The sequence below is a fragment of the Chelonia mydas genome, chromosome 13 (genome assembly GCF_015237465.2).
Source record: "Chelonia mydas isolate rCheMyd1 chromosome 13, rCheMyd1.pri.v2, whole genome shotgun sequence".
NCBI classification, from domain to species: Eukaryota; Metazoa; Chordata; order Testudines; family Cheloniidae; genus Chelonia; species Chelonia mydas.
In genome coordinates this window covers 35,869,387-35,940,798 of record NC_051253.2, presented here as the reverse complement: position 1 = coordinate 35,940,798, position 71,412 = coordinate 35,869,387, and the positions used below count along the sequence as shown (strand labels likewise).

The 71,412-nt window shown below is 51.3% G+C and overlaps 2 protein-coding genes and 2 pseudogenes across 2 annotated transcripts; 3 read left to right on the top strand and 1 right to left on the bottom strand.

The window, feature by feature from the left end:
- Positions 1-25,738: 25,738 nt before the first annotated feature.
- Positions 25,739-31,182, bottom strand: LOC102947180 (annotated as a pseudogene).
- Positions 31,183-46,769: 15,587 nt separating this feature from the next.
- On the top strand, positions 46,770-54,854 carry LOC102946952 (duodenase-1). The gene is made up of 5 exons (XM_037915257.2): positions 46,770-46,935; positions 48,097-48,241; positions 49,989-50,124; positions 51,059-51,313; positions 53,557-54,854. The coding sequence occupies exons 1-5, from the start codon at positions 46,770-46,772 to the stop codon at positions 53,701-53,703; spliced, it is 849 nt and encodes a 282-aa protein (XP_037771185.2). The 3' UTR covers positions 53,704-54,854.
- A 1,797-nt stretch (positions 54,855-56,651) lies between these two features.
- Positions 56,652-58,247, top strand: LOC122462673 (annotated as a pseudogene).
- Positions 58,248-62,887: 4,640 nt separating this feature from the next.
- On the top strand, positions 62,888-69,075 carry LOC114021656 (mast cell protease 3; the record flags this gene model as incomplete). Its single annotated transcript, XM_043526932.1, is given in 7 exon segments — positions 62,888-62,903; positions 63,847-64,006; positions 64,207-64,262; positions 64,265-64,325; positions 66,101-66,356; positions 67,139-67,233; positions 69,015-69,075. Coding segments are annotated over 7 exon segments (705 nt in total), but the record flags the coding sequence as incomplete, so codon positions are not given.
- Between the last annotated feature and the right edge of the window lie 2,337 nt (positions 69,076-71,412).

Here is a 71,412-nt window from a genome sequence, read left to right as displayed (position 1 = left end):
CCAACTAAATAGCGGGCCAAGCTCTTGAGCTTAGCCCACGATCACCCTAGTGGCCATGCTGGGGTGAACAGGACCAAAGACCATTTGGGGGGGTCATTCCACTGGGAGGGAATGGGCAAGGATGTTTCTACCTATGTCCAGTCTTGTGAAGTATGCCAAAGAGTGGGAAAACCCCAAGACCAGGTCAAAGCCCCTCTCCAGCCACTCCCCATCATTGAAGTTCCATTTCAGCGAGTAGCTGTGGATATTCTGGGTCCTTTTCTGAAAAAGACACCCAGAGGAAAGCAGTACATCCTGACTTTCATGGATTTTGCCATCTGATGGCCGGAAGCAGTAGCTTTGAGCAACACCAGGGCTAAAAGTGTGTGCCAGGCACTAGCAGACATTTTTGCCAGGGTAGGTTGGCCCTCCGACATCCTCACAGATGCAGGGACTAATTTCCTGGCAGGCACTATGGAAAACCTCTGGGAAGCTCATGGGATAAATCACTTGGTTGCCACTCCTTACCACCATCAAACAAATGGCATGGTGGAGAAGTTTAATGGAACTTTGGGGGCCATGATACGTAAATTTGTAAATGAGCACTCCAGTGATTGGGACCTAGTGTTGCAGCAGTTGCTCTTTGCCTACAGAGCTGTACCCCATCCCAGTTTAGGGTTTTCCCCATTTGAACTTGTATATGGCCGTGAGGTTAAGGGGCCATTACAGTTGGTGAAGCAGCAATGGGAGGGATTTACACCTTCTCCAGGAACTAACATTCTGGACTTTGTAAACAACCTACAAAACACCCTCCAAACCTCTTTAGCCCTTGCTAAAGAAAACTTGCAGGATGCTGAAAAAGAGCAGAAAGCCTGGTATGATAAACATGCCAGAGAGCATTCCTTCAAAGTAGGGGACCAGGTCATGGTCTTAAAGGCGCTCCAGGCCCATAAAATGGAAGCATCATGGGAAGGGCCATTCACGGTCCAGGAGTGCCTGGGAGCTGTTAATTATCTCCTAGCATTCTCCACCTCCAACCGAAAGCCTAAGGTGTACCATATTAATTCTCTAAAGCCCTTTTATTCCAGAGAATTAAAGGTTTGTCAGTTTACAGCCTAGGGAGGAGACGACGCTGAGTGGCCTGAAGGTGTCTACTACGAAGAGAAAAGTGCTGGTGGTGTGGAAGAAGTGAACCTCTCCATGACCCTTGGGCATATGCAGCGACAGCAGATCAAGGAGCTGTGCACTAGCTACGCGCCGACGTTCTCAGCCTCCCCAGGACTGACTGAACGGGCATACCACTCCATTGACACAGGTAACGCTCACCCAATTAAAGGCCAACCTTACCGGGTGTCTCCTCAAGCTAAAACTGCTATAGAACGGGAAATCCAGGATACGTTACAGATGAGTGTAATCTGCCCCTCTGGAAGTGCACGGCATCTCCAGTGGTTGTAGTTCCCAAACCAGATGGGGAGATACGTTTTTGCATGGACTACCATAACCTAAATGCTGTAACTCGCCCAGACAACTATCCAATGCCACGCACAGATGAACTATTAGAGAAACTGGGACGGGCCCAGTTCATCTCTACCTTGGACTTAACCAAGGGGTACTGGCAGGTACCACTAGATGAATCCGCCAAGGAAAGGTCAACCTTCACCACACATCTCGGGCTGTATGAATTTAATGTCCTCCCTTTCGGGCTGCGAAATGCACCCGCCACCTTCCAAAGACTTGTAGATGGTCTCCTAGCGGGATTAGGAGAATATGCAGTAGCCTACCTTGACGATGTGGCCATATTTTCGGATTCCTGGGCAGAACACCTGGAACATCTACAAAAAGTCCTTGAGCGCATAAGGGGGGCAGGACTACCTGTTAAGGCTAAGAAGTGTCAAATAGGCCTAAACAGAGTGACTTACCTTGGACACCAGGTGGGTCAAGGAACTATCAGCCCCCTACAGGCCAAAGTGGATGCTATCCAAAAGTGGCCTGTCCCAAAGTCAAAGAAACAGGTTCAATCCTTCTTAGGCTTGGCCGGTTATTACAGATGATTTGTACCGCAATACAGCCAAATCACTGCGCCACTGACAGACCTAACCAAAAAGAAACAGCCAAATGCCGTTCACTGGGCCGAAGAGTGTCAGAAGGCCTTTAACCACCTTAAAGCGACACTCATGTCTGACCCTGTACTAAGGGCCCCAGACTTTGACAAACCGTTCCTAGTAACCACAGATGCGTCCGAGCGTGGTGTGGGAGCAGTTTTAATGCAGAAAGGACCTGATCAAGAATTCCAGCCTGTAGTGTTTCTCAGCAAAAAACTGTCTGAGAGGGAAAGCAACTGGTCAGTCAGTGAAAAAGAATGTTACGCCATTGTCTACGCCGTGGAAAAGCTACGCCCATATGTTTGGGGACGGCGTTTCCACCTGCAAACCGACCATGCTACGCTACAGTGGCTTCATACTGCCATGGGAAATAACAAAAAACTTATTCAGTGGAGTTTAGCTCTCCAAGATTTTGATTTCCACATTCAACACATCTCAGGAGCTTCTAACAAAGTGGCTGATGCACTCTCCCGTGAAAGTTTCCGAGAATCAACTGGTTAAAATTGTCCTTGAGATGTGGAAAATATTGTTAGTCTTTATGTACTTGGTAGTATATTTAGAGGTGCATGTGTCTTATTAACTCTGTTTTTCCTAGAGCTCCAGGAAGAAATCCCAGCCAGCATTTCACCCTAGCTGAGATTTGAGGGGCGTGTCATAAATATAAAGGGAAGGGTAAACCCCTTTAAAATCCCTCCTGGCCAGAGGAAATCTCCTCTCACCTGTAAAGGGTTAAGAAGCTAAAGGTAACCTCGCTGGCACCTGACCAAAATGACCAATGAGGAGACAAGATACTTTCAAAAGCTGGGAGGAGGGAGAGAAACAAAGGGTCTGTGTCTGTCTGTATGCTGCTTTTGCCGGGGATAGACCAGGAATGGAGTCTTAGAACTTTTAGTAAGTAATCTAGCTAGGTATGTGTTTGATTATGATTTCTTTAAATGGCTGAGAAAAGAGCTGTGCTGAATAGAATGACTATTCCTGTCTGTGTGTCTTTTTTGTAAATTAAGGTTTTGCCTAGAGGGATTCTCTATGTTTTGAATCTAATTACCCTGTAAGGTATCTACCATCCTGATTTTACAGAGGTGATTCCTTTACTTCTATTCAAAGTCTTCTTGTAAGAAAACTGAATGCTTTTTCATTGTTCGAAGATCCAAGGGTTTGGGTCTGTGGTCACCTATGCAAATTGGTGAGGATTTTTACCAAACCTTCCCCAGGAAGTGGGGTGCAAGGGTTGGGAGGATTTTGGGGGGAAAGACGTGTCCAAACTACGTTTCCCAGTAAACCCAGTTAAAGTTTGGTGGTGGCAGTGGAAATTCCAAGGGCAAAGGGTAAAATTAATTTGTACCTTGGGGAAGTTTTAACCTAAGCTGGTAAAAGTAAGCTTGGGAGGTTTTCATGCAGGTCCCCACATCTGTACCCTAGAGTTCAGAGTGGGGAAGGAACCTTGACACCATCACATCATCCCACCCCCAGTGACCATACAGTCCTAAAGGTACTGCCCCCAACCCTTCACCCCACCCCCAGTGACCTCACACTGCTGCAGGTACCGCCCCCATCCCATCATCCCTCCCCCAGTGACCTCACACTCACTCCCTGGACTCACATCCATGCTCTGGCCGGGTGGTGCTGCCCCTTCCCAGCCCCAGTACCGGCGCTGATCCGGGTCCATTCTCTCTCTCTCCTCCCCATGGCAGCTGTGGCGCAGCACGGAGCTGACCGAGTGGGTGGGGCTTCTCCCCCTGCCAGAGGCCAATCACCACGTCAGCCCAGGCTCCGAGTGCAGCGTGGCCGGGTGGGGTCAGACCGGAGTGAACACCACCTCCGACAGGCTGCAGGAGGCGGAGCAGGAGGTGGTGTCGGATGGCCTGTGCAGAGAGTGGTACCGGCATTACAACCCCACCACCATGCTGTGTGCCGGCAGCCCCCACGCCAAGAAATCAACCTTCCAGGTAAATATCCCCCCGCCCAGAGCCACTGGGGGTGCAGCAAGCTGCTCCAGGGGAAGGAGCTGGTGGAAACCACCATGGACGTGCCCCTCCCATGCTCCACTGCGCCAAGAGGGGAGCCCATCGTGCATCATGGGAGATGCAGCCCAGCTGGGGAGCCCAGCACGTAGGATGACTGTGGAGAGCTATCTCCAGTGTTAGTGCCCTTGTGCAAGGTGCTGGTGGAAATGGATTGAAATTTAACATGGCTCATGCACGTAGTGTCAAGAAACAAGAATTGCTGCTCTGAGCTGGGGACTCATCAGCTTGAAGTGACGGGGAGGGAGAAATGGGTGTCTCAGTCAATCACAGGATGACCATGGGCCACCATCAGAAGGAGGCCAGGAGAAAGGCCCATGTGATCCTGGGATGGAGCAGGTCAGGTGTCTCCAGTAGAGAGGGAGGGTTTAATGCCAGCGGAGAAGCCTCTGGGGAGAGCTCAGCTGGAATCCGGTGCAGAGTTCTGGGCAGCCCTGTTCCGGAAAGAGGAATCTCAGCTGGAGCAGGTGTTGAGAAGAGCTGGTGGGACGATCAGGGGAATGGAGAACAGGTCTGAGGAGAAAAGAATAAAATACCTGGGCTAGCTTAGCATAGAACATAGGCTGAGAGGGGTCTGATTGCTCTATAAATATATCGGGCGGGGCGGGGGGGGACACCAGGTAGGGAGACGAGCTGTTGAAGCTAAAGGGTGAATCAAATGGGGATAAATATGGCAGGGATCAATGGAGGCTGGAGATGAGGAGAAAGTTTCTAACCATTAGAGGGGGGAAGTTCTGGAATAACCTCCAACAGGAGCCTTTGGGTAAGGGGAACAACCTAACAAGGATGCAGACAGAGCTTGATAAGTTCATGGATGGGATGATACGACAGGGCTGCCTGTAATAACAGAAACTGCACTTCCTGACCCAGTAGGGCCCTTCCAGTCCTGTGTTCCCATAAGGGCATGAGACACCTGAAATACACCTCCCATGATTAGACATGGTTAGGCTTTGCGTTTTTAGCTAAATGTTCCAGGAAAAGTGTTGATGAAAAAGGGGAAACCCCTCTTCCCTACCACATGTTCTGACCATCTCTACTCTTCACCTTCACTCGAGGCTCTACTGGTGAACTCAACCCTGAGGCCACCCAACAGATAGGATCCTGGGTGAAATCCTGGCCTGTACATGTGGATGGGAGCTTTGCTGATGATGTCCGTAAAGCCAGGTTGGCATTGGAGCTGACGGAGAATCAGTATTCCCATCTCTCAGGAAATGGCAACATTTCAATCTTTGTTTTAGAAGAAAAGTTGAGATTTCAACATTTTTGGCACAATGGAAATTCCAAAAGCAGGTTTGACTCATAAATGGTGAAATGTTTCATTGCAACATTTTCAATCAAAATGAAACATGCTCAGACGTGAACAGATTGAAATGTTTCCTTCCATGTGAACAAACTGGAAAGAGTCCAGAGGAGAGAAACAAGACATTGGCACCCTGACAGCAGGATTGCCTGGCTATGTAGACTCCCTCCTCAGGCCCTACGCTACCAGCACTCCCAGCTACCTTCGAGACACCACTGACTTCCTGAGGAAACTACAATCCATCGGTGGTCTTCCTGATAACACCATCCTGGCCACTATGGATGCAAAAGCCCTCTACACCAACATTCCACACAAAGATGGACTACAAGCCATCAAGAACACTATCCCTGATAATGTCACGGCTAACCTGGTGGATGAACTTTGTGACTTTGTCCTTACCCATAACTATTTTACATTTGGGGACAATGTATACCTTCAAATCAGCAGCACTGCTATGGGTACCCGCATGGCCCCACAGTATGCCAACATTTTTATGGCTGACTTAGAACAACGCTTCCTCAGCTCTCGTCCCCTAATGCCCCTACTCTACTTGCTCTATATTGATGACATCTTCATCATCTGGACCCATGGAAAAGAAGCCCTTGAGGAATTCCACCATGATTTCAACAATTTCCATCCCACCATCAACCTCAGCCTGGTCCAGTCCACACAAGAGATCCACTTCCTGGACACTACAGTGCTAATAAACGATGGTCACATAAACACCACCCTATACCGGAAACCTACTGACCGCTATTCCTACCTACAAGCCTCCAGCTTTCACCCTGACCACACCACACGATCCATCGTCTACAGCTAAGCTCTGCGATAAAACCGCATTTGCTCCAACCCCTCAGACAGAGACAAACACCTACAAGATCTCTATCAAGCATTCTTACAACTACAATACCCACCTGCGGAAGTGAAGAAACAGATTGATAGAGCCAGAAGAGTTCCCAGAAGTCACCTACTACAGGACAGGCCTAACAAAGAAAATAACAGAACGCCGCTACCCGGCACCTTCAGCCCCCAACTAAAACCCCTCCAACGCATTATTAAGGATCTACAACCTATCCTGAAGGATGACCCAACACTCTCACAAATCTTGGGAGACAGGCCAGTCCTTGCCTTCAGACAGCCCCCCAACCTGAAGCAAATACTCACCAGCAACCACATACCACACAACAGAACCACTAGCCCAGGAACCTATCCTTGCAACAAAGCCCGTTGCCAACTGTGCCCACATATCTATTCAGGGGACACCATCACAGGGCCTAATAACATCAGCCACACTATCAGAGGCTCATTCACCTGCACATCTACCAATGGGATACATGCCATCATGTGCCAGCAATGCCCCTCTGCCATGTACATTGGTCAAACTGGACAGTCTCTACGTAAAAGAATAAATGGACACCAATCAGATGTCAAGAATTATAACATTCATAAACCAGTCAGAGAACACTTCAATCTCTCTGGTCACGCGATTACAGACATGAAAGTTGTGATATTACAACAAAAAAACTTCAAAACCAGACTCCAGCGAGAGACTGTTGAATTGGAATTCATTTGCAAATTGGATACAATTAACTTAGGCTTGAATAGAGACTGGGAGTGGCTAAGTCATTATGCAAGGTAACCTATTTCCCCTTGTTTTTTCCTACCCCTCTCCCCCCCCCCCCCCCAGACGTTCTTGTTAAACCCTGGATTTGTGCTGGAAATGGCCCACCTTGATTATCATACACATTGTAAGGAGAGTGATCACTTTAGATAAGCTATTACCAGCAGGAGAGTGGGGTGGGGGGAGAGAAAACCTTTTGTAGTGGTAAACACCCATTTTTTCATGCTTTGCGTGTATAAAAAGATCTTGTGTACTTTCCACAGTATGCATCCGATGAAGTGAGCTGTAGCTCACGAAAGCTTATGATCAAAAATTCGTTAGTCTCTAAGGTGCCACAAGTACTCCTTTTCTTTTTAAGAACAAAAAAATTTGATCAGAGGTTTAGAAAACCTTATGTAGGAGGAAAGGCTAAAAGAATTGGGCATGTGTAGGCTAGAGAAGATGAGGCTGAAGGGGCTGCAGTTCCTTAGCAGCGCATTGCCTTCTGGGAGCTGTAGTTCAGGCCTCTATTTTCCCTTAGGTCGCCCCTGCCTGGACTATGTCTCCCACAATGCACTGAGTCATGTGATTCCCATGATGCCTCAAACAGCTCAGTCAGAAGCAAATCTGAGTTGCATTATGGGAGATGTACTGCTCCAGGGAGCCAAGTCCTTCGGAGAGAATGAAGACCTGAAGGTCAACTCCCACAAGCCAATGCATGGTTAGGAGAAAGCAGTTTAACATCTTGTTGAACTTATTCCAGACTAAATGTTTCAGGCCATTTTTTAAAAAGTAAAATATTCTGATTCAGGTGGAACTGACCCGAAATGAAATATTTCCTTTCAATTTGCCTAAAGCCAAATTGACATTTTTTTTTTCTGTGGAAAATTTCAATTTTGTACAAACTGCCTTTTCCACATTCTGTGCAGCTGTAGATTTCCCTCTCTGCCGACCCATTTCCAGCAGAGGGCAAGACATAACTTGTTTATATCAGTGTATAAAAGAGGGGACACAGAGGGGGTGTCTTTTTCCGTCTGAGGCGGGAGTAGAAAGTTCTGAGACAAGTCCATTGTCCCGGGCATACATGTGTTTGTGTACCTGTAGCAAGTATATGGCACTAATGCCATTACTTTGTCGGCAATAAACTTGGCAGAGCGCCTTTGCCGCTGAAGCGAGTCTGGGGTCTTCTTGGGCAGTCCGATCGAGCTCTGCTGTACAGGCTGCGTGGCCAGAGCCAGTAAAGCACACACATATAACACACACACAGCCAGTCTCTGGTGCCCCCGGCCGCTGATCTGGTAAGTAGGTGAGTTGTTCTCAGGGCCGTCCTTAGGCATGCGCAGAATAGGCAGTGGCGTAGGGCACCACAAAATTTGGGGCACCAAATTGCCCCAGATTTCATAATGTCCTACGCAGCTGCATGCTTCATATGTGGCAGCACCGGCGGCCAGCCCCATCCCTCAGCTGGTCCCCCTGTGGGGTGCGCCCCCTGCAAGGGGCAGGGACATTCCTAGCTGGGTTTGGGGCCTGGGACAACTCCCTCCACCCCTGCCCCATCTCTTCCCGCCCCCCCACCCCGTTCCCATTTTCCACCCCTTCTTCCAAGCCCCCACCCCTGTGACGGACGCGGCCCAGGGGATTAGCGGGGGGCCTGGCACTGGCAGCAGGGGTCAGGCCTACCCCCGCACACACTGGCGATGGCGGGAAGCAGAGCAACCCAGCCCCAGCCCACTCCACTCCGCTGGCTCCCCGCTGGCTCACTCCGCTTCCTGCTGCTGGAGAGTGCAGGGGAGGGGGCGGGGGGGGCGGGGCAGACTGCTTTCCCCAATCCCCCTCCCCGGAGCGACATGGCTAGGGTGAATGGAGCTGGCTGGGGCCGGGTCGTTCCGCTTCCTGCTGCCGGCGCCAGGCCCCCCACTAATCCCCCGGGCCACTCTGGGCTTGTGGGCCTCTCCAAAGCAGCCCCCCACAGCTCCTGCCTCCGCAGCCCCGCAGGCCTTGAGCGCAGCATTTATGCACATTGTGCACCTTGCAGTTAGGGTGTGTGTTAGAAAAATCTGACAACTGGGATCTTGTCAGCAAAAAATTACTCTTACTTCTAATTTTTCACACTATCATCCATGGGCACATCTTTCCCCATCATCTTGTGGCATAGGGTCATTCTTTGGTAACTTCCTTATCGCCAGCATTTCTTAAGCCTATGACTTAGTATGGCTAAGCTAAAATCTGACAGGCCTCAGCCTGTAGGCCTTGTGTTTCAGCCCCCCCTGATTTAGATACCTAATACCCAGTTCTTGCTTGTAACTGTTCATCAATTTTATAATCCAACAAATTAACTCTATTCAGCATACAGAGATTCTACATGACATAACATGTTAGTTAATCATAACATCAAACAATAAATGAGCAATAAACTAAAATAATTGGCTACACATCCATCCATCCCTCCAGCTGCAATACCCAGCCAACCAGCCAGGCATCCCTCTGCAATACCCAGCTATCTGTCCACTCACGCTGGAGGAGATGGACACTTCCCTTTAAGGCTTCAGCTTGCGCAGAATTTTCTTGATCCAGGACATGTATTTGGAGACCTTGGTGAACACGCTGTGTATGACCCATCAACTCTGCCATAGGACACAATTCCCTGGGCCCTATGTCTCAGCCCTAGCCACACGCCCCACCAGGCGCGTGCACAGAGCGTGGGCGGGGGTTTGGTTTCTGTGCAAGCTGCAAGCGGGCTCAGATATGTCCTAGATGTGCATGGCTCCAGGCTGGACCAGTGCCCAGATGTGCCGCAGCCCCAGCTGTGGAAGGCACCAGGCCACAGAGGATCCTTATTCCTGTCCCTTCACCTGGATGATGGCGGAGGGGGTGGCGTTGCTTTGCAAGACATCTGGCAAGTGAGGGCTGTGAGCCTGCGGCTGGTGAAGGCCCCAAACGGACACAGGAGCTGCCCTGGTGCACAGAGACGCTGAGATGAGGCCGAGTTAACCACAGCACAGGCCTCAAACAGCACCCTTCCTCTTTGTGGCTGAGACACTTCCCGCTACTGCTCGGCAGGGCTTCAGGGCACTGTCCAGGGTGAGCGCAGCCCTGCGATGCCCATGGCCCCATCAGAATACACTCTGCAGCCAAGGGGTTGCAGATAGTGACTCCCCTTTTCGAACCTCCCAGCTAGCTGGTGTGGTGGGAGGTCCAGGCGCTGAGGTGGCAGGTCCCCCATCCACACCCCGAAGCGCATGACCCTGAGGTTTCCTGCCTTGAATCCGCACTGCTCAGCCTGGCCTGTAACCCACTTCCCGGGCAGATGCCCCCCCAGCTGGGTCCTGACAATGCTGATCCTACTCCTTCTCCCCAGGGCTGGTTAGTGGGGTGGGTCATAGTGGCCCCAATGTGCACAGCCCCCAAGGGGTTCAGGGCCTCAGATATTCATGTCCCCTGGACTACAGGACCTCACATGTGTGCATCTCCATGGGGTGCAGGCCCCAGATGTGCACAGGCCCAGGGGTGCAGGGCCCCAGAAGAGCATGACACCAGGGGGTGAAAGGTCCCACATATGCATAGTCCTGGAGGTAAGGGGCCCCAGATATGTACAGTGCCATGGGGGCAGGAAGCCACATGTGCACAGTTCCCCAGGGATGCAGGGACCGTGAGTCCCCAGGAAGCTGGGTAAGGTGGTGGATTTCAGGACCATGAATAGAGAATGCAGCCCGTCCTTTGCTTGGACATCAGTAACCCCGCGCCTGGTGTTTGCTTCTCAGGGCAACTCTGGGGGCCCCCTGGTCTGTGATGGGAAGGCCCGGGGCATAGTCTCCCACGGCACTGGTGACTGGTCAACTCCCAGTGTCTTTACCAGGCTCTCCAAATATGTGTGCTGGATCAAGAAAACTCTGCAAAAGTTGAATCTTTAGAGAGGCGCTTCCATCTCCTCCAGCCTAAGTGGAGATATAGATGGGTATTGCAGAGGCATGGCTGGCTGGCTATTGCAGATGGATGGATGGATGTGCAGCCAATGGTTTTAGTTTATTACTCTTTTATTGTGTGACGTTATGATTAACTAACATGTTATGTCATCTATAATCTCTGTATGCTGAATAGAGTGAAATTGTAGGATTATAGAAGTATAAGACTGATCAGTAATTAGAAAGTATAATTAGGTATTAGGTGTCTAAGTAAGGAGGGCTCAAATGCAAGGCCTACAGCCTGTAAAATTTTAGCTTAGCCATACTAGGCCAAAGCCTTAAGAAATGCTTGCATGAGTAAGCGACCAAAGAATGACCCTATCCCACAAGATTACGGGGAAAGATGTTCCCATGGGGGATATTGTGAAAAATTAAGAGCAAGAGTTGTTTTTTGCTTACAAGGTACCAGTTGTCACATTTTTCTAACACATGCCTTAACCGCAGGGGGCACAATGTGTGTAAACCCTAATGAGGTATAGTCAGAATCAGGGATGTCCCTAGAATCATAGAATCACAGAATATCAGGGTTGAAGGGATCTCAGGAGGTCATCTAGTCCAACCCCCTGCTCAAAGCAGGACCGATTCCCGATTAAATCATCCCAGCCAGGGCTTTGTCAAGCCTGACCTTAAAAATTTCTAGGGAAGGAGATTCCAACACCTCCCTAGGTAACGCATTCCAGTGTTTCACCACCCTCGTAGTGGAAAAAGTTTTTTCTAATATCCAACCTAAACCTCCCCCACTGCAACTTGAGACCATTACTCCTTGTTCTGTCATCTGCTACCACTGAGAACAGTCTAGAGCCATCCTCTTTGGAACCCCCTTTCAGGTAGTTGAAAGCAGCTATCAAATCCCCCTTCATTCTTCTCTTCTGAAGACTAAACATCCCCAGTTCCCTCAGCCTCTCCTCATAAGTCATGTGCTCCATCCCCTAATCATTTTTGTTGCCCTCCGCTGGACTCTTTCCAATTTTTCCACATCCTTCTTGTAGTGTGAGGCCCAAAACTGGACACAGTACTCCAGATGAGGCCTCACCAATGTCGAATAGAGGGGAACAATCATGTCCCTCGATCTGCTGGCAATGCCCCTACTTATACATCCGAAAATGCCATTGGCCTTCTTGGCAACAAGGGCACACTGTTGACTCATATCCAACTTCTCGTCCACTGTAACCCCTAGGTTCTTTTCTGCAGAACTGCTGCCGAGCCATTCGGTCCCTAGTCTGTAGCGGTGCATGGGATTCTTCCGTCCTAAGTGCAGGACTCTGCACTTGTCCTTGTTGAACCTCATCAGATTTCTTTTGGCCCAATCCTCCAATTTGTCTAGGTCCCTCTGTATCCTATCCCTACCCTCCAGCGTATCTACCTCTCCTCCCAGTTTAGTGTCATCTGCAAACTTGCTGAGGGTGCAATCCACACCATCCTCCAGATCATTTATGAAGATATTGAACAAAACCGGCCCCAGGACCGACCCCTGGGGCACTCCACTTGATACCAGCTGCCAACTAGACATGGAGCCATTGATCACTACCCATTGAGCCCGACAATCTAGCCAGCTTTCTATCCACCTTATAGTCCATTCATCCAGCCCATACTTCTTTAACTTGCTGGCAAGAATACTGTGGGAGACAGTGTCAAAAGCTTTGCTAAAGTCAAGGAACAACACGTCCACTGCTTTCCCTTCATCCACAGAGCCAGTTATCTCGTCATAGAAGGCAATTAGATTAGTCAGGCATGACTTGCCCTTGGTGAATCCATGCTGACTGTTCCTGATCACTTTCCTCTCCTCTAAGTGCTTCAGAATTGATTCCTTGAGGACCTGCTCCATGATTTTTCCAGGGACTGAGGTGAGGCTGACTGGCCTGTAGTTCCCAGGATCCTCCTTCTTCCCTTTTTTTAAGATGGGCACTACATTAGCCTTTTTCCAGTCATCTGGGACCTCCCCCGATCGCCATGAGTTTTCAGAGATAACGGCCAATGGCTCTGCAATCACATCGCCAACTCCTTTAGCACTCTCGGATGCAACGCATCCGGCCCCATGGATTTGTGTTCATCCAGCTTTTCTAAATAGTCCCGAACCACTTCTTTCTCCACAGAGGGCTGGTCACCTTCTCCCCATGCTGTGCTGCCCAGTGCAGTAGTCTGGGAGCTGACCTTGTTCGTGAGGACAGAGGCAAAAAAAGCATTGAGTACATTAGCTTTTTCCACATCCTCTGTCACTAGGTTGCCTCCCTTATTCAGTAAGGGGCCCACACTTTCCTTGACTTTGTTCTGGTTGCTAACATCCCTGAAGAAACCCTTCTTGTTACTCTTAACATCTCTTGCTAGCTGCAACTCCAGGTGTGATTTGGCCTTCCTGATTGCACTCCTGCAAGCCTGAACAATATTTTTATACTCATCCCTGGTCATTTGTCCAATCTTCCACTTCTTGTAAGCTTCTTTTTTGTATTTAAGAGCAGCAAGGATTTCACTGTTAAGCCAAGCTGGTCGCCTGCCATATTTACTATTCTTTCTATACATCGGGATGGTTTGTCCCTGTAACCTCAATAAGGATTCTTTAAAATACAGCCAGCTCTCCTGGACTCCTTTCCCCCTCATGTTATTCTCCCAGGGGATCCTGCCCATCAGTGCCCTGAGGGAGTCAAAGTCTGCTTTTCTGAAGTCCAGGGTCCGTATTCTGCTGCTCTCCTTTCTCCCTTGTGTTAGGATCCTGAACTCAACCATTTCATGGTCACTGCCTCCCAGGTTCCCATCCACTTTTGCTTCTCCTACTAATTCTTCCCGGTTTGTGAGCAGCAGGTCAAGAAGAGCTCTGCCCCTAATTGGTTCCTCCAGCACTTGCACCAGGAAATTGTCCCCTACATTTTCCAAAAACTTCCTGGATTGCCTGTGCACCGCTGTATTGCTCTCCCAGCAGATATCAGGTCCCTAACAGGGTGCGGGGCTCAAGACAACTCCATCCCCTCCAGCCCAGGTCCCGCCCCCACTTCACCCCTTCCCCCAAACCCCTGCCCCCACCCTGCCTCTTCCCGCCCCTGCTCCACACACCCCCAGCACCTATTCCACCCCTTCCCCCAAGCCGCTGCCCTGCCTCTTTCCGGCTTCCGCCCCCGCCCCCAAGCGATGAGGGAAGCCGGCGTAGTGGGGCGGAGCGGAGCGAGGCGGGCTGGAGCCGGGTTGCTTGCTGCTGCCAGCACCAGGCCCCCCGCTAGCGCCGCAGGCTGCCTTAGACCCCATGTCCCAAAGTGCGGGGCCCCACAAAGCGTCCCTCCTGTGGACAGGATGGCTGAGGTCACAATCATATTATAAAAAGAAGGTACCCAGATTATTAAAATTGAGCTCCCTGTGGGAAACCCGACCAGGAACCATCCCTCTACTGGCAATCAATTGGCCACGCAGCAATCACACCTTAAGAATATCCTTAAGGATGTGAGTATATCTATATTTGAAGCTTGTGCATAGGTCTTTATAGGATTTCTATATGCTTGGGTAATCATAACTTTAACTGTAACTTTAATAAAACTTTTAAAATAGACTGAACCTTGTCCTTATGAATATACGTGTGGTCACGACCCTTTGTCCTTATGTGTTCCCAGAGACTCTAAATCTGAAGCAAGTAGCAGAGGTGACTTTCACTCTGTGAGCTTGAAACTGTAGCCACTAGAGCCAAACCCACGGTGTTGTAATACACCACTACAAAGTTCACTTTAAATAAAATAAAAGGCAACAGATGGATGGCTATTTTGGAAGGGTGGATGGAGAGCTGGATGGATGGTGATTGTGAATGGATGGATACAAAAGGGTAGATGAGGAGACTTATTGATATTGCAGAAGGATGGACGGAGAGATGATGGATAGATACTGCAGAACGATGGATGGATGGACATGGCAAATGAGAAGATGGATGGATGGATGGATATATATTGCAAGAGGATAGATAGATTGATATTGAAGAAGGATGGATGATCATGAATAGATACTGGAGAACAATGAATGGATGGACATAATAGATGAGAAGACAGATAGATGGATATTGAAGAAGGATGCATGGAGGGACTGATATTGCAGAAGGATGGATGGATTGATGATGGATAGATGTCGATACAGGATGGATGGATGGATTGATGTGGCAAATAAAAAGAGAGACAGCTGGATATTGCCGAGGAAAGATGGACAGAAAGCTACTGATGTTCCAGAGAAATGAACAAACAACCAGTTGGGCCTGCTGTAAGACCTCCCTCCAGGCAGAACTACTCTTATTATTTTCCAAAGCTACAGTCTCCGCTCTAGCCTTGCAGATTCCATTATATGTTTCTTCCACACTGTCTTTTTAAAATTCATATGGACGTCCTTTCCTGGAAACCCAGTGCGTCCATATCTCATCAAACTCTGTGAAGTTTTGCAGGGAGGGGATAAGGGGGTTCCCTAGCTGGTAGCTTTCTGCCATGTTAGTTCATGATTCCTACGGAGCACAGCTCACCTACTTACCAGATTAGTGGTCAGGGTCACCAGTGTTGTCAGTTGTTGGCTGCGTGTGTGTTTTCTGTGTGTGTGCTGCACTGGCTCTGGCCACGTAGCCCGTACAGCAGACTTTGCTCAAACTACCCAAGAAGACCCCAGACTCGGTTCAGTGGCAAAGGCGCTCACCTCAGCCAGGTTTATTGCCGACAAAGCATGGTATTAGTGCCCTCTACATGCTACAGGTCCACTAACACATGTACACCCGTGACAATGGGCTTGGCTCGTGGGGGGGGTGACTTTCCACTCCCCCCTCAGCCAAAGACACCCCCTCTGTGACCCCCGTTTTATACACTCATACAAGCAACTTATGTATTGCCTCTCTGAGGTGGTTAATTACCCCCCTTTACCATGTCCCTGTTGGTTCGCTCAAAACATCTCTATCCACCACCCTGTTATCCTGATCTCATCTTTAGGAGGGGTCAGTGTGTCCCTCTGTCACCTTCAGGGAGTGTGTTTACTTTGTATTAGGATGTTCTGGCACAATCCTTTGGGGATCTGTCTACACTTAGCGCCTAGGGGTGCTTCTGTTTCTGCAACACCAGCCCTGTTCTTGGCAAGTTCACGTATCGGGTGGTGAACGGGCAAGCAGGCATCTGCTTTGTCACAGGGCCTCACATTTGCTTGTAGCCTGACTTTTGCTAACTTTACTTTATCTCAGCAGGGCCTGCCTTTAATTCAGGCCTTGGACTTTACACCAGGTCCCTTATAGCAGGATCTCTCTTTCTCCTCCATCCTCCATGCCCACCCACCCCTTCTATCTCTCCATTCTGCCATCCATCCATCCCTCTCTCCCTACACATATGCAAGTCTCCATTCCCCCCACCCCCACCCCCTCCATCCCCTGACAGTGTTACCCATTGCTGTAATATGTCAGCTCTGTTGGTGCTTTCACCTCTGCTGTGTTTGCTTGTTGCTTTCTCTCCCTGTCCTCTAGTTTTAGGCATCAATGGAGTGTAATGACATTCAACGTTCTTGGGTGTTTAATTCATTCCAAAGTCTTTAGAAGTGGCCACTGCTATCTCACACGACCAGGCTGGTAACACCCTGATGCCCCTTTGCAATCTCCAGGCCATCCTGTCAAGTGCTGAGGCTCAATCCCATGAAAGCTCAGCTCCCAGCACCTCCCAATGAGGGATGTGGGGAGGTTTTCAGAAGCATTGAGCAAGTAATGGGCCCCCCTAGAACCTATGACCAGGAGCAGGTACACACTGGAGTCCACTCAGCCCCTCAGCCAGTGTGACTGGGGTCCCAGGGGAGCCACCTGAGGTTACTCAATTAGCCACAAACTGCAAAGAATGGGGCAGGCAACCCCCCAAAAGTGGTGGTTATTCCAATACATAGCTTTACCAAGCCAGCACAAAACAGCTTCTATAATACCACACTGGTTACCCAGAAGCCAATAGCACAGTTCCCTTACAGCAACCCAGCCTTCGGCCTCCACCCAGATCCCCACGTCAAATATGATGAGGATCACTGCAGATCTTATTCATCATATAAGAAAGTTCTACCAATCCCAAAGGATCGGACACATTACCCACCAGGTTAATGAATGTTTCAGATCTTCTCCAAATACATGGTTACAGCCAATTCTTATTAACTAAACTAAACTATTAAAAAAAGCAAATAGAATATTGGTAAAAAAACGTTTGGGGGTTGGACTAGAGGATCTCTTGAGGTCTCTTCCAACCCTAATCTGCTCTGATTCTAAAAGATCAGTATACATACAGACATGAGTGCATTCCTGAGATCGGATTCACAGTAGAGACGGTGAGCTTTGTGGCTGCAAAGAGTTCTTACAGAATTAGTCCATAGGTTATAGTCCAATATCCACATTCAGGGTGAATCCAAGCAGGCTTGGAGAACTCAATCTTGTGACTCAAACGTCCCCGATGATGCTTAAGCAGATGGGAGATAAAAAGGATCAGGACCCAAGGGTCTTTTATACAGTGTTCTAGCATCCACTTGATCCTAAAGTCCTGGGTAAACAATTGGCTTTTGATGTAACCTATGTTTTCTAAACACCACCAGTAATTAGTTACACAAATTAACACAGGGCAATTTATCCATAAGCCAGTCTATCATAAACTTCAAAGAGACATATAGACACTGACATTATTCCACCCAAGATTCATCTAAGTGTTAATATTCCCTTTTTATCTCTGAATCAATAGCTATAGTAACAGACAGGAACTGTCTGTTTACATGGTTAGCATCTATAAGTAAACACACAGGATTTGTGTTACTTCTAACTTCTAACAACATAGGTTTGCATTTCAAAGTTCTAGCCTATCTCGCAATGAATGGCCCTGATTACCATTTACATATTTTTCTAATATGTCTCTAAAGGTTGAATCTGGGTCATTTAGCCTGCAAGCTGCTTTACCCTTCTCTGGCCATGCGTCACACTTTGATTAAGATATCTGCAGCAGTGTGAGATCGCTGCAGGCGATATATCTGCAGCACTGTAAGGTCGCAGAGGTCTCGGAGATGGGATGGGTCGGAATGTTTGGCAGTGTGAGTCATTGGGGGATTGGTAATGGGATAGGTGTGGTACTTGCACCGGTGTGAGTCATTGGGGGATTGGTAATGGGATAGGCGTGGTACTTGCAGCAGTGTGAAGTCACAGGGAATTGGGTTATGAGACGGGAGCCATACCTCCAGCCTTGTGAGGTCTTTTGTGGTGGGGTGATGGGATGGGGCGGTACCTGCAGCAGTGTGAGGTCACAGGCGGTGGAATGAGGGCGGTACCTGCAGCAGTGTGAGGTCACTGGGGGGGGGGAATGGGATGGGGGTGGTACCTGAAGCAGTGTGAGGTCACTGGGGCGGGGGGATGGGATGGGGATGGTACCTGAAGCAGTGTGAGGTCACTGGGGGCGGGGGGATGGGATGGGGATGGTACCTGAAGCAGTGTGAGGTCACTGGGGGCGGGGGGATGGGATGGGGATGGTACCTGCAGCAGTGTGAGGTCACTGGGGGCAGGGTGACGGGATGGGGGTGGTACCTGAAGCAGTGTGAGGTCACTGGGGGCGGGGGGATGGGATGGGGGGTGGTACCTGCAGCAGCATGATGTCATTTTCATCCGTCTCATCACTGTATTCTGGGTGGGGGATTTGATGATGTCACGGAGTCCCCGGGCGATGCTCTGGAACTGCTCCCTACGAAGGCAGGCAGGACTCTGGGGAAGTCTCCTCTCTGGGAGCAGACTGTCTGCAGGGCAAAAAGCTCACACGGCTTCCACCATCCTGGGTCTGACCTCGGAGCATTCAGCATCCTTTGCCCCTCCGTGCACTTCCCACAGCGAGTCCGCCCAGGCGGGCTCCTGGGGAAGCCAGAGGGTCCTGCCCCCCAACTTTGCAGTCAGACGGGACTCTCAGCCAGCCAGTAAAACAGAAGGTTTATTAGACGACAGGAACAGGGTCTAAAACAGAGCTTGTAGGTACAGAGAACAGGACGCCTCAGCTGGGTCCATTTTGGGGGACAGTGAGCCAGACAACCACGTCTGCACTTCACTCCACATCCCCAGCCAGTCCCAAACTGAAACTCTCTCCAGCTCCTCCTCCTCTGGGCTTTGTCCCTTTCCTGGGCCAGGAGGTCACCTGATCTCTTTGTGTTCAACCCTTTGGCTCTCCCTTTGCAGGAGGGAAGGGCCCAGGCCACCAGTTGCCAGGAAACAGGGTGTCGGCCATTCTCTGTGTCCAGACCCCTGCACACACCTGCCCTCTAGGGCTCTGCAAGGATCACACACCCTTATCCCACCACCTAGAGACTTAAGAACTGCATAGGGGAAACTGAGGCACCCCCACACGATTCAGAGAAAACATTAAGAACAGTCCCACTTCAACACAGATGACGTACCCAGATCTCCTGCCTCCCAGGTCCATGTACAGAAATGTTGTGGCCTCCCAAGGAGCACGGTGATGGTGCTGTGAAATACAAGGGGATGCAAGTGCTGCAGACAGGCCCCTACTAGGGATCCAGTCATGGGCCGTTAACCGAGTTAAAGTGGGTGGGTTTAGCAGCTGCCTTGCACTCAGGATGAATGTAGAGAAGCCAGCACTCCAGGGCCTTTCCCCTGCAGGAGCAGCGGCTGGCTTTGATCTGGCCTGACAGCAGAGGACTGGCTGGCTCAGGAACAGGGGATCCTGCATTTCTTACTGCAGGTTACAGTTACAATGAGCCGCCCTCACCACCACGTCCTCCCTGCTCAGGAACCCTCCACACCTGCTTCTTTGATTTCCTCCCGTCTCTGTCTTTACAAAGGCCATGTAGGGTCTGGCGTGAGGCCGGGCTTCGCGTCTTCTGAGGATCTCCCCTGGCAAAGCCCCCAAGAGAAGGAGTTAGTTCAGGCCCCCAATCCAGCCAGCTGCTGAACCCCTCCCCTGACCGAGAGCAGGGCCCCCATCATGCCAGCTGCTGCACGGACCCAGACCGAGAGCAGGGCCCCCATCGTCCAGCTGCTGCACGGACCCAGACCGAGCTCAGGACTCCCATTGTGCCAGCTGCTGCACGGACCCAGACCGAGAGCAGGGCCCCCATCGCGAGGGGCGCTGCAGAGACGCAGAGTCAGAATCCCGCTCCGGGGAGTTTACATGGACACAGGACGGATCCTTGTCTCCATTTCACACACCGGGAAATCCAGCCCTGTAGGCACAGGGGCGAGTTACACGGGCCCCTGGTGCCTTCGCACCAGCAATATTCAGAGCCCAGGGGCCCAGCTCCACCAATATTTGGGGCTGGGTGTGTCCCCCCGGCCCCACCTGCTGCCCTCCCGCGCCTCCCCTGAGTGTCCCCCGGCCCCTGCTTGCTGCCCCCCGGCACCAGACCAGAGCGTCCCTGCCTCCATGCCACAGGGTCCTCATGCCCTCCAAGCCCCTTAGAATCATAGAATCATAGAATATCAGGGTTGGAAGGGACCCCAGAAGGTCATCTAGTCCAACCCCCTGCTCGAAGCAGGACCAATTCCCAGTTAAATCATCCCAGCCAGGGCTTTGTCAAGCCTGACCTTAAAAACCTCTAAGGAAGGAGATTCTACCACCTCCCTAGGTAACGCATTCCAGTGTTTCACCACCCTCCTAGTGAAAAAGTTTTTCCTAATATCCAATCTAAACCTCCCCCATTGCAACTTGAGACCATTACTCCTCGTTCTGTCATCTGCTACCATTGAGAACAGTCTAGAGCCATCCTCTTTGGAACCCCCTTTCAGGTAGTTGAAAGCAGCTATCAAATCCCCCCTCATTCTTCTCTTCTGCAGACTAAACAATCCCAGCTCCCTCAGCCTCTCCTCATAAGTCATGTGCTCTAGACCCCTAATCATTTTTGTTGCCCTTCGCTGGACTCTCTCCAATTTATCCACGTCCTTCTTGTAGTGTGGGGCCCAAAACTGGACACAGTACTCCAGATGAGGCCTCACCAGTGTCGAATAGAGGGGAACGATCACGTCCCTCGATCTGCTCGCTATGCCCCTACTTATACATCCCAAAATGCCATTGGCCTTCTTGGCAACAAGGGCACACTGCTGACTCATATCCAGCTTCTTGTCCACTGTCACCCCTAGGTCCTTGCCAGGGCAGACTGACTCTGAGCCTGCCCTTCCCCCTCAGACCCTTCCCTTTTCACAGGGCCCCCCACCCGCAGTCACCGCTCCTGACCCATGCTGGGCAAGGGGCAGCCCCATCCCTCGCCCCCAGTGAGGCTACAATCAGGGGCAACAGCAGGGGAGAAGGCGCACGGAGGACCCCCAGCACCCACCACGGGGGAGGCGAGGGAGATTCCTGGACCTGAGAGGGGCCCTAGGAGCACGTGCTGTGACAGTGGTGGGGGTGCGTGTGCTGCTGGGGGGCGGGAAAGGGGGCTCCTCCCCCAGAGCTCGCTGCTGCCGGCAGGGAAAGGACTGGGGGGAGTCCTCCTCTCTGGCCCCTGCACCCCAAACTCATCCTCAGCCCTGCCCCACCCCAGAGCCCACACCCCCAGCCAGAGCTTTCACCCCCCAACCACACCCTCAACCCTCTGCCCCAGCCCTGAGCCCCTCCAACACCCCAAACCCCTCATCTCCAGCCCCAGCCAGAGCCCTCATCCCCCCGCACCATAACCCTCTGCCCCAGCCCTGAGCCTCTCCAACACCACAAACCCCCCAGCCCCAGACAGAGCCCTCATCCCCCGCACTCCTACTCTTGCCCTGAGCCCCTCCCACACCCCAAACCCCTCATCTGCAGCCATACCCCACAGTCCTCACCCCACACCCCTCATCCCTGCACCCCCTCCCTCCGCACCCCCTTCCATCCCCAAATTCCCTCCTAGAGCCTGCACCCTGCACCCCAATCCCCAGCCTAGGGCCTGCACCCCAGACCTTCTTCCCCCACCCAAACTCCCTCCCAGAGCCTTGGGCAGGTGGGGGGGGCGGAGTTTGGGGGGGGCAGAGTTTGGGCAGGGTCAGGTTCTGGGCACCACCAAAAATTATACAAACCTGCTGCCCCTGCTTGTAGGTATTACAGCCCCACACCCTCTAACCAGAGAACTGCCCTGCCCTGCCCTGCCCTGCCCTGCCTTGCCTTGGTGGACCCAGCACGCGCCCCAGACACATGGGTCAGGAGGAAATACAGTGATGGAGACATTTGTATCAGCCCTGTACAGATTCTGGAGGATACAAGATGGAAAGTGAAAATAAAAAGCAGTGTGGTGAAGGGGCTGGGGGGGCTGCAGGGCCTGACACTGCCTGACTGAGGTGCTGTGAGTTGGGGGGCAGCAGTGTGGCCTAGCAGCCTGTGCTTTGGGACACCTGGGTTCTGTGCCCAGTTCTGCTGCTGGGTGACTTTGGCCCCGCTCTGTGCCTCCGTTTCCCCATCTGGGAATAATGATCCCAACCACCTTTGTAAAGTGCTTTGAGATCTGCTGAAAGAAAGGTACGGCCCAGATCCTTAAACATACTTAGGTACCTGGTGATTTCAATGGAAGTTAGGAAACCTAACACCTCTGAGGATGTGGGCCTAGATATTCTTATTTAGCACTAATTTTGTTTATGGCTCATCCCAGCTTCCCTTCATCTCGTCCACGGCCCCCTTATCCTCCCACAACCCTGGATCATTCGCAAACACAAAGCCCAATCTACAGGCCAGTAATAGAAAAATAAGAGTGAATTGTTCAAAGACAAAGTTTTTTATTCAGAAATGGCTTTTTTCCCTCACGTGCCATTTGTTTTCCAAATAAAGGTCCGTCTTTGATATTTTCCAAATATTTGGAATATTCTTTATTTTGTCTCAGCAATGCTTTCCAAGTTGCCGTGATCTGGGTTTTTCCTACCTCCCATCAGTATCACAATAATAAATAATTAAATATTTGTGGGGTGGGAAGAGGGAAAAAGGCAAGAAAATACTGAAAACCAATAAAAGCTGGGTCCAGTTCAAAATTGGCTAAATAAAACATGCAAATTTTCAATTTTTTTCACACAATCGCTTCAACGTGCTATTGTCATGGGCTGTTTTATTCGGCTAGCCACGCTTTGTGGTGTTATATTGGCCAGCTAAAACACATAGCCTTGTTCCTATTCCCTGATTCGGTGAAAGTTTTAAAGCCAGCCAATGAAGGCTGCAGCTAGGAATTTTGATGGTAGAAAACCTTGAAGAGTGTAATAGGTATAAAAATGATCAGCATTTGTAGAGGGCGTATAGAATTCAACAGAGAAAATTCTGCCTTTGCTCCAGAATCCCCTAGGCTGATGGAAAACCCTGTACAAACGTGGGAACTCTGACGATTCAGGAGGAAAGGTTTTCAGCGATATTGTTCTGGGGGTAACAGGTCATGTCATCAGACAGGCACAACACAAACACAGAGAGCCAGGGACAGAAGCGAGTCAGACGCAGATTGAAAAGCCAGGCACTTATGTTGTCCACAAGACATACCACGCACTTATGGGAAATGTTGTGTCTTGCCTTATAACTTTTCCAGCAGATGTCTGGGTAGTTAAAGTCTCCTTCCCTCCCCCTCATTTGCCTTTTTAACTTGTTAATTTCACAGCCAGATTGTGTCCTCTGGAATCAACACAGAATTCTAAGAAATTCGATCCCCGTTAGTGTGTCCTTCCCTCCTGGATCTCTGTCAGTCAGGTGAGGGAAGCCCCAGCCAGTCAGCGGTTAAACTCGGGCATCTGAGCTGTCAGTCAGACCATTGCAGGCAGAAAAACAAATCACAAGGATCCAGCCACTCTAGAAGCATCTGCCTCTGCTGTCAGTGGTGATGGGGAATGCGAGATGGGGCCTTTCCCCTCTGGGGGACACCGGCTCTGATCAGGACTCAGGTCTGGGGGACTGACTGGCTCAGGGGGGCAGGGAATGCTACTGCGTCTTACCTGAGGCCTGGAATCCATAGGCCCAGGCCTGCACTAAGTCGTTCTTTGGAAATCCCCATCTGCAACACCAGCCTGAGCTGTGTCCCCTCCCTCTCATGTGAATGAGGGGGCTGACGTGTCGCCTGGACTGGACAGCATTTGCCACATTGACAACAGACCAGCATGGGGGTGGAGGGACCTTCCATGGGCTGCAGAGCTTCCTGAGCTCAGATCTATGTAGGCCGGGCTCCAGCTGTGCATTCCATAATGCCAGGTGGGCATGGCCCCTGGTGTGCATTGCATACTTCCACCTATGTATGCACCCTACTGTGCATTCCATAACTCCAGCTGTGCATTTCATACTTCCAGCTGTGCATGGCCCTGCTGCGCATTGAATACTTCCAGCTGTGCATGGCCCCAGCTGTGCATGCCATAGCTCCAGCTTTGCATGGCCCAGTTGCGCAGCATTCCAGGCTCCGGGCCATTCCTCACCAAGCGGCCTCATCCCTGGCATCTACAATGTGAGAAAAAAGGAACCACAGTGCTTCCATGATGACCCTGAGGTTTCTGACAGTCTCAGCCAGAAGCCACATCCGTCCCACACAGGCCTGTGCGTGTGTCATCTGGGCTTTCTGAGAGGCACAACCTCTCCATTTCCTGCTCCCTCTGCCTCTGCCTATAGAGGGGGAAGCATCACTCTGGTTGCACCTGATTCAGCCCCACCGTGCAGGAGATACTCTGTGACAAGCAGACCCAAATGCCAGGCCTCACGTGATTCTGAGCGAGACACATCTGGGCCAAGCCCAGCCACTGCCCCTAGCTCTGGGGTTCCCAAGGCAGGCTCCCGGTGCCAGGCCTGCTGCTGGGCACCTTTCCTGGGGTCATGGGATTCCGCACTCCAGCTGTCCTGTATCAGTGATGCAACCTCAGCAAACACCTCCCATCACTCTTCAGGGTGCGCCAGGAGCTGCCGTCAACCCAGCTTCCCATCTGGAACCAATTTGGGTCACCCGTGTGCAGGACGGAGGAATTCAGACCGGTGCAGATGCAGAGAAGGGCAGTGAGGGCACTCAGGGGACCAGAGAGAAGGTCTGACGAGAGGAGAGTGAAAGAGCTGGGCTGGATTAGCCTAAAACGCGGGCTGAGATGGAGTCTGATTACTCTCTATGTTAGTGGTGTGGGGGTGGAGGGTTTGTGGAACATCAGTCTATCTTCTATGGGGAGAGGGGGCTGTAGAGTTTGGATGGCCTCCACCCCAGGAGAAGGGGGACCAATCTCCATGGGGACAGGTTGGTTAGAGGAGTCAAGGGGGGGCTAAACTAATAAGCAAAGGGGAGGGTAAAAGCACGGAAGAAATGAGCTCTCAGGAAAAATCAAGAACAAAATTAATCCAGGAAGCCCAATTAAATGATGAGAAGAAATTCTTGGCTTGCCTCTGCACCAGTGCGAGGAGTCTGGGGAACAAACACAAGGTACTGGAATTGCTCCTCTCGGAGCAGCAGTTTGGTGTAGCAGGTGTGACTGGAACCTGGTGGGATGATTCCCGTGACTGGACGGTTAAAATCCATGATTACCAGCTAGACAGGAAGGATCAAGTGGGCAAAAGGGGAGGGGGCGTGCACTCAATGTCAAAAATGGCACCACCTGTTTCCAAGTCATTGATAACCGGGAAGAAAATGATCCTGGATACTTATGGATCAGCGTCCTACCAGATAAAACACATGAGAGGTTAGCTGGTGTCCTAGGTCCCAGCTTAGCACATTAGCCATAAGCCCAGCCTTTCCTGTAGGGGTGAATTCCTGCCTGGCCCTGGCCGATGCAGCAGCTGCTCTGGATTTCACAGCTCGGGTTGATAGCTCAGTACCCGAAACACTTTTTTTTTGTAACTCCATTTTTATTCTTTGCTGGCAACGTAGCATGGAGCAAAACACAGCAGGCCGCACAGCAGGGCGGGGCAGGGAAGGTGGGAAGGAGGCGATCAGCACCGGGGGTGGATCTGCAATCAGTTCAGTGCAGCCTTCTCTGCGTTCCCTTCCCACTGGCCTTCCCGGCACTGGGAACAGGAGTGTTTGGAACGGGCGGTGGCCAGCCCGATGAACTAACCCATGGGATAGGTCCAGTGAGGCCAGGGCAGGCTGCAGTTTTCACAGGAGTTAGCAGGTCAGGTAACAATGAAGATCCCCCAATAAATGGTCATTCGACCAGCTGACATGGGGGAGAGCTACAAACCGCCAGGTCTGCCCCAGGATTTGACTTGTGTCCGTTATCCCGGGGGAAATAAACCAGCTGGTTCCCTAGCGAAGAGGCAGCCTAAGGGTCTGGGTTGGGATTGCCACGGGAGCCGATGGGGGCTGGTCTTGAACCTCGTTCCTAACTCCCCTAGGCTCAGTGCCTTGATGCTCATGGGTTGGGCGTTGCCTGAGAGGAATGATGGCTGTGGGGGGGCTATTCTGGGGAGAGGGGGGTTTGGCCAATCTGCAAAGCATGCCCTACATCTGGGCATCAGCAAAGGACAGAAGCGATGCAGCTCCGGCCCCCGCAGCTATTCCCGGCTTGGCTCAGGGCTGCAGCCTCCTCAACATCGCCTCTGTGCAGGGGATGAAGGTGGTGATTTTCGTGTAGACCCCGGGAGGGCTGGGAGGCCCCCAAGAGACGATGCTCTGGGCTGTTTCCCCACACACCAGGGGGCCTCCAGAATCACCCTGTGAAATAAAACAAGCCACAGATGGAGAACAGCTCAGTGAGTCATTCCCACTGACGCACAGCTCAGTGACAGCCCCCTATGTCCAACTGGTCTCTGCTTGGCTCCCCAAAGGCCCAGCTGGTCTCAGCCCCCCCAACCCACCCCAGATATTTTCCCATTATTTTGTACAGCACCAAGCACAGTGGGACCTGATCGTTGACCGCCACTCGTAAGCCTGACTACAACACCAACAGCCTCATTAATAATAACGATTTATCAAAGATGCTTGAAGCCAGGAGGAGAATCACCTTCCAAGAGTCTTTGCCCGTCTTTGGATCCCCCACACACATCATGGAGGAGGCATTATAGTAGCAGTATGGCCCGTTAGGATTACCAGGACATGCAGCATCCTGCATCACCAAGACGTCCACCTCCTGGAGCCTGGCCGGGGTCGAGGTACAATCTGTGCTGGTGCCACCCCAGCCGGCGACGCTGCACATGGCCCCCGTCTCTGCTCTCTCACTGGCGCGGGGCAGGGAGATGGTATCCCCCCATCTGTTCAGCTTTGCCCTCTCTGCCAGCTGAGACACAAGAACGACGAAGATCAATGTGAGGGTCACACTCAAGGACACAGAGACGCACCCCAATACCCAGAAACACACTAAGCCATGACGGTGAGGTCACTGGGGACGGGGGGATGGGATGGGGGCGGTACCTGAAGCAGTGTGAGGTCATTGGGGGCGGGATGATGGGATGGGGGCGGTACCTGCAGCAGTGTGAGGTCATTGGGGGTGGGGTGATGGGATGGGGGCGGTGCCTGCAGCAGTGTGAGGTCACTGGGGGTGGGGTGATGGGATGGGGGTGGTACCTGAAGCAGTGTGAGGTCATTGGGGACGGGGGGATGGGATGGGAGCGGTACCTGAAGCAGTGTGAGGTCATTGGGGGCGGGATGATGGGATGGGGGCGGTACCTGCAGCAGTGTGAGGTCATTGGGGGTGGGGGGATGGAATGGGGATGGTACCTGAAGCAGTGTGAGGTCATTGGGGGCGGGATGATGGGATGGGGGTGGTACCTGAAGCAGTGTGAGGTCACTGGGGGTGGGGTGATGGGATGGGGGTGGTACCTGAAGCAGTGTGAGGTCATTGGGGGCGGGGTGATGGGAGGGGGGCGGTACCTGCAGCAGTGTGAGGTCACTGGGGGCGGGGTAATGGGATGGGAGCGGTGCCTGCAGCAGTGTGAGGTCACTGGGGGTGGGGTGATGGGATGGGGGTGGTACCTGAAGCAGTGTGAGGTCATTGGGGGCGGGGTAATGGGATGGGAGCGGTGCCTGCAGCAGTGTGAGGTCACTGGGGGTGGGGGGATGGGATGGGGGCGGTGCCTGCAGCAGCATGATGTCATTGTTTGTGCTCTCTTTGTTGTACTGCGGGTGGGGGATCCGGTGACACACAGAGATTGTCTGTTGGCTCTGTTCCTGTTCTCTAAAAGCCAAGAGCAATACATGGGGCGTTAGGGGCAGGAGCGCAGGTGAGGAGGGGGAGGGGCACAGGTGGGTCTGACTCAGGAGCACTGATATGGGGAGGACAGGGCAGCCTGGGGCTCTCAATCTGTGATCTCAGACTCAGTTTTCAGCTTCGGGGCTGGGAAATAGCACAGGGGACTTTTTCCCTCTGCGAGGTGCTGGCTGCAGCACAAACACCTGCCCAGTGGTGTGGGGGTCCCAGCCAGTGTCTCTACCAGCCCTGGTGTTGTTCCTCTGAGCTCCTTCACGCCCCGCAGTCCTCCTGCCCCCGGGAACTCAGCTCCTCCCCACCCCCGGCTAGATCCAGACAGGAGTCTATGCCAGCTCCTCCCAGCCCAGAGCCCCTCAGAGCTGTCCTGGGGCTGTGAGCCCCTCCCTGCCCCAATCAGGGCAATGGGCCGGACCCCAGCTGGTGCCAATGGCTGTAGCTCCATTGATTTACCCAGCGCTGGATCTGGACGATGGTTTGCAGAGGCCCCTAGAGACACAGCGACGCCCCCTGAGCAGATCAGACCCCTGGGCTCTGCTCTCCCAGCCTGTCACACTACCTGCTCCTTCCCTGCAACCTGTGACAGCGCCAGAGCTCCCGGCTCCCCCATCACCCGCTAACACCCGACCTGCCCTGACATCCCCAGCACAGAGGCGCTTACTCTCCATTGCAGTGAGCGGCCGTCAGCACGAAGTTCTCCGCCACCAGGAACTCTCCGCAGATACAGGTCTTCCCTCTGCGTTGTATATCCAGATAGGCCATGTAGGGTCTGGAGTGGGGCTTGGCTTCCTGGCCTCCAATGATCTGGTAGACCAGGTTCATAGAAAGAGCCCCATCGTCTCTCTGGGCTCGGTTGGAACCGAGCTCCCCATCCCGAAGGGGAGTCACCACAACCTCATCCCACCCCTCTGATGCTCTCCTTGCGGGATCCCTGTGCCTGGAACTCTTCCCCCTTCTCAGCTCTCCCCCAGACTGGACGCCCCATGGGGCCGGAGGGTAAATCTGAAGCTCTGCCCTCGCTCGGTGGAGAATCGGTGCATAACACACCAGGAGTGGGTCAGTAATCGCACTGCCTGGACTTAACAGCTATGGGGGCTGAAGTCATCCCAGATTAAGGCAGGCAGCCCCTGGAAGGGAACTCATAGACTCATAGACTTCAAGGTCAGAAGGGACCACTATGATCATCTAGTCTGACCTCCTGCACAGCGCAGGCCACAGAATCTCACCCACCCACTCCTGTAATAAACGCCTAACCTATGTCTGAGCTACTGAACTCCTCAAATCATGGTTTAAAAACTTCGAAGTGCAGAGAATCATCCAGAGAATCCTCCAGCAAGTGACCCATGCCCCACGCTACAGGGGAGGGTGAAAACCCCCCAGGGCCTCTTCCAATCTGCCCTGGAGGAAAATTCCTTCCCGACCCCAAATATGGCGATCAGTGAATCCCTGAGCATGTGGGCAAGACTCACCAGCCAGATACCCAGAAAAGAATTCTCTACAGTAACTCAGATCCCACCCCATCTAACATCCCATCAAAGGCCATTGGGCCTATTTACCATGAATAGTTAAAGATCAATTAATTGCCAAAATCATGTTATCCCATCATACCATCTCCTCCATAAACTTATCCAGTTTAATCTTGAAGCCAGATATGTCTTTTGCCCCCACTACTCCCCTTGGAAGGCTGTTCCAGAACTTTACTCCTCTGATGGTTAGAAACCTTCATCTAACTTCAAGTCTAAACTTCCCGATGGCCAGTTTATATCCATTTGTTCTTGTGTCCACATTGGTACTGAGCTTAAATAATTCCTCTCCCTCCCTGGTATTTATCCCTCTGATATATTTATAGAGAGCAATCATATCTCCCCTCAGCCTTCTTTTGGTTAGGCTAAACAAGCCAAGCTCCTTGAGTCTCCTTTCATAAGACGGGTTTTCCATTCCTCAGATCATCCTAGTAGCCCTTCTCTGTACCTGTTCCAGTTTGAATTCATTCTTTTAAACATGGGAGACCAGAACTGCACACAATATTCCAGATGAGGTCTCACCAGTGCCTTGTATAACGATACTAAAACCTTATCTCTACTGCAAATACCTATCCTGATGCATCCCAAGACCGCATTAGCTTTTTTCACGGCCATATCACATTGGCGGCTCATAGTCATCCTGTTATCAACCAATACTCCGAGGTCCTTCTCCTCAGTTACTTCCAACTGATGCGTCCCCGGCTTATAACAAAAATTCTTGTTATTAATCCCTAAATGCATGACCTTGCACTTTTCACTATTAAATTTCATCCCATTACTGTTACTCTAGTTTACAAGGTCATCCAGATCCTCCTGTAGGATATCCCTGTCCTTCTCTGTATTGGTAATACCTCCCAACTTTGTGTCATCTGCAAACTTTATTAGCACACTCCCACTTTTTGTGCCAAGGTCAGTAATAAAAAGATTAAATAAGATTGGTCCCAAAACCGATCCCTGAGGAACTCCACTGGTAACCTCCTTCCAGCCTGACAGTTCACCTTTCAGTATGACCCATTGAAGTCCCCCCTTTAATCAGTTCCTTATCCACCTTTCAATTTTCATATTGATCCCCATCTTTCCCAATTTAACTAATAATTCCCCATGTAGAACCATATCAGATGCCTTACTGAAATCAAGGTAAATTAGATCCACTGCGTTTCCTTTGTCTAAAAAATCTGTTACCTTCTCAAAGAAGGCTGAGGCCCAGGGAGATTGTAAACCTGCCTAAGGGATATAAGTGACCATCCTCAATCCATACAAATCCCTATCCACAGAGATCCTGGGGAGATCTGGGAAGTGGTCCCAGATTTCTTGGGTCCCAGCCCAGTGGCCTAGCCCCATGGCCAACCTCCCTGTCTGGGACACAGATTGGCAGTGGAGTCCCAAAGGAGGCTGTGTGGGCTTGGCCACCCAACCCCTTGGGCTGCTTTGAGAGCCCCAGCCGCACTCAGGAGAGGATGCAGTGTTTGATACAGGCACTTGGCCCCAGCAGGAAGAAGGGGGAGATCCTAAACGCTGCCCACAGCTCCCCATATGGGGCAAGGGTCCCACTCCCCATGGGCCCTGATCTCCCACTCCCCACAAACTCACCAGCCTGAGACCCAGGGGGAAGGAGAAAGGCCACGGGAAGCAGGACAAGGATCAAGAGCTGCATTGTCAGAGACATCCAGGGATGGGCACGGAGCCTCTGCCTCAGCCCCAGGGGTTATATGGACAAGGAACGGGGAGGGGTGGGCAGGGCCTGGCAACCACAGGGACGTGTACCCTGCTTCCCAGAAACTCCCACCTCCTATGGCCCAAGAGTGGAGATGCTGATTGGCGAAGCTTCAAGCCACAGCTGTGCCCACATCAGGGCGGGGGGTTTCCTCCCTGCTCTGGTGCCCACCCAGCCCGGCTGTGGATGTGGTTAACCCGGCCCTCTCCCTGCTACAGGTGTAAGAAACACCCCTGGGCTTCTCTCCAGTGAGATACCCAGACCCATAGGTTTCAAGGGCAGGAGGGACCATTGTGACCTTCCAACCTGACCCCCTGGTGGACACCCCAGAGCCAGAACCCACCCAGCGACTCCTGCCTCCACCACGGACCCCGGTCAGTTGCTCCCATGGCTCCATGTTTAATGTTTGCATATTAGTCTCAGCCAGACCTTTTCTGACTCCAGCTCCCGGCCATTGGGTCTTGTCCTGCCTTGGCCAGAGAGGTTGAAGAGTCCCCTGCTCTCAGAAACCCCTGCTCCATGGAGGTTCCTACAGAGGGGCCAAGTCCCGTCTTCACCTCCAATACCCTCAGGAGACCACTCTCCTTGGAGCTCTCCCCGCCAGCCAGGGTCTCCAGATCTCAGTTTGTTCTTGTAGCTCTTTCCAGTTTCTCAACATCCTGCTGGAAGTGTGAACACCAGAGCTGGGCACAATCTCCAGTCATGATCCCACAAGGGCCGTATCCAGAGGTGACCCCACCTCCTTGCTGCTACTCAATATCCCCTGGTTTATACACCCAAGGTGTGACGACATGGGACTGTTCTTAATGTTTCCTCTGAATACTGTAGGGGTGCCTAAGTTTCCCCTATGCAGTTCTTAAGTCTCTAGGTGGTGGGATAAGAGGGTGTAATTGTTGCAGAGCAAAGGGCCAGTGTGCATAAATGGCCGACATTTTGTCTCCTGGTAACTGATGGCCTGGGCCCTTCCCCCCTGCAAGGTGAGAGCTAAAGGGTTGGAGAACAAAGGAATCAGGTGACCTCCTGGCCCGGGAAAGGGACAAAGCCCAGAGGAGGAGGGGCTGGAGGTTGAGGGAGTTGGGGCTGGCTGGGGATGTGGAGTGAAGTGCAGACGTGGTTGTTTGGCTCACTGCCCCCCAAAATGGACCCGGCTGAGGGGTCCTGTTCTCCGTACCTACAAGCTCTGTTTTAGACCGTGTTCCTGTCATCTAATAAACCTCTGTTTTACTGGCTGGCTGAGAGTCATGTCTGACAGCGGAGTTGGGGTGCAGGACCCCCTGGCTTCCCCAGGACCCCGCCTGGGTGGACTCATGGTGGGAAGTGCATGGAGGGGCAGAGGATGCTGAATGTTCCGAGGTCAGACCCAGGAAGGTGGAAGCCGTGTGAGCTTTTTGCCCTGCGGACAGTCTGCTCCCAGAGAGGAGACTTCCCCAGAGTCCTGCCTGGCTTCGTAGGGAGCAGTTCCAGAGCATCGCCCAGGAACTCCGTGACACTAGGACGGTATCTGCCTGCTTAGCTCCAGCATTGCTCTGAAACCTCTTGTTTGGATGGGTTCCGCCATGCTCCCTTTCAGAGCCCCTGCTCTCCACGTCACAGCTCCCGTCCTGCCAGCGTGAACAACATCCCTTGTCCCTCAATGTTTGACCTTGTTTTTGGCTGGATTCATGTGAAGGTCTAATTGAGCCAAACTCACCAGGTGACCCAGGTAGCTCTGTAGCTTGGAGGCGTCCCCCATCCCACCTATCCTTGTGTTCTCTGGAGAATTTACCAGCAACAATTTTACATGAACTTCCAGATCATTGATACAGATACTGAATAACCTCAGGTCCAGAACAGAGCTTTGTGGGGCCCACCAGAAACACACATGTGGATGCTGATTCCTTTTTGAAGATCACACTTTGAGGAGGATCAGTTAGCCCATTTTGGAGCCATGCTGAGTTTTTTGAGAGCTAATTTCTCAATTCAAATGTTGTGTGGTACTTGGGCAAACTCCCTAAGGAAATCCACGTATATATCACATCAGCACAGTCACCTTCATGAACCAGACTTTTAACATCGCTCAGAAATGACAGAGTGGTTACTGGTTTCAGAGTAGCAGCCGTGTTAGTTTGTATCAGCAAAGAGAATGAGGAGTCCTTGTGGCACCTTAGAGTCTAACACATTTATTTGGGCATAAGCTTTTGTGGGCTAGAACCCACTTCATCAGATGCATGGAGTGGAAAATACAGTAGGCAGGTTTAAATACACAGAAATTGAAAAAATCGGAGTTGTCTTACCAAGTCCGGGGGTAAGTGCTAACGAGCCAATTCAATTAAGGTAGATGTGGCCTATTCTCAACTGTTGACAAGAAGGGGTGAATACCAAGGGAGGGAAAAATCACTTTTGTAGTGCTAATGAGGCCAAGGCAATCAAGGTGGCCCGTTTCAAACAGTTGACAAGAAGGTGTGAGTATCAGCAGAGGGAAATTAATTTTTGTAGTGACCCATCCACTCCCAGTCTTTATTCCGGCCTAATTTGATGGTATCCAGTTTGCAAATTAATTCCTGTTCTGCAGTTTTTCGTTGGAGCCACCTTAATTGAATTGGCTCGTTAGCACTGACCCCCCACTTCGTAAGGCAACTCACATCTCTTCATGTGCTGTGTATTTATACCTGCCTACTGTTTTTTCCACTCCATGCTTCTGATGAAGTGGGTTCTAGCCCATGAAAGCTTATGCCCAAATAAATTTGTTAGTCTCTAAAGTGCCACAAGGACTCCTCGGGGGTTTTTTAGAGTGGTTATTGAACATGGTCTGCTCTCCATGAACCCATATTGACTGGCATTAACTCTGTTTCCATCCTTTAGTATCTGCCTATTGGTAAATCCAATCTCAGCCATCCATTATTTGGCTCTGGATCCCCCTCTTGGAACTGGCATGTTTCATGAATGAGTGGTGGGATCTATCCATCCAGATATAACTAGATCTATGTGTCACCATATAGAACCATTCCAGAACCACTCTATATCCATACAAGATCAATACAGATGCATGAATACCCAACCTAGTCCATTCAAGCTAGATTCATTTCAGTGGATGCTGTTCCATTCTAGATCAATCCATACCCACATAACTACCTGTAGATCCCTTCTAGATCGATGCACATCCATTCTAGAGCCACCTAGATCCCCATACATCCATTCTAGATCCATCTCCGCACCCTACCAATGCTGGACCCACCCGCTGTCTGTACCCTTCTGGTAGCTCTAGTAGGCGTCACTGACCTGACTCAGGACCAGCAGCCGGGTTGGCTGGGAGCATCCACGTCTGGTCCCTGGGGAGGTGGGATGCAGGAATGACTGGATCAGTGATGCTCCTGACTCTGTACTTGTGAATCCCCATAGGGGGACAGCACCTCCCCTGACAGGCCAGGGACCTCGTGGGTGCGGATGGGGCTGAGTCCCCTTGGGGGCTGATAAACTCAGTGGCGCAGCAGAAGCAGGGGAGTTGTCTGTCTCTGACAATCTGTTGCGGGGGTCAGATACCACTTTGGGTGTCACGTACACAATGTCTCGGGTTGGGTGCTGGTATCAGGGTGGTCAGAGCCACCCGCTTCTATCTCACACACGGTGGGTCAGGGGTGTGTTTTTTCACCCAGCATCAAAACCAATCAGTGTTACCCACAGCCCACGTAAACAGGCGAGCTGGGGAAGGGCAGAACTTGGTGCTTGGAACAGTGACCGCAGCACAGAGATGCCCTAGAGGGAAAATGGCCCACATCTCATTCTGCACCCCCTGAACCAGCCAGTCCCCTGCCATGGGGCTGGCTCACAGCAGGCACCCCCTATAGGGCAAAGGTCCCATGTGTATTCCCCACCCCCCGGAGCCAGCCTTTCCCCCATCCCAGGGCTGGTATTAGTCTTACCAATGCTGCATAGAGAGGCAAAATCCCCTCCCTGCTCCTATGCCCCTGGTTTTACAGCCCAGGCTCTGGCCAGTTTTTCCCCGGCAGTGCGTGGGGCGCTCATGGCACTGCTTGTTCACTGTAAGCCCTCCTAGGTCCTTTGCAGAGCCCCAGTTCTCCAGGACAGAGTCCCAGCTCCGGGGAGGTGGCCAGGTCTCTTGGGCCAAGATGGAGAACACTGCATTGGCTGGATTCACACCCCTGGTGTGTGACTGGGCTCAGCTCACCAAGCGCCCCAGCTCGATCCCTGTACCTGCCCCTGCTTTGTCAGCATTTACCGCTCTGCCTGGTGCCGTGACACCCTCAGATCTGATGGCAGCTTGAGCTGGGACACTGGGGTGATGCCAGTTTTGGGTGTCCAACGTGAGACATTCAGCGTGGCCAGGACTGTCAGAGTAGCAGGGCCCCATTGTGCTGGGTGCTGTACCGTGTTTATTACATTTATTATGGCAGCATGTAGAAGACTGGGTCATGGCAAAGGTTCTCATTGTGCCAGGTGCTGTACATTATTTATTATGTGTACTAGGGTAGTACCTATGTGCCCCAGCCATGGCCCAGGACAGCGAATGGCAGGACAGGCAAATAGAGGGAGTTTGCCTGGGATTTCACCTGGTGGGAATTCCCATGGAGTTGTTTGCCTTTCAGGCTTCTGTGAGCAGTAAACACAACATCGGAAGAGGCTCTTAGAAGGAAGACAATATGGATAGTGAGAGATCAGCTGGTTGTGACCTGCAAAGGATGTTCCAGGTTTGTCTTTCTCCCAGAGGATAGAAGCGACTTTGTCTGTATGAAGTGCAAGCTGGTCTCCATATTGGAAGAGAAGTTTAAAGGACTAGAGATGCAAGTATCAACCGTGCGATGCATCAGAGATAATGAAGAGTTTCTGGATAGAAGTCAGCATTTGGTACTGCAGGCACAGCATGCTGAAGAATCAGAGAGGGCAGGGCAGAACGGGGAAGAAAATTGGCAGCATGTGACCTCCAGAAGAAGAAGGAGGAGAACTCATGTACCTCCAATAGAGACAGAGGTAAGAAACTGTTTTCAGGATCTCCAAACAGGCACTATGGCAGAGAATGGTTTGGAAGGGTTATCTGAGGGAATGGATCAAAAGGGGACCCCCATTGACCGGAAGGCATGGGATGCATTGTCCTAGGGATGGGGGTTCCATGGTCACCACTCCCAAGAGGAGGAGATGGGTGGTGGTGGTCGGGGACTCCCTCCTAAGGGGGACGGAGTCATCCATCTGCAGTCCAGACCGGGAAACGCGAGAAGTGTGCTGCTTGCCTGGAGCTACAATTCAGGATGTGACGGAGTGTCTGCTGAGACTGATCAAGCCCTCGGACCGCTACCCGTTCCTGCTTCTCCATGTGGGCACCAATGATACTGCTAAGAATGACCCTGAGCGGGTCACTGCAGACTATGTGGCTCTGGGAAGAAGGATAAAGTTTGAGGCGCAAGTCGTGTTCTCCCCCGTTGAAGGAAAAGGCCCAGGTAGACCATCGAATTCTGGAGGGAAATGTGTGGTTGCGCAGGTGGTGTTGGCTTTGGATTCTTCGACCCTGGGATGTTGGTCCAGGAAGGAGGAGTGCTAGGAAGAGACGGGCTCCACCTAACGAAGAGAGGAAAGAGCATCTTCGCAGACAGGCTTGCTAAGCTAGTGAAGAGGGCTTAAAACTAGGTTCACCGGGGGATGGTGACCTAAGCCTGGAGGTAAGTGGGAAAGAGGGATACTGGGAGGAAACACAAGGAGGAGGGTGCAACAGGGGAAGCCTCTTGATTCATACTGAGAAAGTAGGGCAATCGGCTAGTTATCTTAGGAGCCTGCACATGAACTCAAGAAGCCTGGGAAACAAACAGGAAGAACTGGAAGTCCTGGCACAGTCAAGGTACTATGATGTGATTGGAATAATGGAGACTTGGTGGGGTAACTCACATGACTGGAGAACTGTCGTGGAGGGGTATAAACTGTTCAGGAAGGACAAGCAGGGGAGAAAAGCTGGAGGAGCTGTACTGTATGTAAGGGAGCAGTATGACTGCTCAGAGCCCCAGTATGAAACTGGAGAAAAGTCTATTGAGAGTCTTTGGGTTAAGTTTAGAGACGAGAGCAACAAGAGCAATATCATGGTGGATGTCTGCTATAGACCACCAGACCAGGAGGAGGTGGTAGACGAGGCTTTCTTCGGACAAATAATAGAAGTTTCCAGATCACAGGCCCTTGGTTCTCATGGGGGATTTCAATCACCCCTGACATCTGCTGGGAGAGCAATACAGCAGTGCACGGACAATCCAGGAAGTCTTCGGAGAGTGCTGGGGACAACTTCCTGGATTGAAAGTGAAAGTGCTGGAGGAACCAACTAGCGGTTGCGCTCCTCTTGACATTGGTAGGGGAAGTAGAAGTGGGTGGCAAACTGGGCAGCAGTGACCATGAGATGGTCAAGTTCAGTATCCTGACAAAAGGAAGAAAGGAGAGCAGTGGAATACGGACCCTGGACTTCAGAAAAGGAGACTTTGACTCCCTTAGGGAACTGATGGGCAGGATCCCATGAGAGGCTAATATGAGGGGGGAAGGAGTCCAGGAGAGCTGGCTGTATTTTAAAGAAGCCTTATTGAGGGCACAGGAACAAACCACCCCAATGTGCAGAAAGAATAGCAAATATGGCAGGTGACCAGCTTGGCTTAACAGAGAAAACTTGAGTGAGCTTAAATACAAAAAGGAAGCTTACAAGAAATGGAAACTTGGACAGATGACTAGGGATGAGTATAAAAATATTACTCAAGCACGCAGGAGTGTAATTAGGAAGGCCAAAGAACAATTGGAGTTGCAGCTAGCAAGGGATGTGAAGGGTAACAAGAAGGGTTTCTACAGGTATGTTAACAACAAGAAATAGGTCAGGGAAAGTGTGGGACAAGGTCAACTCCCAGAGTGCTGTACTGGGCAACACAGTGTGGGGAGGAGGTGAGCAGCCCACATTGGTGAAGGAACAGGTTAAGGACTATTTAGAAAAGCTGGACATGCAGAAATTTATGGGTCTAGATCTAATGCATCCAGGGGTGCTGAGAGAGTTGGCTGATGTGACTGCAGAGCCATTGGCCATTATCTTTCAAAATTCGTGGAGATCAGGGGAGATCCTGGATGACCGGAAAAAGGAAAATATAGTGCCTATGTTTTAAAAAAGGGAAGAAGGAGAATCCGGGGAACTACCACCACTCAGCCTCACCTCACTCCCTTGAAAAATCATGGAGCAGGTCCTCAAGGAATCCATTTTGAAGCACTTGGAGGAGAGGAAGGTGATCAGGAATAGTCAACATGGATTCACCAAGGGCAAGTTATGCCCGACCAACCTGATTGCCTTCTATGATGAGATAACTGGCTCTGTGGATACGGAGAAATCGGTGGAGATGATATATCTTGACTTTAGCAAAGCTTTTGATACGGTCTCCCACAGTATTCTTGCCAGCAAGTTAAAAAAGTATGGATTGGATTAATAGACTATAAGGTGGATAGAAAGCTGGCTAGATCATTGAGCTGAATGCGGAGTGATCAACGGCTCGATGTCCAGTTAGCATCTCGTATCAAGTGGAGGGCCCCAGAGGTCATCCTGGGGTCAGTTTTGTTCAATATCTTCATTAATTATCTGAATGATGGGATGGATTGCACCCTCAGCAAGTTCACGGATGACACTAAGCTGGGGGGAGTGGTAGATACGTGGGAAGGTAGGGATAGGGTCCAGAGTGACCTAGACAAATTGGAGGACTGGGCCAAAAGAAATCTGATGAGGTTCAACAAGGACAAGTTCAGAGTCCTGCACCTAGGAAGGAAGAATCTCTTGCACCGCTACAGGTTGGGAACCAACTGGCTAAAGCGGCAGTTCTGCAGAAAAGTACCTGGGGATTACAGTGGATGAGAAACTGGATATGAGCCAAGAAGGCTAATGGCATATTGGGCTGAATTACTAGGAGCACTGCAAGCAGATTGAGGGAAGTGATTATTCATAGAATATCAGGGTTGGAAGGGACCTCAGGAGGTCATCTAGTCCAACCCCCTGCTAAGCAGGACCAATCCCCAATTTTTGCCCCAGATCCCAAATGGCCCCCCAAGGATTGAACTCACAACCGTGGTTTTAGCAGGCCAATGCTCAAACCACTGAGCTATCCCTCCCCCCACTATTATTCCCCTCTATTAGGCACTGGTGAGGCCACATCTGGAGTACTGTGTCCAGTTTTGGGCCCCCCACTAGAGAAAGGATGTGGACAAATTGGAAAGAGTCCAGCGGAGGACAACAAAAATGATTAGGGGGCTGGGGCACATGACTTATAAGGATAGGCTGAGAGAACTGGGCTTATTTAGTCTGCAGAAGAGAAGAGTGAGGGGAGATTCGATAGCAGCCTTCAACTACCGGAATGGGGGTTCCAAAAAGGATGGAGCTCGGCTGTTCTCAGTGGTGGCAGATGACAGAACAAGAAGCAATGGTCTCAAGTTGCAGTAGGGGAGGTCTAGGTTGGATATTAGGAAAAACTATTTCACTAGGAGGGTGGTTAAGCCCTGAATGAGTTACCCAGGGAGGTGGTGGAACATCCAACCATAGGGGGTTTTAAGGCTGGCTTGAGAACGCCTTGGCTGGGATGATTTAGTTGGGGTTGTTCCTGTTTTGAGCAGGGGATTGAACTAGATGACCTGCTGAGGTCTCTTACAACCCTTATCTTCTATGATTCTATTATTTCAGTTTATGCTATTCCATTCTAGATCTATCCATATCCACATAAGCACATCTGGGCCCATTCTAGATTGATCCACAGCCATAGAGATCTATTCTAGTTTCCCCTAGATCCCGATACATCCATTCTAGACCCATCTCCCCAACCCTGCCAGTGCTGGACCCACCTGACCTGGCTCCAAGTTCTTTTGAGATGTTGGCTGGGAGCATCCAGGACTAGCCCTTGGGGGAAGCGGAATGCAGGAATGACAGGACCAGTGATGCTCCCCCCTCTGTGTCTGTGCACTTCTCCATGGAGATGGCACCTCCCTTAACAGGGCAGAAACCCAACAGACAGGGGATAGTGTTGAACCCCCTTTGTGGGGTGATGGACCCAATGAGGCAGCAGAAGAAGAGGAGGCATCTGGCTCTGACAATGTGTTTGTGGGGAGGAGGTCAGAGACACTCTGGGCATCAGGTACACACTGTCCCGGAGGGCTAGCATCAGGGTGACCAGAGCTGCACCTTCATCTATCTCACACATGGGAAGGATCAGGGTGTTTTGTTTTACCCAGCACTGATACCGATCAGTGTTAGCCACAGCCCATGTAAGGAAGAGCTGGGGAAGGGTGAAAATAATCCCTTGGAATGGTGACAGCAGCACCGAGCTGCCCTATGTTCCATTCCCCACCCCGTGAGACAGCCAGTCCTCTACTCTGCAGCCATATCAGAGCCTGCACCCCCTAAAGGAGAATGGCTTCCAGCCACTGAAGCACCAAAATTGGAAACAGGAATCCCAGGTGTGCTGGGCTCCAGATGATGCACAGCTGGTGCCAAGTGGCTTTCCAAATCCTGATCTTTGCCCATCACCGACAGAGACAGGGGCCTGTCCACTAAACCCCAGAGGGATATAGTCTTCCCTTGATCTCCCAGTGCTCTCCTCAGGGATTCATGCTAGCTAGCTAACTATGGGATGGGGTCATTTGTCTTAAGGTCAAGATTGTCACAGATGCCTGGGAGATGTGGCCTCTGTTAGGATATAGATATTCAGGCCTGCCTATAAAGGCCTCTACTTTAAGAATTTAGGTATATGTTTATCATTTAGCTAGTAATAGAAGTATACAAGAAAGAATCTGTGTAAGGACCTTCTCTCACTGTGACAGTCTGAGGCCCTGTTCTTAGGCCAAGGCCTTTGGCTAAGCAGCAGAGGCAGCCATAAGCTGGGAAGCGACCGGTCACCTCCTCACATTCCAAACTAGTCAATATGGGGCTGTTCGGAAGGTGATCCGATCTATCACCTCCAGAGAAAGGGAAGAGCCTAGAAGATGTAAAAGGAAATTTAGGTTGATAGTTTTCTGTCTGGTAAGAACTCACTTATCAATAGACACAGCTGGGAAACCCTTATGTCTTTATAGATGTAGTTATGAAATCCTCACTTCTGTATTGTTTTCTCATTATAGTTCCCACTTTGCTATTGTTTATTGGCATGGTCTCTGTCTGGTTCTGTGATTGTTTCTGTCTGCTGTATAATTAATTTTGCTGGGTGTAAACTAATTAAGGTGGTGGGATATAACTGGTTAGCTAATCATGTTACAATATGTTAGGATTGGTTTGGTAAATTTCAGTAGAATGATTAGTTAAGGTAAACCTAAGAATATTACTATATAAATTAGGGGCAAACAGGAAGTAAGTTGGGATTCGAAAATAAGGAAAAAGGAACTTGGATTTAAGCTTGCTGGAAGTTCACCCCAAGAAACATTGAATTGTTTGCACCTTCGGACTTTGGGTATTGTTGCTCTCTGTTCATGCGAGAAGGACCAAGGAAGTAGGAGAGTGAAGGAATAAGCCCCCTAACAGCCTCCTAGTCATCATGTGAAACCAGGGTGTCCAGTACTTAAGGAGGAGATGGGCCAATGCTATTGCTGGGGGTTGGGTTAAACCTTGTTCTGGGTGGGGCCTCCCCTCTCATAGATCAATGGAAAGAAGCCATTGTAGCCATGTGGGGAACCCACAATCATAGTGCCTGACACAGGATCATGGGAAAGCTGGAGTAGACTCTGAACCACGTGGTTCCAGGGGTTTCCATGGGCATGCCTAGGAAAGGCAGGGGCCATGCCTTTGCTCAGTGGAACAGCTGTTGTCCATGTGCAAGAGAGAGGAGGGGCAGAGAGAGATAGAAGTTGTGAGATAACCGAGCAGACAGTAACAGGAGTGCTGGCAATGTGGCTATGGGCTGGAGTATTATGTCTGTCATCTTAGCTGATACACCTGGGATCAAACTAGGGGCCTCCAGAGCTAAAAGCATGAGCCCCTCTAGAGCCTCTTGCCCAGAACAGGTCCCTGTGGGACCCCCCCTAGAAAGTCCCTTGGTTCCCTATTCAGGATTGCATTTTGTGCTCAGTTGGTGAGTCAGGTTTTTTTAACCCATTTCACATGGGCCATGTTGATGTTACACTTTCTCAAATGCTGTCCAGGAGTCCAAATCTCTCTCTTCCTGCAGCATCGTTGCCTCTATCAACCAGCCTTACAATGTTGTCAAAAAATGACATTATCTTCATTTAACAAGGCCTGCTGTCCACGGAACCATGTTGATTGGTCTCAGTTATAGCTCTGTCTCTTCTATTGATGGGGTCCCATCACACCCATTCTATCTAGCTCCATGTAGACCAGGAGTGGGCAAACTTTTTGGCCTGAGGACCACTTCTGGGTATAGAAATTGTATGGCGGGCCATGAATGCTCATGAACTTGGGGGTTGGGATGCAGGGGGGTGAGGGCTCCGGCTGGGGATGCAGGCTCTGGGGTGGGGCTGGGGATGAGGAGTTTGGGGTGTAGGAAGGTGCTCTGGACTGCGACTGAGGCGTTCGGTGGGTGGGAGGGGGATCAGGTCTGGGGCAGGAGGTTGGGGCGCTGGAGGGGGGCAGGCTCAGGGTTGCAGTCTCTGGCAGGGCTTACCTCAAGCAGCTCCTGGAAGCAGCGGCATGTCCCCTGTCTGGCTCCCACATGGAGGCATGGCCAGGCAGCTCTGCACGCTGCCCTGTCGACAGGTAATGCCCCCGGAAGCAGCAGCATGCCCCCCTCCAGCTCCTACATGGAGGCGCGGCATTGGCCAGGCGGCTCTGCGTGCTTGCCCATCTGCAGGCACCGCCCCTGAAGCTCCCATTGGCTGCATTTCCCAGCCAATGGCAGCTGTGGGGTGGCCCTTGGGGCAGGGGCAGCGTGTGGAGCACCCTGGCTGCCCCTACGCATGGCAGCCAGAGGGGGGACATGCCGCTGCTTCCGGGAGCCATGCAGAAAGCCCCTGACACCGCTCCTGATGGGAACTTGAGGGCCAGATTAAAAGTTCAAAGGGCCGGACACAGCCCAAGGGCCGTAGTTTGCCCACCCCGATGTAGACCCATGATTGCCCATCTAGAGTCATGCCCAAACCATTTAAGATCCATGCTTGAGCAATGCAAATGCACAAATGTGCTACTGGATCCATTTAGGTCAATAATGGATCAATGCAATTCCAGTCTAGAGCTATCAGTCTTGATCAACTCACATCTATGCAAATCGATTCTAGATCCACCTAGACCCACACCATTAGTATCTAGACCCATTCACCAGCCATGGCCTGCTGGACCCACTGAGTTCTGCTGGTAACTACAGTAAGGGTCACCAACTGGGCTCCAAGGCCAGCATGGAGAGTTGGCTGGGAGCATCCAGGACTGGCCCCTGGGAGAAGCTGGAAGCAGGAATGTCTGGACCAGTGATGCTCCTGGCTCTATCTATGTGAATCCCCACAGCGGGAGAGTGTCTCCACTGATAGGCCATGGATCCATGATAGGGGGTAGGGCTGAAGCCCCCTGGGCAGGGGCTGATAAACCCAGTGTGGGCAGCAGGAGGAGGGGAGGCATCTGGCTCTGACAATGTGGTTGTGGGGGTGGGGGTTCAGAGACACCCTGGGCATGGGGGAGGGGGCTGGTATTAGGGAGATCAGAGACACAACCCCTTTTATCTCACTCAGATGGGGGTGGGATCAGGGTGTATTCTCTCACCCAGCATCGATACCAATCAACGTTACCCACAGACCATGTAAGGGTAAGCTACGGAAGGACAGAAATTAGCACTTGGAAAGGAGATGGAAGCACTGAATTTCCATAGAAGGGAAAGCCCCGTATCCCATTCCCCACCCCCCTGAGCCAGTCAGTCACCTGCCCTGGTCCTGGATCGGAGCTTGCACTCCAATGGGCCCTGCCCAGCACCTACACATAAGGATCTCCACATTCCTCTCCTGCATGAAGTGACGTCTCCAAACCTGCAAACTGTTTGTAGGGCTTAGGCCCACCCAACAGGATCCAGAAGCAGGGGCTGCCTTTTCCCTGCTAAAGGCCATAGAGTGGATCCAAAAAGCCCAGTGGAAAAGCTCTCACCCTGGACTGCTGGGGGGCTGGGGGCATCTCCCATCGCTCCCTGTGCCTCAGTTTACTCACAGCCCTATTGGGATAAGGACATTCACTTGTACTGCGAGGCCTCTGCATGACGGACAGTCTCGAAGAGCTGGGTGCTATCACCGTTATCGTGGGCAGCTCCCGACTGCCAGTCTGGAATGCCAATGGAAAGCCAAATACAGAGCTGGGAAAGCCCTCCTGGGCCCTCCAGTCTGGCCCCATTAGAAACACACAAAGAGAACAGGAAGAAATTCCAGAGCTCCCTTCACCTGCCAACGCCAGGGGTTTCAGGGATCTTTCCAGCAATTGCACCTCTCCAACATACTTACAGGTTGGCAGATTCTGTCCTGGGAAACAGACTCTGCAAAAGATTTGGGGGTCACAGTGCAGAAGCAGCTGAACACGAGCTCCCAGTGCCACCCCCTGGCCAAAAGGGCAAATGCGATCCTGGGAATCTCGAGTAGGAGCAGAGTGGTTATTTTACCTCCGCATTTGGCACTGGTGCAGCCCACTGCTGGAATCCTGTGTCCAGTTCTGGTGCCCACAAAATTCAGGCAGGATGTTGCTGAATTGAGGAGGGTTCAGAGAACATCCACAAGAATGATCAAAGGATTAGAAAACCTGCCACCTAGTGGTAGACTCAAAGAATTCAATCTGTTTAGTTTAACAAAGAGAAGGGGTGACGTGATCAAAGTCTGTAAGTACATACAGAGGGGGAAATATTTAATAACAGGCTCCTAAGTCTAGAAGACAAAGGTCTAACACAATCCAATGGGCGGAAGCTGAAGCTAGATGAAGTCAGACTAGAAATAAGGCGTACATTCTAACAGTGAGGATAATTAACCATCGGAACAACTGACCAAAGCTCACTGACAATTTTTAAATCAAGACTGGATGTTTTTTCTAAATTATCTCCTCTAGGAATAATTGTGGGGCAGTTCTCTGGCCTTTGCTTTGCAGGGGGTCAGACTAGATGATCACAATGGTCCCTTCTGGCCTTGGAATCTATGAATCTATGAATTTAGGTGTGGGGATGGATAGAGGGATAGATAGGCGGGGATGGGGATGGATAGATGTACAGATGGCTGGGATGGATGGATGGATGGATGGATGGATGGATGGATAGGCAGGGATGGGTGGATGGATGGATGGATCGATGGATGGACGGACAGGTGGGGATGGGTGGATGCATGGATAGGCTTTTCCATCATAAAAATGACACTCACCCTCCTGCCGTAGTAAGCCCAACCTAACCTGAAACAATTACCCAGAATTAAATCAACGTCAACAAACAAATTAACTGAATAAAATATGAGAGAGAAAGCGGGGGCGGGGGGGTTATAGATGGACAGATAGATTATGGACTTGGACTGCTGCTGAGACCCCAGTCGACCTTTGGGGACTGAGCTTTATTTAAATCCTGGCCCTACAGTTTCTCTTGGAGGCAGAAGTTGCTGACGGGTTTTTATCCTGCCTTTGGTGTCCTCGGGGCCCCACAGACACAAACCCAGGTGAACCAGGATCCTTCCTAAAGCAGCTTCTCTCCCATCCCAACTGGTGCGGAATTCTCCAGACAAATGTTATTTTGACCCAACAACACCCCCCCCCCCCCCCCCCCGCACTCTGAGCTCCCCATGTGAAACTGCAGCACCAGGAGTAGTGCCCTCCTTGGCCATGTGAACAGAGCCATATTGAGCAGGGGCAGGGAGGAGTGTTTCCCGGGGGATCCTGGGATCCTGTGCCCAGTTCTGGGGTGAGCACTTTAAAAGGGCGGGCGGCAACCTGGAGATGGGGCAGAATGGGGCCAGGCAAATGATTGGAGTGCTAGAGAAAATGCCTGGCAGGGAGAGACTGAAAGCGCTCGCTCTGTGTGGCCTCTCCACAAGTCACGTGGGAGGTGCCTGAAGGTCGGGGTCCAAGAACCGTCGTGGGGAGACAAAGCCAGGGGCTGGGGGCTCTTCAATCCAGCAGGGAAAGGCAGAGCAAGATCCAACTGGGGAAACTAAAGCCTGACCAAATCCAGCTGGAATGGAGGGCCCAATGTGGGACAGGGGAACCAGCTCCCCAAAGCTGGGGGTTTCTCCATCTCCGGGTGGCCTCAGACCCCGCCTGGCTACCTTGCTGGGAGAGGCGTTCACAGAACACCAGTGACGGGGCTCAGTCCGGGGGAACTGGGCAAGGTCTCCGGCCAGGGTCACTCAGGAGGGCAGACGGGTCGGTCGAATGGACCCTGCTGGCCTGAACATCTGCGGATCCAGGGATCCAGGGGCAGAACAGACCAGGGGGAATTCTGCCATCTGCAGCTGGGAGGCCTCAGCACTGGCCACGTCCCCACCTGGGGGCAGGGAGGGCACCAGTGCAGGAAGGAACCCCGCCCCCCTCTGCGATGCGGGCGGGGACGTGGCTCAAGGTTTCCTCTCCGGGAATCCCCACCCCTGACACATCGCTGATGGGAAATTTCTTGGTAGCCGGGTACATGACCCTGCACTTCCTGGGCCACCTCTTCCCAGCCTCCCGTCCCCACTGTCTGCTCTATATAAACCCCGGGGCTGAGACAGAGCCACCAGCCCCAGCTCCTGGATGTGCACCAATGATGCTGCTCCTGCTCCTGTTCCCCATGGCCTTTGTCCCGCTTCACACTGGTGAGTCGAGCTGAGCGACCGGTTATTTCCCGGCCCCGGGGGGCTCACACTGGGAGTGGGGCTGAGCGAATCACAGAGTTTTTGGTTCAGGGGCCGAACCGTAAAATCTGGGAAAAGCTGGGTTCCTCCCGAAATTATTTTTTTCATTTTTTCTCGCAGAAGCAGAAACCCTAAAAAGACAGCGTTTCAAAACAAAATGGGGGATTGTTTGCTTTGGGGTGTCTCCTTCACCCTGAAACAGTTGGGTTTTTTTTGCTTTTTGCTTCCATTTTGGGGCCTGTGCAGGGGTTTTTCACCCTTATTGTTCATTAGCTGAGTTTTGAACTGAAATGCAAATTTGAAACAAAACTTGATCCAGAAACTTCTTTTTCTTTTTCATTTGCTTTCAACTCCAAACAACTTTGGGGGTACTTTTTTATTTGACTTCAGGTCACTTTAGAAGGGGTTTTAGTCACTGTTAAAAAAAATAGTTTAAAAAAACCCAATTTGCTCCATTTCTAAAGGAAGCACCATTTCAAACAGAAACTCGAGATGTTTCGTTTCCCAGTGCTCACACCAAAACTTTTCTACTTTTTCCTGGAAAAAATTAATCCTTTTTTTCCAGCCAAAACAATCCACCGAATTCCACCTGAATTCACAGGTATTTTTGATGCCCCAAAATTGCTTTTTTTTAAAAAGCAAATTTGCCAATTGCTTATCAATTTTTGCCCAGCTCTAGTGGTGAGAATTGGGCAATTGGGGCTGTGGGCAGCGCAGCCCACACCAAGGGCAGGGCGAAAGAATTAGCCATCAGGCTCAGGCAGGTGTCAGGAGATGGGACAATGAGGTTGAGGGTTGATAGGGAATTCCTGACCTAGTTCTCTGAGAGGGGAGATGGCTGGGGGCAGCCCCACAGGCCGAAGATGGATGGGCATGTATGGGATAAGGAATGGATGGATGGATAAATAGGTCCATGTGGGAAAAGGTAGATTTGAAGTGGGTACATGTATTATGGGATATACCGGGCTGGTTGGGGCTGACCTAGTGGCAGGCTGGGCTAGGGGGGCCGAAGGGGCTGATCCAGGCCAGCAGGGGGCTGAGCTAAGGGATGAGGGTGCGGGTTGCACTGGGCTCTTGGTCCCACTCTCCAGCTCCCTTTTGAACCCCTTCCTGTCTCTCCAGCTCAGGTCATCGGGGGCCGGGAAGCCCCGCTTGGCTCCAGACCCTACATGGCCTATGTACAAATAGGGTCAAAGGGAAGCTGCGGAGGGTTCCTGATCCGGGAGGACGTGGTGGTGACGGCGGCTCATTGTAACTGCAACCTGGGGTAAGAAACGCACCATCCCCCACTCCTGAGCCAGCCAGTCCCCTGCCCTGGGGCTGGATCAGGGCTGGTGCCCCTGGAGGAGAAAGGCCCCTTGTCCAATTTCCCACCCCCCAAGCCAGCCAGTCCCCAACTCTGGGATGGGATAGGAGCTGGCAATATGTTGTCCCAAAGACTAGAAGCATTTATGGGATGTGAAAAATACGAATTTCACTGGGTGCCTGTTAAATTTTAAAGCCCAAACCAACCAAACTAGACCTGCCCCACAGGGCAAACATCCCAGATGATGTTTTTAGTCAATCCCATAAGGACAACCCCTGTCACTGAGTTACTTCACTCAGTTGAAACCTAGCCTCTTCTCAAGTCTTTTCCCTTGGCCATCGCTTCTCAAATCCAGACACTTGGTTGTTCGTAAGCAATCAAGAAATCCCCCAATTGCCTTTGGGGATCTGAGCCCTACTGAACAGAACAACACTGTAGGCAATGGACATAGATCAGCGCTGGGGCCCAGCTGTTGCACCAGAGACTGATCCAGTCCCCACGATTTCCTGCTACTTTCGCTTACAATCATCAGACATTAATTCTTTTCTGTCTGTATCGTGTTTCTTGGAGTCAAAAGGGGAACACGCAGACAGAGATTAAGGAAAGATGGAGGAGACTCAATCTCTGCCATCAAGTCTCACCACTACTTCTCCTGTCCTGCTAACCCTGGAGGAGGGAAGGGGCTGTCCAGAGGGGCTGGGCCAAGCATCCTGGTTCCCTTCTGGACTTCAACATCTTCGCTGATGCACTCAGCAGCCACTCATGCCCCACACTGTGACCTCTGTCCCCAGGGTCATTTGCACAGAGTTCAGCTTCCTGCTACTGCTGTCCACGACCAGTAGATGGCGACAGTGCATAAAAAACTCTTTGATCCTTTTCTTATTTGTATGTTTCATTCCTTCCAGCCACCTTATTTCTGTGTCAGCCCAGCCAAGGCATCTGGGATTCCCCCCCTTTAAACAATTTCTTTTAATATTTCAAAGTGGCACCCAGATTAGGGCCTTACACCTTCCCATGGATATTTTCCTTCTTCTGCCATATGGAGTTCAATGATTCAGAGATTTCAAGATCTTTATGATCATTTTGATTGACCTCCTGTATAACACGGACCACAGAACATCTCCCAAATAATTCCTCTTGATCTACAGAAGAGCTTTTAAAAAAATCCAACCGTGATTAAAAATTGCCAGTGATGGAGAATCCACGATGAACTTTGGTAAGTGGTTACAACGTTAGTTACAGTCCCTGTTAAAAACTCACACCACAAAATAGTCATTGAGAAAGAAATCAAACAGAATCCTCTATAGTCCCTCTGAATTTGAAATCAATTCATCTTGAGTTTCTCAGTATAAGGTGTGTTTTCCAATCTTCTGATCATTCTTGCGGCTCTTCTCTGAACCCTCTCCAATTTATCAACATCTTTCTTGAACCATGGACACAAGAACTGGACAACGGGTCACCCTGCATAGGAGAACAGTCCATTGGTCAGTCTTTTGGGTCTCTTTAGCCAACCAGAATGGAGAAGGAGGAAGTCCATCCACATGTAGGTGCATAAGATGGTCTCTGTGTTACTCAGTTGCAAAACTGTGGGTAGAAATCTGCACAGGCCAGGAGCTGGGCTGGTGTCCCTTCCAGAGGGTCTGTGATGGCCCCACCCCAATATCTAATGGGCACTAACGCCCCCATATTTTCCCCTTGGTTTTTCCAGCAACATCTATGTCTACCTGGGAGTCCAAGACTTCATGAAGCCAGGACAGAGCTGGCAACGGATCCGGGCCCGTCGCTGGATCCAGCACCCTGACTTCAGCAATGAGAACTTTGATAATGACATCATGCTGCTGAAGGTACCACCACCAGTGACCTCATTCTGCTAGGGTACCACCCCCATCCCATCAGCCGGCCCCCAGTGACCTCGCACTGCTGCAGGCACTGCGCCATCCCATCGCCCTCCCCCCAGTGACCTCACACTGCTGCAGGCACTGCGCCATCCCATCAGCTGGCCCCCAGTGACCTCACACTGCTGCAGGTACCGCCCCCATCCCATCCCCCTGCCCCCAGTGACCTCACACTGCTGCAGGCACTGCACCATCCCATCGCCCTTCCCCCAGTGACCTCACACTGCTGCAGGCACTGCGCCATCCCATCGCCCTTCCCCCAGTGACCTCACACTGCTGCAGGCACCGCGCCATCCCATCGCCCTTCCCCCAGTGACCTCACACTGCTGCAGGCACCGCGCCATCCCATCGCCCTTCCCCCAGTGACCTCACACTGCTGCAGGCACTGCGCCATCCCATCGCCCTTCCCCCAGTGACCTCGCACTGCTGCAGGCACTGCGCCATCCCATCGCCCTTCCCCCAGTGACCTCACACTGCTGCAGGCACTGCGCCATCCCATCGCCCTTCCCCCAGTGACCTCACACTGCTGCAGGCACTGCGCCATCCCATCGCCCTTCCCCCAGTGACCTCGCACTGCTGCAGGCACTGCGCCATCCCATCGCCCTTCCCCCAGTGACCTCGCACTGCTGCAGGCACTGCGCCATCCCATCGCCCTTCCCCCAGTGACCTCACACTGCTGCAGGCACTGCGCCATCCCATTGCCCTTCCCCCAGTGACCTCACACTGCTGAAGGTAGCAGTCCCGTCCCATCATCCCTCCCCCAGTGACCGCACACTCACTCCCTGGACTCACATCCATGCTCTGGCCGGGTGGTGCTGCCCCTGCCCAGCCCCAGTACCGGCGCTGATCCGGGTCCATTCTCTCTCTCTCCTCCCCATGGCAGCTATGGCACAGCGCGGAGCTGACCAAGTGGGTGATGCCCATCCCCCTGCCGGAGGCCGATCACCACGTCAGCCCAGGCTCCGAGTGCAGCGTGGCCGGGTGGGGTCGGACCGGAGTGAACACCACCTCCGACAGGCTGCAGGAGGCGGAGCAGGAGGTGGTGTCGGACAGCGTGTGCGGAGAGTGGTACCGGCATTACGACCCCACCACCATGCTGTGTGCCGGCAGCCCCCACGCCAAGAAATCAGCCTTCCAGGTAAATATCCCCCCGCCCAGAGCCACTGGGGGTGCAGCAAGCTGCTCCAGGGGAAGGAGCTAGTGGAAACCACCATGGACGTGCCCCTCCCATGCTCCACTGCGCCAAGAGGGGAGCCCATCGTGCATCGTGGGAGATGCAGCCCAGCTGGGGAGCCCAGCACGTAGGATGACTGTGGAGAGGTATCTCCAGTGTTCGTGCCCTTGTGCAAGGTGCTGGTGGAAATGGGCTGAAATTTAACATGGCCTCATGCACGTAGTGTCAAGAAACAAGAATTGCTGCTCTGAGCTGGGGACTTGTCAGCTGGAAGTGACAGACAGGGAGGGAGAAATGGGTGTGTCATTCAATCACAGGGTGACCATGGGCCACCATCAGGATGAGGCCAGAAGAAAGGCCCATGTGATCCTGGGATGGAGCAGGTCAGGTGTCTCCAGTAGAGAGGGAGGGTTTAATGCCAGCGGAGAAGCCTCTGGGGAGAGCTCAGCTGGAATCCGGTGCAGAGTTCTGGGCAGCCCTGTTCCGGAAAGAGGAATCTCAGCTGGAGCAGGTGTTGAGAAGGGCTGGTGGGACGATCAGGGGAATGGAGAACCGGTCTGAGGAGAAAGGAATAAAATACCTGGGCCAGCTTAGCATAGAAGATAGGCTGAGAGGGGTCTGATTGTTCTATAAATACATCGGGCTTGGGGGGGGATGACTACATCAGGCAGGGAGACGAGCTGTTGAAGCTAAAGGGTGAATCAAATGGGGACAAATGTGGTAGGGATCAATGGAAGCTGGAGATGAGGAGAAAGTTTCTAACCACCAGAGGGGGGAAGTTCTGGAAAAAGCTCCAACAGGAGCCTTTGGGCGAGGGGTACAACCTAACAAGGATGCAGACAGAGCTTGATAAGTTCATGGATGGGATGATATGACAGGATTGCCTGTAATAACAGAAACTGCACTTCATGACCCAGTAGGGCCCTTCCAGTCCTGTGTTCCCATAAGGGCACGAGACACCTGAAATACACCTCCCATGATTAGACATGGTTAGGCTTCGCGTTTTTAGCAAAATGTTCCAGGAAAAGTGTTGATGAAAAAGGGGAAACCCCGCTTCCCTACCACATGTTCTGACCATCTCTACTCTTCACCTTCACTCGAGGCTCTACTGGTGAACTCAACCCTGAGGCCACCCAACAGATAGGACCCTGGGTGAAATCCTAGCCTCGTACATGTGGATGGGAGCTTTGCTGATGATGTCCGTAGGGCCAGGTTGGCACTGGAGCTGAGGGAGAATCAGTGTTCCCATCTCTCAGGAAACGGCAACATTTCAATCTTTGTTTTCGAAGAAAAGTTGTTTTTGAGGAAAAGTTGAGATTTCAACATTTTTGGCAGAACAGAAATTCCAAAAGCTGGTTTGACTCAGAAATGTCAAAATGTTTCATTGCAACATTTTAAATGGAAATGAAACATGCTCAGACGTGAACAGATTGAAACGTTTCCTTCCATGTGAACAAACTGGAGAGAGTCCAGAGGAGAGAAACAAGAACAAAAAAATATGATCAGAGGTTTAGAAAACCTTATGTAGGAGGAAAAGCTAAAAGAATTGGGCATGTTTAGGCTAGAGAAGATGAGGCTGAAGGGGCTGCAGTTCCTTAGCAGCGCATTGCCTTCTGGGAGCTGTAGTTCAGGCCTCTATTTTCCCTTAGGTAGCCCCTGCCTGGACTATGTCTCCCACAATGCACTGAGTCATGTGATTCCCATGATGCCTCAAACAGCTCAGTCAGAAGCAAATCTGAGTTGCATTATGGGAGATGTACTGCTCCAGGGAGCCAAGTTCTTAGGAGAGAATGAAGATCTGAAGGACAACTCCCACAAGCCAATGCATGGTTAGGAGAAAGCAGTTTAACACCTTGTTGAACTGATTCCAAACTAAATGTTTCAGGCCATTTTTTAAAAGGTAAAATATTCTGATTCAGGTGGAACTGACCCGAAATGAAATATTTCCTTTCAGTTTTCCTAAAGCAAAAATTTAAAATTGATTGTTTTCTGTGGAAAATTTCAATTTTGTAGAAACTGCCTTTTCCACATTCTGTGCAGCTCTAGATTTCCCTCTCTGCCCACCCATTTCCAGGCTGGTTCTGTTTGGCAGGAAGGGCTGGGCCTTCAGCTGTAGAGAGCACCTGTCCCACATGCAATCTGAGATCTCCGCAGGACAGGCTGGGCTGGGTAATATCAGTCACTGATGTTCTTCTTCTTATTGGCAGGGTGATTCCGGTGGGCCGTTGGTGTGCGACGGGGTGGTCCAGGGCATCATTTCCAATGGAGATCCGGATGGGCGACCCCCCAGCATATACACAAGAATCTCCAAATTCATCCCCTGGATCAACAAAACTCTGCAGAAACTGAGTTAAAGGAGACGCTCCCCTTTAAAGGGCCAATTTCACCATAATGGGCAATGTGCCTGAGTGGAACCCTGAGGTGCTTTAGATCAGAGTATTTGTTTCTAGTGTTAGAGAAATGCTGCGAGTGGCTCAGTCCTGAAATCCTTTTGTAGCTAGAAATACCCCATCAATGTCTGAAATTTTGTTATATTGTCTCCCCAAGTGTCGAGTCAATGTTTGGGACCCTATATGTGTTCCGGTTGGGAGCAGAAATTGACAATGGAGTCTGGTATTTCCTCTGATGTGATCTAGTTTATTTACAAGGAATATCCAAAGTCCCGTTTCCCTGAACACAGCTGGAATCAAACAGCAGCAGACAGCTTCTCTATTCACTGTACAGAGCCTGCCTCTGAAGCCAAGACTCTGTGCCCAAATGGTTCTTCTCTTAGCTTTTTCTCAGAGCCACATTCCTGTGCTTCCAGGCTATGTCTGCCTGGCTTTTTACTTTGCGTCTGACTCGCTCCTGTCCCCGGATCTCTGTGTTTATGTTGTGTCTGTCCGATCCACATGTCCCATTACCCCAGAACAAAATTCGGTGACAACCTTTCCTCCTGAGTCATTCGAATTCCCACGTGTGCACAGCTAAGGGGATTCTGGAGCAAGGGTTGTATTTTCTCTGCTGAATTGTATAGGACCTCTACAAATGCTGATCATTTGTACACCTAATCCATTCCTCAAGGGTTTTCCACCATCAAAATTCCGAGCTGCAGCGTGCCCTTGGCTGGATTAAAAACGTTCTTTCACCCAACCAGAGAGCAGGAACGGGGCCATGTGACTTTGGTGGCCAACCTATGACCATGAAGAGTGGGTAGTCGAATTAAACAGCCCATGACAATAGCACATTGAAATGGTTGTGTGAAATTTCTGTGATTTTGTTTCACACATTTTGAGCTGGACCCAACTTCTGTTTGTTTTCAGCATTTTTTTTTCTTTTTTCCTCTCCCCACCCCACAAGTATTTAATTATTTATTATTTATTATTGTGATACTGACGGGAGGTTGGAAAAACCCAAAGGAAGGGAACCCAGAAAGCATCGCTGAGATACACTGGGGCAAAAGAAAGAATTGTCTATTTCCAAATATTTGGAAAATATTGAAAACGGACGCTTGTTTGAAAAACAAATGGCATTTGAAGGGAAAAAAAGCCATTTTTCTAAATAAAAAATGTTTTCTCTGAACAATTTGCAAGGCCTTTTCCATTGCTGGCCTGTAGACTGGATGTTGTGTGTGTGGATGATACAGGGTTGGGGGAGGATAATGGGGCAGTGGGCAGGATGCAGGTGCTGGGTTGAGCCATACACAAAACTGGTGCTAAATAAAAACATCTAGGCCCAGATCCTCAGAGGTGTTTGGGTGCCTAACTCCCATTGAAATCACCGGGAGGCTGAATACTTTTGAGAATCTGGGCTCCTAGGTCGTCCCTCCAGGAGATCTCAAAGCTCTTTACAAAGGGTGGTCAGGATCATTAGCCCCAGGTGGGTAAACTGAGGCACAGAAAGGGGCCAGGACTCGCCGAAGGTCACGGAGCAGCTCAGCCGGGAACAGAACACAGGTGTCCTGAGGTGCAGGCCTTTGCTCTGGCTACTTGGCCACACAGCTTCCCAGCTCACAACAGCCCAGTCAGGCAGTCCCACACACCATGCCCACAGCCCCTCAACCACACCGCTTGTTAATTTCAATTCCCATCCTGTGTTTTCTGGAATCAGTACAGATCTGATACAAACTTCTCCAGCACTGAATTCCCGCCTGACCCGTGTCGTCCGGGGCAGGCGCTAGGTCCACCAGGGCAGGGGAGGTCTCAGGTTACAGGGTGTGCGGATGTAACATCTGCAGGGCTGGAATTACACCCACCCCAAATCAGGTGGCTGTGGAGCAAATATAGACAGTATTGACAGACAGGTCATCTAGTCCAACCCCCTGCTCAAAGCAGGACCAACACCAACTAAACCATCCCAGCCAGGGTTTTGTCAAACCGGGCCTTCAAAACCTCTAAGGATGGAGATTCCACCACCTCCCTAGGTAACCCATCCCAGTGCTTCACCACCCTCCTAGTGAAATAGTGTTTCCTAATATCCCACCTAGACCTCCCCCCCTGCAACTTGAGACGATTGCTTCTTGTCCCTCCATCTGGCTCTCTCTGTCTGGTAACAGGGGCAGTGCTCTGTTTGTCACTGTCAGATTCGTCTGAGCCAGAGGCATGAGAGAGATTCCCAGAGCTGCCCGCAGATGCCCTGGGTCCCTCCACCCCGACCTGCTGCAATAGGAAAGCCACATTCCTTTGATAGATTCATCCATTCCAAGGCCAGAAGGGCCCACGGTGCTCGTCCTGTCTGACCTCTGCGTAGCCCTGGCCTTGGGACGGCCCTGAGCTAATCCCGGCTTGAACTACAGGAGAGCTATTAGAGAAATGTCCCGGCTTGACTTACGTGTCACCAGGGATGGAGAATCCAGCCCAGGCCTTGGCAGCAGCGTCTCTGAGCCTGACACTGGCCCAGCCACCGAAGGGATTCGAATGGCCAATTCCTAGGCAACGTCATTCAGATCCCCTGGGCTGGGCGCTCTGGCCTGCAATGTATGGGGGTGCAGGCAGAGGAGATGGTCTGATGGTCCCCGCTGGCCATCACCTCTGCCGCTGTACAAACAGCTCAGCATCGACATGATAGAAACCTTCCCACGGTGTTTCCTTCTCTGTATTCAGGGCAATTCTTGTTAAACAGAGTCTGTCTCCGGCCGTGTAACAAACACCGCGGGGTTCTCCCACTGCTTGGGAGGGGAGACCCCTAACCGCTGAGAGTTACACTGCGGGTTATTGCACTGCTACGCCCCACTGACCCCAGCTGGGACCTGGCCCCATTGACCCCAATGGAGCTATGTCCCATTGCCCCAGCTGGGATCTGGCCCCATTCTCCCTAAATCCCCCACCCAGAACACAATGACGAGACAGATGAAAATGACATAATGCTACGGCAGGTACCACGCCTTTGCATCTCCCTGCTCCCCGTGATGTCAGACTGCTAAAGGTACCATCCCATCACACCACCCCCCATGACCTCACAGTGCTGCAGGTACCATCCCCATCCCATCACTACACCCCCAGTGACCTCACACTGCTGCAGGTACCTCCCCCATCCCATCCCCCCGCCCCCAGTGACCTCACACTGCTGCAGGTACCTCCCCCATCCCATCCCCCTGCCCCCCAATGACCTCACACGGCTGCAACTACTGCCCCATCCCATCTCCCCCACCCCACAGAGCACATGGCATCACAGTGTTGCACAGTTGTCAAGGGGTTGCCCCACTTGCTCCCATCTGGCCCCATCCCCCTAGGACAGGATCCATCCCCCAAGAGGAGTTTGATTTCCCTTCTCTCTCTCTCCCCCATCACGGCTGAGGCACAAGGCCAATCTGACTGGGACTGCGGGCACCATCCCCCTGTCCCGGAGGGAGGTGAAGGAGGGGGCTGTGTGCAGCGTGGCCGGCTGGGGCCTGGCTAGTACCGAGGAAAATGCCCAGCCTCCCCGACCCTGCAGGAGGTGGAACTGAAGGTCATGAGAAACGGCCTGTGTCTGTCTCAGGCTTTTCCGCACTATGCCCCATCCAGGATGCTGTGCATGGGGGACCCCCAGAAGAGGAAGGCGTCATTCCAGGTGAGTGTGGGACAGGGGTTCCTAGATCCTAGGACTCAAGGATGGAGGGTAGAAATTAGGGACCAAAACTGGCCAGATCCTAGGAATCAGGCATGGAGGCTAGAAAGCAGGGACAAGAAGTTGGCAGGTCTTTTAAATGAGGACTGGATCCCTATAATTTGGGACAGGAACTGGCAAGATCATAGAAATCAGGGACAGAAATCAGCTGGATGTTCAACATGTTCTGTAAATCAGGGACAAAAACCAGCCACATTCTGGAAATCAGGGATGGATCTTAATAGTGAGAGACAGATTCTAGAAATCACGGTTGGGAATCAACTGGATCCTAGAAGACAGAGAGGGGGATTCCTGAATCAAGAACCAGGAGTGGTTCCGAGAAATCAGCAGGAGATCCTAGAAATAAGAGGCAGGAGTCAACCAGACGCTGGAAATCAGAGTCAGGAATCAGGGACGGGAATTGAGCAAGTTAAAGAAATTGGGGATGGATGCTAGAAATCAGACACAGGAACTGGCCAGATCCTATGAATCAGGGATAGGGGCCAGCTGGATCCCTGGCCTGTGGGGTGGGAACCCTGGGGGTGGGAGAAGTCCTGGGAGTGACTTGACCGTGAGTCCCCAGCAAGCGGGGTATGGAGGTAGATTTCAGGACAGTGAATAGAGAATGCAGCCCACCCTTTGCTTGGACATCAGTAACCCCACACCTTGTGTTTGTTTCTCAGGGCGACTCCAGGGGCCCCCTGGTCTGTGATGGGAAGGCCTATGGCATTGTCTCCTAGGGCAAACTTCATGGGTCAGCACCCTGATGTTCACCGAGGTCTCCAAATACGTCCCGCAGATCAAGAAAACTCTGCACAAGCTGAAGCCTTAGAGGGGAGCATCCATCTCCTCCAGCGTGAGTGGAGAGAGAGCTGGGTATTGCAGAGGCATGGTTGGCTTGCTGGATATTGCAGAGGCATGGATGGATGGATGTGTAGCCAATGATTTTAGTTGATTGTTCATTTATTGTGTCATGTTATGATCAGCTAACATGTGATGTCATATATAACCTCTGTATGGTAAATAGAGTTACGTTATGGTAAATAGAAGGATAAGACGGATCAGTAGTTAAAGGGAATAGTTATGTATTAGGTATCTAAAAGACTAGGTAAGGAGGGCTTAAATGCAAGGCCTACAGGCTGAGGCCTGTAACATTTTAGCAGAGCCATACTACGCCACTGGCTTAAGAAATGCTTGACATAAGTAAGTGAACAAAGAATGACCCTACGCCACAAGGTTATGGGAAAAGATGTACCCATGGGTGATAGATGATGGATAGATCCTGCAGAATATTGGACAGATGGACATGGCAAATGAGAAGACAGATGCATGTTGCAGAAGGATGGATGGATGGATGATGGATCGATATTGCAGAAGGATGGATGGATGGATGGATGGATGGATGGATGGATGGATGGATATTGCAAGAAGATGGACAGATGGACATTGCAGAAGGATGGATGGAGGGGTGATTTGCAAAAGGATGACTGGATTGATCATGAATAGATGTTGAAGAAGATCGGGTGGATGGATGGATGGATGGATGGATGTGGCAGATAAGAAGACAGACAGCTGAATATTGAGAGGAAAGATGGACAGAGAGCTCCTGGTGTTCCAGAGAAATAAACAAACAACCAGTTGAGCCTGCTGTGAGATCTCCCTCCAGGCAGAACTTACTCTTATTATTTTCCAAGTCTGCAGTCTCTGCCCTTGCCTTACAGATTCCATTCTACGTTTCTTCCCCACTATCTTTTTAAAATGCATATGGACTCCCTTTGCTGACATCCCAGTGCTTCCATATCTCATCAAACTCTGTAAGGATTTGCACGGAGCAGAGAAGAGGGTTCCCTAGCTCGTAGCTTTCTGCCATGTTAGATCGTGATTCCTACAGAGGGCAGCTCACCTACTTACCAGATGAGTGGTCGGTGTCACCAGTGTTGTCATCTGTTGGCTGCGTGGGTGTTTTCTGTGTGTGCTGCACCAGCTCTAGCCAGCTAGCCCGTACAGCAGATTTCTATCAAACTGTCCAAGAAGACCCCAGACTCGGTTCAGTGGCGAAGGCGCTCGGCCAGGTTTATTGCCAGCAAAGCACGGTATTAGTGCCATATACGTACTAGAGGTACACTCAGTACCTGTATGCCCAAGACTATGGACTCGACTCCGTGAGGGACTTTCTACTCCCCACTCAGCTGAACAGGGACACCCGCTCTGTGACCCCTCTTTTATACACCGACACAAACAAATTATGTATTGCCCCTCTGACGTGGTTAGTTACCACCCTTTACCTTGTACTTGGTGGTTTGCTCAAAACATCTCTATCCATCACCCTGTCATCCTGACCTTATCTTTAGGAGACGTCGGTGTGTCCCTGTATCATCTTCAGGGAGTGTGTTTAACTTGTATTGGGGGGTGTTTACCTTGTATTAGGATGTTCTGGCACGATCCTTCTGGAATGTGTTTGTGTGAACGATTAGTGCCTAGGAGTGCTTGTGTTTTTGCAATGACAGCCCTGGTCTTGGCAAGTTCATGTGTCGGATGGGGAACCTGCAAGCAGGCATCTGCTTAGTTACAGGGCCTGAGTTTTCCTCATTGCCCGACTCTTACTAACTTTACTTTATCTCAGCAGGGCCTGACTTAAATTCTAACACCAGGCTCCTTATAGCAGGCCTCATGTCTCAGGATCTCTTTTTTGACTACACCCTTCATGTCCATCCACCCCTTCTATCTATCCATCCTGCCATCCGTCCCTCCTTCTCCCTACACATATGGAAGTCTCCATCCCTCCCTCCCCACACACCCCCTCCATCCATCCCCTGACTGTGTTACCCATGGCTGTAATATCTCAGCTTTGTTGGTGCCTTCACCTCTGCCATGTTTGCCTGTTAATTTCATTCTGTCTTCTGTCTGCCGGCGTCAATGGAGTCTAGTGACATTCAACCTTTGTCGGTGTTTAATTCCTTCCAGGGCCTTTAGAACTGGCCAGCACTATCATAGACAGCCAGGCTGGCATGTGCAAAGCCACCTGCAGGAGTGAGGTGTCTAAATCCCATTGACTTTCAGTGAGAGTTGGGCCCCTAGCACCCTGACCCCCCCTTTACAATTCCCCACCCATCCTGTCAATTCCTGGGGCTCAATCCCACATAAGCTCAGCGCCCAGCATCTCTCAATGGGGGGTTATGGGGAAATATTCAGAAGCACTGAACAAGCAATCTCCCCCCTGAGGACATATGGACAGCTGCAGGTACACAGTGGAGTCCACTCAGCCCCTCACCCAGTGCAATGGGAACAGCTCCTCATGAGATCCAGCCTCACCCTACACAGCCAGCCTTCATGTGAGGGTGGGTGGGAAATGGACATGGGGCCTTTCCCCTCCTTAGTTCCAATAAAGCCCTAGGATGGGGACTGGCTGGCTCAGCAGCATAGGGAATGGGACATGGGGCCTTTCCGCTCTCGGAGCGCTGACTCTCCCATCCAAGACTGGCTGGCTCAGGGAGGTTGAGAATCAGATTCATTGTTTTTGCCCCGGTCCCCAGTCCAGGTAACTGTGGGAAGTGGTGCTGTCACAGAAGGGGGTATCTGGTCTCCCCGACCCACGTCCCTCCATCCAGCTCACATCCGCACTGCAGGGGAGGGGCAATTGGTAAGGATCAAGGGGCCAGGTTCCCACCAGAAGCTGAGCTGACTGTTGGTCAAACCACAGCTCCCACCAAGGCGGGGCGAGAGCTCAGACTCTGTTGTTAGCTTCTGAACCACTTCCCCCAGCTTCATTCCAGATGTGCACGGTACCCAGCAGTACACAGGTGCCAGGGGCACAATGGGGGTCCCATCTACATGTGTCCCCAGCTGTGCCTGGCCCCAGAATGGGCAACCCCCAGCTGGGCAGGGCTCCAGGGGCTCAGCTGTGGGGGGTGTCACCCAGTTGCGCCAGATCTTTTATCTTGCACCAGGCGTTTCCGGGAACAGAGATGGCCGAAGACCATTTGGTGGGTAGAAACATCACACTGAGGTGTCCCCCACACCCCCATCTCTGCTCCAGCCCAGGTGCCTGGAGGAAGAGGCCAACAAAGCCGGTTCAGCGGATGTCTCAGCCCTAGCCACATGCCCCAACAGGCATGTGCACAGACCGGGGGGTGGGGTGTATCAATGCAAGCTGCTTCAGGGCTCAGCTCTGCTTCAGATGTGCACACCGCTCCAGGCTGGGCCAGTGCCAGGGTGTGTCACACCCTCAGCTTAGGAAGCCTCCAGACCTCAGAGGAACCTTCCTCCAGCTCCTTCACTGGTAAGCAAGGAGGGAGGGGGGTGGCGTTGCTTTGCAAGAGAGCGGGCAAGCAAGTCTGTGAGCCTGTGACTGGTGAAGGCCCCAGCCACACACAGGAGCCCTCCCCGTGCAGAGAGACGCTGAGATGAGGCTGAGTTAACCACAGCAAAGGTCTCAGACTGGACCCTTCCTCTTAGCAGCTGAGCCACTTCCCCGCACACAGCACGGCACTACCCAGGTGAGCGCAGCCCTGCGATGCCCATGGCCCCACCAGAATGGACTCAGGGGCTGAGGGGCCCCAGATGACAGCTCCCCTTTTCCACCCTCCCAACCAGCTGATGTGGTGACGGGAGGGTCCAAGTGCTGAGACAGCAGGTCCCCCACCCACACCCCATAGCATATGACCTGAGGTTTCCTTCCTTGCATCCCTGGTGCCCAGCCAGGCCTGTAACTCACCACCCAGGCAGATGCCCCCTCCCCAGCTGGGCCATGACAATGCTGCTCATACACCTGCTCCCCAGGGCTCAGGCTGGTGACTGGGGGGGGCATAGTGGCCCCGATGTGCACAGCCCCCTAGGGGTTCAGGACCCCAGATATGCATGGCCCCTGAAAACAGCACCCAATGTGCACAGGCCCAGGGATGCAGAGCCCCAGGGTGTGCAGGGCCACCCAAAGTGCACAGCCTCCTGGGGTGTAGGGTCCCAGATATGCATAGCCCTGAGGGTAAGAGGACCCAGATGTGCACAGTCCCAGGAGTTCAGGAAGCCACATGTGCACAGCCCCCAGGGGTTCAGGCCCCATATCTGCTCAGTCTCCAGGGTTTTCAGGACCCCAGAGCCTCCAGGGGTACAGGGCTTCATATGTGCAAAGCCCCAAGGGGTGCAATTACCCATACATGCACATAACCAGAGGCTCTAGGGCCCCCAGATGTGCACTGTCCCAGGGGAGCAGGGGCCCAGATATGCATATCCCAAGGGTTTGCTCTCTGCTAGCTCTGCAGGGTGGCTGGCGAGTGCCTTATCCTACATGTGAACTCCTCCCCGGCAGGATCCAGATACTGTGGTTTACCCTGAGCCAAGAGTCACCTGGGGGGGGCCCAGCCCCTCCCTTTCCTTTTCCCCGGCCAGCCCTATAACTGACCCCAGAGGCAGATGCATCGTCAACTTCCCCCGACTCCCTCTGAGGATGCTGCTCCTGCCCCCCTGGGGCTCCCCCCTGGGGCTCAGGCTGGCGAGTACAGGAGAGGCTAGGCCACGCCGGCCTCACAGGGAGCGGAGCCTGGCACTATCGGACCTGTCTGCAAACACCGGGCTCCTCCCCAGAGTCAGATGCTTCCACCAGGGCCAGCGGTCTGTCCCCAGCACCCAGCTGGAGTGCCATTGGGCCCAGGAGCTACCAGCGTTTGCAGAACTGGCGAGCCTCAGGGCCGTGGGGTCCGGGGGCAGTTATCAGTGTGTGTGCGCCCAGGACAAAGCTGAGGTGCCCCAGAGCCATGGGGTCTGGGGGCATTGGTGTGTGCCCAGGATCCAGCTGGGGAGCTGTGGAGTCTGGGGGCAGGTGGGCAGGGAGCTAAAGGGGGAGGGGGAGAGGCGGGGCTTGATGCTACCATAATAAATTGCCTAAGAGGGAGGTGACAAAGAGAAATTCAGTGGGGGCTGATGTGAACGGCCAACTCCTAGACAGGAAATGCAGAGCGGTGCAGCCTGTGTGGTTAGAGCAGGGGGCTGGGAGCCCGGACACCTGGGTTCAGTGTCCGGGTCTGGAAGGGGAATGGGTTCTAGTGGTTAGAGTGGGTGGCTGTGCGGGAGTCGAGCATCAGGACTCCTGGGTTCATTTTCTAATTCTACCCCACTCTGCACCCGTGATCTGGAGTGAGTCACTTTCCCACTGTGCCTGGATTTCCCAGTGTGTGAAATGGGGATGAGGATCCGTCCTGTGTCTGCGTGAACTCTCCGGAGCAGGGCTTCTCCCTGCTTCTCTGCAGTGCCTGGGCACGATGGGGCCTGATCTCAGGCGGTGTCTGCGCAGCACTCCGCACAACAGGGGCCCTGGTCTCGTTGGGGTCTGTGCCGCGCCGAGGACAATGGGGGCCCTGATCTCGGTCAGGGGAGGGGTTCACCTGCTGGCTGGATTGGGGGCCTGACCTAACTCCTTCTCTTGGCGGCTCTGCCAGGGGAGATCATCGGGGGACGGGAAGCCCGGCCTCACGCCAGACCCTACATGGCCTTTGTGAAAATAGAGAGAGAAGGAAAGGGAGGAAACATGTGTGGAGGGTTCCTCACCGGGGAGGACGTGGTGGTGACGGCGGCTCATTGCAACTGCAACTTTGGGAAAGGAATGCAAGAGCCCCTGCCCCTGAGCCAGCCAGCCCCCTTCCCAGGGACCAGGTCAAAGCCGGCACCCCTGGAGCGCTGACTTCTGAACATTGAGCCTGAGTACAAGGCAGCATCTACACACACCCACGTTAGCGAGGTTACTGACTGAAGACCGTATCTACAGTATTGGCCTCTCTCCACTACTTGTTTCCCCTGGTTTCCTCCATGCTGCTGGGGGCCCAACTCATTGCAACAGATGAACCAGGGAGGCAGAAGATTGGGTACGTCGCCAGATCCCCCACCCAGAATACAACGACCTCATGCTGCTGCAGGTACAGCCCCATTTGCATCATCCTGCCCCCAGTGACCTCATCTTGCTGCAGGGACCACCCTCATTCCATCACCCCACTGTGACGGCTTCCCCCTGGGGTGCCGCTTCGAACTGGGGTACCACTGAACCAGCCTGACCCATCAGTCTGGGCTCCCTTTATACTGTACTGCTGTGATAGGCTCCCAAGCCCCCTCCAGCGTACATACAGGTAGGGACACACCCAGCTGCAGCCCTGCATGGGACGGCTCAGCTAAGGAATTACCCAGTACTCAAGTGCACGCCGTCCTCTAGATGCTAAACCCAAGACTGTACCATCTTGCGCTGCCCAGAGAACTCTACAGCGTAAGTTCATGAAATTCGCCCCTTCCCTCAATGTGGAGAGGGATTGCACAGCTTTATCATTTATAAATTATAATTTCCACACACACACTGGTTTTAGACAAAACAAGTTTATTAACTACAAAATATAGATTTGAAGTGATTATAAGGGATAGCAAACAGATCAAAGCAGATTACCTAGCAAATAAGACAAATATGCTATCTAAGCTTAATATACTACAGAAACTGGTTACAAGTAGCAAATTCCCATCCTAAATGTTGTTTTAGGCAGATTGATGAGATTCTTGAAGGCCAGTTGCACTTGCCTACAGCTTAAACCTTCAGATATTTCATTCACAGGCTAGCCAACTTCTTGCCTGGGCTCAATCCTGCTCCTCTCCCCTCCTCCACATTCAGTCTTTGTTTCTTAGATGTTTACAGCAGTCATCCTGCGGGGGGGGATTCGGTGAAGAACGAACCATGCCTATTTCACCTGCCTTAAATAGGTTTTACATATGGTGGGAATCCTTTGTCTTCCAGTGTGATTCCCACCCCTGGTCAGTGGAAAAATACTAATATTATCATGGAGTCCACGACCAGGTGGCTTGATCACATGACCTTGCAGCCATAACATAAAGGCTGTTTGCAGCATCCCCAGGAAGGCTTGCCTAGGAAGAGATTAGCATCTTCTAAGATATAGTATTCTTCCTAATTCCCCTTGCCTGCCAGCAATCTAGACTGACTGCATTCTGTCTAGTGGGTGTTCCCCCGGTGTAAACACATTTGTAATAGGTGCATAGACAATAATCCTAACTTCAGATCCAAAAATGATACATGCATACTCATCCTTCCTGCTAACACCTCTCACTATCCAAATATGATAATCATGTTTCGTAAATCATAATCTTTCCAATGTTATCTCACATGCCTTATCTTGCACAAAATACATCATAATTATGCCATACTCATATCATAATATTACTATGAAGAATATGTGGCGTAATGCCATCCCCGCCCCAGTGAATTCACACTGCTTCAGGTACGGCCCTGATCCCATCACCCCACTCCCTTGACCTCACACGGTGGCAGATACTGTCCCCATCCCATCACCCTGCCCCCAGCGACCTCACACTCCTTCAGGTACCACTTTCATTCCATCCGCCCACCTCAAGTTACCACACACTGTGGCAGGTACCACCCCATCCCATCACCCTGCCCCCAGTGACCTCACATTGTGGCAGGTACCACACCCATTCCATCACCCCACCCTCAGTGACCTCACACATACTGCAGGTATCACTCCATCCCATCACCAAGCCCCCAGTGGGCATATGACATCACAGATTTGCACAGTTTTCATGGGGATGCCCCACCTGGTGCCATCTAGCCCCATCCCTCCATGACTGATCAATCCCCCAAAAGGAATTTGCTTTCCCTTCTCTCTCTCTCCCATCACCGTGCAGGGACAAGGCCGAGCTGACCCAGACTGTGAGCACCATCCTTCTGTCCCAGAAGAAGGTGAAGAAGGGGGATGTATGCAGTGTGGCTGGCTGGGGCCAGATCAGTATCAAGACAAACACCCAGCCCTCCCCGACCCTGCAGGAGGTGGAACTGATGATCACGGCCAGGTGCATGTATCTGTCTCAGCCCTACCTCCATTATATCCCATCCAGGATGCTGTGCATGGGGGATCCCCAGGAGAGGAAGTCGCCATTCCTGGTAAGTGTGGGACAGGGGCACGCAGTGCCCCAGACAATGTGCTGCTAGAACAGGAGACCGACAGGGCTGGGCAGAATGGGGAGAGTCAGGATCCATGGTGAGCCAGGCAGATCCTGGGAACCAGGAACCGGAACTGGCCCGATCCTAGGAATCAGGAATGGAGGCTAGGAATCGGGGACAAGAACCAGGCAGTTCTTTCAAATGAGGAATGGATACTAATAATTTGGGACAGGAACTGGCTAGATCACAGAAATCAAGGACAGAAATTGGCTGGATATTCAACAATCTCTAGAAATCAGAGAGAAGAATCAGCCACATCCTGGAAATCAGGGATGGAATTTACAGTCAGGGAGAGATCCTAGAAATCATGGTTGTGAATCAGACGAATCCTAGGAGTCAGAGAGGGGTATTGCTGAATCAAGAACCCAGGGTGGATCAGTAGAAACCCAGGAGAAATCAGCATGAGATCGTAGAAATCAAGGGCACGAGTCAGCCAAATGCTGGAAATCAGGATTTGGAATCAGGGATGGGAACTGAGCAGGTTAAAGAAATTGGGGATGGATGCTAGAAATCAGACACCGGAACTGGGCAGATCCTAGGAATCAGGAATGGGGATCATCTGGGTCCCTGGATCATGGGGTGGGAGCCCTGGGCACATCCTGGGAGTGAGTTGACTGTGAGTCCTCAGAAAGCGAGGTACAGAGCCGGATTTTAGGACCGTGAATACAGAATGCAGCCTGCCCTTTGCTTGGACATCAGTAACCCCGCGCCTCCTTTTTGAGTCTCAAGGCGATTCCGGAGGGCCCCTGGTCTGTGATGGGAAGGCCACAGACATCGTCTCCCATGGCAGTAGTGACTGGACAACTTCTAGTGTGTTTACCAGTGTGGAAGAAAAACGCAATCTTCACTCTTAGGTTGTTTGCAACAAGTCAGAGACAATTTATTCTCAAGCAATTGCAAGGGGGAGAGAGCGCACGGACAGGGATTCCCCCTTCCTAGGCAGGTCTCCGCCTGATAAACAATTAGGGCAAGCATTTATACCTTTTGTTACATACAATAATGATCAACTGCTGCGTCTTGTTTATACATGTTCCTTCCTGAGATCTTACTTTTTCTCAGCAGTTCCTGCGACGGTCTGAGTTCCATTCTTATCTAACACAAGGTCAAAACAGCACCTCTTACAGGTTTCCCACTCGCTTCCCACTCGCCCAGGCCCTGCCTTAAAGTCTCGTGTTATTAGAGTAGAGCTAGCCTGACTCTTGCTCTATTCCTAAGAAAACTAAGATGTCTGCATCCAAATCCCCTTTATCCCTTTTTCACTTCCACGCGCCCCTCGTCTGTGCTTCTAGCACGACTCTCAGTCTTATCTGGCTATTTGTGCTGTTATCCTTTGCAACATGGTTCAAAAATTCAGATGTTTAGTATTATTCTTTGGCCAACTTGCATTATATAGCAAATCTGTAAGATTGCTCATGGTTACAATACTTCTCAACCACCAGGTGGTATCCTTGACCAGCAGATGTATTATCAAACCTTGTATTTCTGGTTCTAGTTCAAATGACTCAGCCCCAGGGGCTTCGGTTGGATGCAATGACAACGCCTGGTTAGTATGAACATGGAAGGTGTGATTATTATTACGTCCTTTACAACAATAACATAATCCTAAGCTAAACAACAGCAATAAAAGCATTAACGTTTCCATTGTAATAATATCATGGGGTTCTTTTACAGCCTTAGTTACATAGCACAATGCCTCATAATTAGTACATAACGTAGACACTTTATAGGCTGTATGAAAGGCATATTTTTCAATCTGATATATATTTTGAAGCATATGAATTTGACCTTGTAATTCAGAGATTTCCCAGACCCCTGGTAGGAGTGACAGCAAATTTTGGAACCGGTCAGGTACTAAGGCAGTCCAGTTAAAGGGAATCTGAAACCTAAGGGCTGATTGTAGGGTTCTATCCACAATGATATGATTGCCTGCAGCCATGGTGAGATTAAAATGTATGTCTTGCAAAGTGGTGGCCTTACCATACACACAACTGTTATTAGCTTGGAAGAGCAGGTGTCCTGTCGGGGTAGTTCCTTGTCCCATACCTTCCCAACAGACGTTGTCATGAACAGTGACAACTTCCCCTGGCTTCAGCTTTTGTACACACTGAAGCTGTGGGGGTTCTAAAGGCCAGAGTGCCCATTGACTCCCTATCCCTATCCAAATATTGAGTATTATTTCGGGAGCACTGACTATAAATCAGTTGGTCATACCAGGTAGTTTAATTTCCCAAATGTCTCAGTGAATTATTCAATCCCACATGCATCCTTCCCACGGACCCAGCAGGATTTGGTATGTGGGGGCCCCACATCCCTTCAATTGATCCGTATACGTGGAAGGAGCACTGCGAATGTCTGCACTTCCACCCAGAAAATCTCCAAGTACGTCTCCATAGCCACAGATTAGATGATACTCCTGAAGTGTCTCTAAGGGCAGTGGGCCAAGCCTGATGCTCCAGATCACTCTGAATGGCCGTGAGCTGGTCATTCAGGAAATCCTGAATTTCTGAACAAGTCAGATCCCGCTGCAATGCCCTTCCAGCCTCAATGATATTTAGCACCATCGTTGTCAGAAGTTTCTGGGTCATTGAACTACTTCCATACCAGGCTCTACAAATACATGTGCTGGGTCAAGAAAACTGTGTGCAATCTGAACCCTTAGAGGGGAGCATCCATCTCTAGTGTGACTGGAGAGATAGCTGGGTATTGCAGAGGGATGGCTGGCTATTGCAGATGGATGGATGGATAGACAGATGGATGGATGTGTAGCCAATGATTTTAGTTGATTGCTCATTTATTCTGTGATGTTATGATTAACTAACACGTTATGCCATACATAATCTTTCTATGCTGAATAGAATTAAACTGTAGGATTATAGAAATATAAAATTGATCAGAAGTTAGAAGTGATAATTTGGTATTAGGTATCTAAATAAGTGGGGCTGAAATGCAAGGCCTACAGGCTGAGGCCTGTAAGATAGTAGCTTAGTCACACTAGGCCATAGGCTTAAGAAATGCTTGACATAAGTAACTGACGAAAGAATGACCTTATGCCACAAGATTAAAGGAAAGGATATACCCATGGGTGATATTGCGAAAAATTAACATTAAGAGTAATTTTTTACTTACAAGATTCCTGGTAGTGATATTTTTCTAACACACGCCCTAACCACAGGCTGCAGTACGTGCCTAAATGCTAATGAGGAAGTCAGAATCACATTATAAGAAGAGGGAGCTCAGATTAGGAAAATTGAGTTCCCTGTGGGAAACCCCAGCATGAACCATCCCTCTACTGATGACCGTTTGGCCGGCCAGCCATCAGACCTTAAGAATATCATTAAGAATCGGAGTGTAACTATATATGTAATGTTTGCCTAGGTCTCTATAGAATTTCTACATGCTTGGGTAATCATAACTTTAACTGTAACTTTATCAAACTTGTAAAACAGACTAGACCTTGCCCTTGTGAAATGTCTGTGTGGTCACTACCGTTGGTCTTTATGTGATCCTAGAGACTCTAAATCTGAAGCAAGTAGCAGAGGTGACTTTCACTCTGTGAGCTTGAAACTGTAGCCACTAGAGCCAAACTAATGGTGATGTTACACTACAGTACAAAATTCACTTGAAATAAAATAAAAAGGCTACAGATGGATGACTATTTCTGAAGGGTGGATGGAGAGCTGGATGGATGGATATTGGGGATGGATGGATATTGGGGATGGATGGATAAAAATGGTAGTAGATGAGAAGACTGTTGGATATTGCGGAAGGATGGGTGAACAGATGATGGATAGATACTGCGGAACCATGGATGGATGGCAGACGAGAAGGCAGACAGATGGATATTGCAGAAGGATGGATGATGGATAGATATTGTAAAAGGAGGGATGAATGAATGATGGATAGATGTTGAAGCAGGATGGAGGGAGGGAGGGATGGATGTGGGAGATAAGAAGATGAACAGCTGGATATTGCAAAGGAAAGATGGACAGAGAAATGAACAACCAGTCGAGCCTGCTGTGAGATCTCCCTCCAGGCAGAACTTACTCTTATTATTTTCCAACGCTACAGTCTCTGCCCTAGCCATACAGATTCCATTCTATGTTTCTTACCTACTATCTTTTTAAAATTAATATGGACTTTCTTTGCTGGCAACCCAGTGCATCCATATCTCATCAAACTCTGTGCGGATTTGCAGGGAGGGGATAAGGTGGTTCCCGAGCTTGTAGCTTTCTGCCATATTATAACGTGATTCCTACAGAGGACAAATCACCTACTTACCAGATCAGCAGTCGGGGTCACCAGTGTTGTCAGTTGTTGGCTGCATGTGTGTTTTCTGTGTGTGCTTTGCTGGCTCTGGCCAGATAGCCCGTACAGCAGACTTCAATCCAAGTCCCCAAGAAGGCCACAGACTCGGTTCAGTGGCGAAGGCGCTCGGCCAGATTTATTGCTGACAATGGGCTCAGCTCAGTGATGGGGGGACACCCCTTCTGTGATCCCGCCTTTTATACACTGATACAAACAAATTGCCCCTCTGACATGGTCAGTTACCACCCTTTACCATGTACATGTTGGTTCACTCAAAACATCTCTATCCATCCCCCTGTCATCCTGACCGTATCTCTAGGTGGGGTCGGCGTGTCCTTGTGTCACCTTCAGGGAGTGCGTTTCACTTGTATTAGGATGTTCTGGCACAAGCCTTCTGGAATGTGTTTACATGAATGCTTAGTGCCTAGGCGTGCTTGTGTCATTGCAACACCAGCCCTTCTAGCAGGCCTCATATCTCAGGATCTGTCTTTCGACTGCACCCTCCATATCCACCCACCCTTTCTATCTAACTCTCCCTCCCTCCCCCACACCCACTCCACCCACCCGCTCCCTGAATGGGTTACCCATTGCTCAGCTCTTCTGGCACCTGCACCTTCACTGGGTTTTCTTGTTAATTTCACTCCCAGTCCTTCAGCTGCTGGAGCCTAGTGATGTTCAGGTTTCAGAGTAG

Coding starts and splice junctions, on each gene's coding strand:
- LOC102946952 (XM_037915257.2), top strand. CDS start 46,770: ATGACCCTGCACTTCCTGGGCCACCTCTTCCCAGCCTCCCGTCCCCAC. Junction 46,936..48,096: donor CTTTGTCCCGCTTCACACTG/GTGAGTCGAGCT, acceptor CTGTCTCTCCAG/CTCAGGTCATCGGGGGCCGG. Junction 51,314..53,556: donor CCAAGAAATCAGCCTTCCAG/GTAAATATCCCC, acceptor TCTTATTGGCAG/GGTGATTCCGGTGGGCCGTT.